Source organism: Pholcus phalangioides, unplaced genomic scaffold (genome assembly GCF_987345545.1).
Source record: "Pholcus phalangioides strain wild (caught in Gottingen) unplaced genomic scaffold, Ppha-v1.0 ptg000027l_1, whole genome shotgun sequence".
Taxonomy (NCBI): Eukaryota; Metazoa; Arthropoda; class Arachnida; order Araneae; family Pholcidae; genus Pholcus; species Pholcus phalangioides.
Window position 1 is genome coordinate 7,186,827 of NW_028301617.1, and position 64,032 is coordinate 7,250,858.

The window sequence follows — 64,032 nt, forward strand, 5'->3', positions numbered from 1 at the left end:
GGAGATTAAATAGGAAGTAATTAGCCCGGACCTACTTTTGAGTTAGACATTCATGCAATAACATTGATTTCAACCATTTATTTATGTCTTCTGAAGCATGAAAATTAATATCTCCATATTGTCTATTGATATTCAACTGCATAAATTCATATAGTTTAGAGTTTAGGATGTTTTAAAACTAATTATGGGCCCATAAAATACATCGAAGAAATTTCACAGCTTCAATTAAGCATTTTTGAAAGCTGAAACAGGCAGATGCATAAATTAAAGTTCAGGGGGGGGGGGATCGAAATACCTAGCGCCCCTTAAAAAAAGGAAAAAGTCGCTCACGAAGTCGTCATATTGGTTAACTTAGACACGGTTTGCATGTCCCTCAAAGAAAGAGGGAGATATCACGTGATCCAAACAGCCTCATGGAAGAAAACCCGGGCAGCGCCGGGTATTATAGCTAGTGTATCATAAAGTAGCCCTGGTTTAGGGTATGCAAAATGACCAGCCTTCAGACATTAGCTGTAACATATTCCTTATTTCAATTTTCCCTTCACCATCTGGTAGAATTCAACTGCGCTGATAAATCGGTCAACTTTTGTAATTTTCAGATACCTTTTTCATGACTAGAATGCACTTCCATTAATACATTACAGCCATCTTGAACCTGGTGTTCACCCTCAAAGGCAGTGTTTCTCAACCACTGGGCCCTGACAGCATTCATACCGGGTCTTCCACTTACAAAAATAAATGAAACCAGGTCGCAGTCTGACAAAGGGTGAGAACCACCGCTTTGAAGCATTATAAAAGTGCTCCCAATTTTGAGCTCATAAGATCTTCATCGAATCCCCAATTACATCACGCCTTTCAAGAACTTGGTGTGAACACAGTTGTAAATGTGCACTTTATTTTTTGCTAAGCATCATAAAAAGTGTGCATCACTCAGAAAAAAAAAAAAAAAAATTGAATATCCGTCCTATAACATGCTTTCAATAGCATCTTCTTCAGAATGAATACCATATATACTCGTGTATAAGCCGATCCCCCTCCCCACTTCAGGATTGGATATTTTTATACCACAAAAACCGCAATAAATTGAAAACCCATGTATAAGCCGACCCCCAAAAAATCCGTGCATTTCAGAGAAAAAATTCTTAAATTTTCATGCAAAATGAATAGCTTGCGGAAATTTACATTAGAAAATGATTCAAACTTTTTAATCCGTTTTTTTTCTGAGTCTTCTAGCTTATCGTAATCCATTAGATCACCATAGGGGGTGCGGCAACTTCGTTTTTATCCTCATCTGGGCGGTTATCGTCATTGTCACTTTCAAAGAGAATATCATCTTCAGTTCCATCCATCGCATTGCTGATGCAACACTTTTTGAAGGATCGGATGATAATTTCAACGGAGGCTAATGTCAGGTTTCTTCAAGGCACCACTTTTTGTAGTTTCTTTATCATCGGAACTCATCAATTCAATCCACAAATTCCTTAAATAGTCTTTGAGAGGCTTTTAGATGCTCACATCTAAAGGCTGTGCAATAGACATTAGCCCACCTGGTATCAAAGCCAATGATGTTTTCGATTTCTTTGCCTCGGTTGACATTATCGGTTCTGTGGGTTTGAACATATCCCATATCAATAACGCCGGTTTCTCAAACTCTGCTACAAAAATGTCTACTGATTTAGGAGGTCAATATTTTTTCATCAAAAAATGACCCGAGTATAAGCCGACCCCCCTACTTGAGGAACGAATTTTTCCACAAAAAAAAACTGCTTATACACGAGTATATATGGTACCTAATTTTTGGAGGATTGGATATTTTTGACTGACTTCTAACACACACTCAAATCATTATATGAGCTCATCAAATGTAAAAGTAAGAGAGCCCCCGATATACTAAGAAAAATTCAACAAAAAGCTTGATGTGTGCAGAGACTTGAAATTTCAGAACATGTATTCCTTAAATTATTACACAAATGCAGTTGTCAAGATGGTTAGTATACTCATATCACTTGCTCTTCTTATCAAGAATTTATCTCTCAGAATTACTGGATTATCTCTCAGAATTACCGCCTCCATTGCTGATGTAATGCATGCATTCCATCACTTGCATCCCTCTGTCATAGGCGGGTATGCGCTTCCCCTTCAGTGAAAAAATTGTATTGGCAAAGGCAGGAGGTGGAAATTCATTATCAAAAAAAATTATTTGCGTACTTTTTCTAATAGAAGTATGTTAGATGGCTGACGTATTTTTGATGGTTTGATTCGTTGATAGCTAGTCAACAAACTTAAGCTCCCAAATAATTATTTAGGAGCTAATGGTTATTATTTAATTTCTAGATAGGGGACTTTGTTAGACAGTTGTGGATAATGTAGTCAATACATTTTAATCTATTTTACTTTTTATGGCTGTTAATATTTTGCGGCTTGGTACTGTTTCATCCATCTCAACTGCTGAAGTCTGGTCCTGGAACATGAATCAGCTACGATTCCATTCATTCCAAGTGAACAGTAACGCAGACTTCTCTTTAGACACCTCCTCTAATCAGATCATGGCCACCACTCTGTCTCAATGAAAAAATTTTAACAGGTGGTTGAAGACCTAGACCAAGCTGAAAGCTGTGCATGTATGAGTTGTGAAGTCTGTTTCTGTGTAATGCTGTATATGTATAATGCTGCCATCTGCTGTCAATTTTCTAACTATGTGTGAAGTGTGTGAAGATTCAATCATATTGTAGACACCAACAGAGTGGAAAATTGTAATTGACTGATCTTAGATTTTCAATTACTGACCACACTAATTTTATGAGGATCAACATTGATAGTTCAAAAAATTAAAAATTTGATCCCAAATCCAATGGGATGTCAATGGCAGGGGGGGGGGGGGGGAAGGAATGATAGAAAAAAGATTTTTGACAAGAGATAGGACAAAGGGGTTTTCCGAGTTTGGTTCAACGCCAATGCATTTTTAAATCATTTTAATAAATTTATATTTATTGAAATGTATAAAGAAAAAAAAGTACACAGTTATTTCCCGTAGAAACTAATTTGGGTCATTCATGAATTTCACAGGCAAAACTTCGAAGATTGGCAGAGCACATCCAAACAAGCAATTTTCTTCACACAATGCGTGGTTCCAATACAAGAGGTAAATTGTTAGATGCTCCTGCCACAAAGTGGGTGAAAGCACAAATCTTGCCACTAAGTGGCAAAACTGCAATATACGTCTTACTTTCCTATCACTTTTTTCTTTACATAATTTTTTTTTCACATTTCGTCTCACTTTTTTATCTTGAATTGTTGTAGGTTTAGCTGGTTTTAAAGAATCAGTTAAAGGTGGACATACATTTCAGGTACAGTGCTGTGGATGGAAATTCTCTGGAAGCGTAAAAGATGCAAAGACAAACTCTGCGCTGATTCTCATCACATCAATAGTCACAGTAGTGATTAGGCAGATTCAGATGATTTATATTGAAAATTTGTGCATTGAAGGATATTATGTGAACAGCTATTATGTGAAGCTATTTTGTGCATTCTTTTTAACAATGAGAAATGATTTTTACAGTGAGATAAGTAAATGTAGTAATAATATTCAGTGATATTTTTAGGACTGCAAAATATTGATTATGGCATGTATTTCAAGTCACATGCCCAACTGAGCATGTAAATTTTTGGAGATTTGTCCAGGCCTGGTTCTCACTATATTTTGAGTGCATCTACTTTGTTCTTCCTCCTATTTACTCCTTCACCTAAAAGGTAATCTCTTCCCTTTATTAATAAATCCCCTCTGTGTTAAATAACACAGCATGTGTAAAATAAATCACTATTTTGCAAGTAATAAAAGGATTTGGAGTGGACCTTTTAGACATCTATGCCTAAAACTTTTTCTGGGTATGAGCATAGATGACAGTGCAATGAAAATAAACATGCTCTCATATCACTTTTCTTCAGTGTGAAATAGATTTAGCTTAGTTGAATCTTGTGCCGCAAACATCACACTCCTCCGCATGGCCCCACAAGGGCAGGGCAGGGACAGGAATGTAGCCCTGAGGCTGGGGACAATTCTCATGATTTTTTGGTTTTTCACGCTATAGATTAGCTACAGAAGGACCTGTGAAAAGTCTGACGTGGGTTTGCAGAAGATTCCAGCCTGGGTGGGCCTGCTCCAGGATGTGGGGGGCATGCTCCTCTGGTGTTATACTCCTCCTCCCAACCAGATCACAGGCTTGCTGCAATGTCTCAAGGAAGAGAGATATAGCCCAAGCAGGTGGTTGAAGAAGACCTGGGTTATACTGGAAAAAATACTATAGTCTGGCTAGGCTTTGTCGTGAATTGCTGATCTTGTGCGTGCATCAAATTCTTCACTTCAAAATTATTCATTCAAACAAATGGTTTTTCTTCATTGTGAATCCCCTCATGTTTCAAAGGGAACAATATCGGAAAATCTGGGCTCGTTTTCTGGAAAGGAAGCTGCTTGCTGTTGTGAATTCGATTATGAATGACCAGATTGGAACGATGCGAGTATCTTTTACTGCAGACTAGGCACTGATAGGGTTTCTCTCCAGAGTGCACCACTCTGTGCTTTTTCAAATCGGAAGCACTGGTGAAATGCTTACTGCATGAATCACATTCGTGCGGTTTTTCTCCGGTATGAATCCTCTTATGCCTTTGCAGAGAAGACAATGTGGAGAACTTTGCATTGCAAAGAGGACACTCATGTGGTTTCTCTCTTGTGTGTATCCGGCCATGATCTGCCAGATGGGAAACCCGCTTGAATCTCCTGCCACAAATGTCACATTCATATGGATGTTCACCAGTGTGTATCTGTTCGTGCTTTGTCAAATTGCAGATCAACTGGAATCTCTTGCCGCACAGCGCACATTCGTGTGGCTTCTCTCCAGTGTGGGCCTGTACATGCACAACCAAGTGAGAATGGCGGGAGAATCTTTTGCCACAGATGTCACACTGATGTGGTTTCTCTCCTGTATGCACCATTTTGTGGTTCTTTAAAAGTGACACGCTCAGGAACTTTTTATTGCAAAACTCACACACATGTGTCTTTTCTTCAATGTGGTACCGGCAGTGGGCAACTAGTTCACAGGGCCGGGGGAAGCTTTTGCCGCAGATGTTACATTGGAACTGCTTCTCCTCAGATTGAGACATCTTGTGCCTACTGAAACAGTCACTCGATACCACTTTCTGTTTACAATGTTGCAATTCAAATGGTTACTGCCTGGCGTGTATCCGATAATGGACCACTAAGTTTGGTGTCCTTTAAATTGCAGGAAATGTCTCATTGGTATCTCTTCTTCCTAGGTTACGCCTCTAATGTTGAAACGAGTATTCAAAAGAAAGTATTTCAGCAAAAAATATATTTTTATAGCTGCTCCATGGCGATAAGTCTTCCGTGTCTTTGCAATTGTTGAGCTTCCACAACACTATTTATGCAGTTCTCTACCAAAGTAGATTCTCAGAGACCAAACGAATTGGTGCAGTTGCCTGTATGTGTTCCTTCACAGTCTAACCATTCTCAGTTTGAACTCATTGTTGCCACGAAACAAATATCAGATCTTTATGAGGACAAAATTTCTTCAATATCTGCATAAATTGTGATGGATTCATTCATTCAAGAAAACAAAATCAATGTTGATGATATTCTCCAATTGCCTGCAGAGAAAACAAGAATAACTGTCACATCATAAAGTCTATTGTACATAAAAATAAGTTCGAAATTAGATTAAAGTGCATTTTGTTCAATGCCAATATATTTTTTTAAAGTATTTTTACAAATTTATATTTATTGAGATATATAAAGTGGGAAAAAATCACACTGTAATTTCTCATAGAAACTAATTCATAACTCATGGGTAAAGATTCAAGGAGAATTAGAACACATTTAAACAAACAAATTTTCGTCATACAAATGCATGATCCCAACGCAAGAGGAACACGGCTAGATAGCCCTGCCATTGAAATACAAAGTGTAATTTTGCTACTTACCATTTTTTTATCCCCGATTACTGTAGGTTAGGTTGTTTTTAAAGACTCAGCAGAAAGTGGACATATATTTCAGCTACAGTGCAGTGGATGGGAATTCTCTGGAAGCTCAAAGACTACTGATGCACGAGAGATTGTAAGTCCTTTGAGGGATTGCACAGGTGTCTGTATGAAACGGGCTCCTTTATAAGTGGCATGCATGATACAGAGCTTGCCAGGAATATGAAGAGGCCACAAGAAGCCTATTCCCCGCAACAAGGGTGTTGTAGCATCCCTCTATACACATTGCTATTTAATTTTTTTTGCATTGTAGTGCCAGACACAACCACTTGGCTTATGTCATTTTCTTATATTTGTTGTCTCTACCAATCACCACACGTTTTATACTCTCCTCAAGCTGTTGTTTTCTTTTGCCATTATTAATAAACTGCAGTTTTATTTTTTTATCTAATGTTCAAGCAACTTTTATTATACAGTAGAACTGTATAGTTAGTTAATAAGTGACTACAGTTAATGAGTGACTTGGCTAATGAGTGTTTCACTATACAAGCAAAAATTTTGTGGAAATTTTGATAAACAAGTGACGATTCAAATTATGAGCGAAAATTTTGCACTTTGTTTACATGATTAAAACTGAACCAATAGCTCTTTGCTTTCGCCCACACTCATACTTAGTATCATATTTACGAGGGGGGGGGGGCTTAGCGGGCTATTTGAGGAATGAGTGGCTAAGAAAATGGGTAGAATAGGATAAGGGCAGCAAAATTTGTATAACCCTCAATAAATCCACCTCTGACCAGACAACAAGGGACTAGGTCCAGTGAGTGAGCAAAAGAGTTTACAAGCGCATGAGTGAGAAAAAGAGTTTACAAGCACATGAATGAGCAAAAGAATGACATCCTCTGAAAGTTTTGGGGAAAAAAAAAATTTCCTCCCCATCATGCACTGCCTCAAGATCTATAAAATGTGGGCTGGGGTCACCAAGAAAACCCCCAATTCTGCTTGGAGAAAACTGTTGGCTGATTGCATTATTGAACATGACCTTGAAGAGTTAGCTCATGAACAGAAGCCACCATTTGTAAAGAGATTGTGTCCTTGGGGAAGAGCATGGGGCTTGACTGGAGGCGAATGATATTCAAGAACTAGTGGAGAAATATGGCTAGGAGCTGACCACAGACGATGGATCTCCATTGCTTGCAAAAGCAAGAGTTTATGGATGGGCATGGCCCCTGCAAGAGTGGGGCAGACAGCTCCAGCCTTGGGGCCCAGCATGATTCTCATAAGTTTTTGTTCCGATATAAATTCACAATGAAAGGGGTAAATCTGTCTGCCCTGCACAAAAGATCCTAGCCTGGGGGCCCTGTGTCCGAGTGGCATGGTGGTAAGATGCTCGTCTACCATCGTGAAGGTTGTTGTCAGGGTCCCGGGTTCGAACCCAAGGGAGGATATAGATAAGATATTTTCCCAAACTAACTCGAGACGACCACCGATAGACAGAACCTTCACTTCCAACCCATCTCACTAATGGCAGTAAATTGCAATATAGCGATATGGCCAGAGTTGGTGTTCGGTGAAGTAGTCTGGGGGTCCTGCTTGTTTGTATTGATTGAAGCACAGGGCAGTTTTTGACATCTTTCTTTCCTTATACATAAATTTTAAAAAAAATTAACAGAATTTATTATAAATACACATATACAAATTTTTATATATAACAATAAAATAATATTAATTATATAACAATAAAATAATGTGTGTGTCTATAATATACAAGGGGGATACCCACACACACAAAAATAACTGAAATGGCCTTATAGTAAGCGGAACATCCACAATATGCAGTTTCCCATTACGTAAGCATAAAACCACTTCACCTGAGGGCCAATGTGCCAATTGGCACAGTGATACTGCTTGGAAGGTTGTGTTTGACATCCATGAATTGTTTTTCGTACAAGCTATTCAGCATGTTAATTTTTGGTCATGGCAGACTTATGTGATCAGTGCAGAGCTGTGAAATTTTTCTTTCTGCTTGGGAAAAAAGTGACAGAAACTGTTGGGATGCAAGAAAACTTACGGGGGATGCTGCTATGGGTAAAACTTAAGTGTTTGAATGGGAAAATGGTTTCCCCATTTCAAAGAAGCTGAAATGTCAACTGACGACCAAGGTAGCTGCTATGAAGATTGCACAACAGCGTGCGCAGAAAAGACCAGATTTGTGAGAGATGGGTGACTGGTTTTTGCATAATGACACAATTTTGTTTCACACATCCTTCACATTGTGCCAATTTTTAATAAGAAACAGTATGACTCCAGTGCTCCACCTATAGCCACAGAGAAATGGTCCAGCACCTGTGCTGGCCATGCCATCATCTGCGGGCTCACCAGAGCCATACTGCCAAACGTAGAGTGGTCCAGCACCTGGGCTGGCCACAAAATCAACTGCGGGCCAACCAGAGCCACCAGCCGAGAGTGAAGTGGCCCAGCATCTGGGCTGGCCACACATCAACACAACCCAACAACACCGAAGCCTCCGCGAACTTTCCGCAATATCTGAACTATAAGCGTCTGGCGGCAGCTCAAATTACAATGTTAAGACTGCGCCCAACCAGGGCAACTGTCGCGATGGGCGGCCCATAGCTAACGAATGTAATATCGATTATTTACTCTATTCTGTGTTAACTCATAACCAACGGCAGCACACTTTGTGAAGACCACGCCCACTCGGGCACCTGTCGCGCCGCTAGTGGTCCAGAACAAACAGACGGGAACATGTAAATTTTGTATAGTATTGAAATTGCAATAATAAAACTTTTCTGGGGTTTTTTTGGATCTGGCCCCGGGGATGTGATCGGGGGGGGGGGGCGGCGTCGGCATCTGCTGGGTTTGTGAGCCCCTCCTGGGCTTGCCCCGGGTCGGGGGAGCTGTGGGCTGAGGCTGCTCCGGGCAATGAGGGTAAGGAGACCAGGCCGCATGGCCTGGAGCTCCAATCATAGGGTTTGAGAGCCGGCCATGCCGGCCCTCTCCAGCGTGGTCCAACCTCTCTGGGTAAATGGCTTACATCCCACCAGGGACAGAGCCTGGACCACGACTGGCCTTTCAGTGCTCCACCTAGCCTATTTACCTGATTTATCACTGTGTGACATTTCTTTATTCCTACAGATGAAGTGAGACCTGAAGTAAAGAAGTAAAAGCGTTTTGTCAACATGGATAAGATGGAAACAAAAATGAGGGAGGCGATGTCTGACATCACAATGGACGAATTTAAAAAATGTTTTGAACAATGGAAGAAAAGACTTGACAAGTGCATTAGCTCTAATGGAGAGCACTGTCAAGGAAATTTAATTATTGTAAAAAAAATAAAAAAAAAGAAATTTTTGTTACTTTTGGGTTATCCTCTTACTACAGGGCATAACTCATGGGCAAAACTGTGATAAGACACACTGAACAGACAATTTTTGGCACACAATGCATGGTCGCAACTCAAGCAGTAAACCAGATGGTGCTATCATTGAACACACAAAGCATTGGGGTTTTGTCACTTATCATTTTCATCTTAAATAGCAGAAGGGATGGGTGGTTTCAGGAATTGGGGAAAAGGGAGTACATGCATTTCAATGCACGATGGTGCGAATGGGAATGCTTTGGAAACTCAAAGACAGAGAGGCACACCAGATCCAAATTTTTTTTTGAGTGATTTCACCTTGAGTATGTTTGTGTGAAACTGGCTCCCTTGTCGGCAACGTGCAGGATACCGGGTGCTAGGAATATGGAAACACCACAAGAAGTCTGTTTTGTAGACCAGGGTGTTTTTTAAAACAAAGCAAAAAACTGTTTTTTTTTGGTTTAAACCAATTTTTCTTCGTTTAAATAGCATTCACATTAAAAACAAATATTTCTGAAAAATAATTCAAACTTCTAGCAATTGATTAAAAAGAATGTTCATTAAATGTAATTAACAGTATTCTTCATATTAATTAATCTGTAAATATTTCTTACATTTCATAAAAAGCCAACTTTTACAATTTAGTTATTTTGTAGCTCAATTCGTGGAATTATTTTGTGTTTGAGAACTTTAAATATTATCATTCGTCATATAAAGAGAAGTTTTCCACAGTTACTTTCAATATAATTAATTAGGAACCTACTTTACAAAAATTGTGGTAACAAGCTATGTGAAAATGTGTTTAATGAGTGCAGATTGGTTAGCGATGATTTACGATATACAGGGTAACTATAACTAAAGAAGCAATTTCAAAACTCTGTATCATAAGAACTAAAGAACGACTTGAAAATTTGCATGAATATTTCTGAAGCAATCGGATTCTGTTTGGTGAAGGAAAAGAAATGGTAATTTAATGTTATACCATCAGAATGTACCCTAAGGTAGGAAAATTTGGTAAGCATGAAAAAGAACTGACAAAGAACTGACATGATACTCGCTCTTCAAGAGAGAAAAAATTATGTTTAGGCCATTTTTATGCGATTTTTTTTTTTAAAAAGCAGAAGTTTTTTTAAACTGTTTGGTTAATACCAATGTGGTTTAAAACCCCTTGACAGTGTCGCCAGAGTCCAGTTCGGACAATGGAAAAGTGCACTATTCCTGTTCTGATTATATTTGTGAAAAGAAAAATTGGTTTTTTTTCCTGAAGCCAAACTTGAGTGTGTTTGTCTTCTTTATTGATATAACACGCAAAAACAGAAGAAAAAAAAGATTTCAATTTTTCCATGCATTTTTCTGAACTATAGCCTATGTCACTGTCAAGGGGTTAAACCAAACAAAACCCCCTGGTACCGACACTAGCTCAGTCGCTCAAAGGTTTTTATAATCTGGCATGCCTCTTGTCGGAAAACACACTCAATCAGGGCCACAACTAGATGTTTGGTCACCCGGGGCAAGCGCACATTTTGGTGCCCCCTTGTAAAGTTGAAGGAGGTTTAAGGATAAAATTTACACCCCCTCTGGTCCAGTGCTCGGGCACAAGACCCACCTGCTCCCCTAGGTGCGGCCCTGCTCTCAGTGTAGTCTTTGAGCTTCCAGAGCATTCCTGTCTGCAGCAACATACACAAAACACATGTCCACCTTTCCATCCCTTCTACAATCCCCGCCATAAATGGTGTGCACTCTATTTATAAATGCAAATACAAGGCCATAACAGGCAAAATGCTCAACCAGGTAGCTAAAGGCACTTTTTAATGACCAGCTCAGTGAGCAACAAAAAAAGAGTGCGAGTGTCCAAGAAATTGCGCATGTGAGTGACCAAAAGAGTGACTTGGAGATAGAGGTGTCTTTACAGAAGTGGGCTACATCCCCAGGTTACAAACCTAAAATAGGCCCATGCATCCAACTGCTTTGTAATGCGGGTGAAAACTTGTGTATTCACCTATACATACAAACTGCACCATAATTTTTAATGATGAATGTTAGTTACTGTCCAAGACCATGTGAAGTAGCAAATACAAAATTATTTTTCCCCTCCACACAAGTTTTTAATGACTATTCCACTTGTTTAACCCTCAAACTAAGCAATACCCCGTCCTAAAATAAACTTAAAATTGATAAATTTCTGCTTTGGCAGAATCATTAATTGCAATCTACAAAATTTGGAAAACTTGGCAATACATTGATAATTCCCCCAATTAAAATTAATTACACAAATTTTGTTGATAGGATTTGGTAGAAAAGTAGGACAAAAACTAGAAAGTAAGACAAAACTGTGTCCGAGAAAGTAGGACATTTTACTAAAAAATAAGACAAGTAGGAGCACTGCATTTTATGCATCAGTTAAATGCACCAACAGACAATAAGTTTCGACAAACATCATTATCCAATCTTCATCTTGTTTCTTGCTACCACAACGGTGCCTGGTGAAGCACTCAAGTGCATTTCATAGGGTTAGACAAAATGGGAGCGAGCCCCTCTCGTTAAAAAAGGTATTAGTGACATAGGTGGGAGGGCAGAGATAGAATATCACCCTTCTATGTTCACTATAAGCACACCCTGATTACCCCTCTCTCCTTCATTTGATCATTTTTGTTGCACCACTGTCATTTTCTACACACGAGGGACAGTTAAACCGGGACCTACAATTTATTGCCAATTCCGAACGGCAGACTTGTTTTTTATACTCGTCGAGGGGTTAATGCGCTAACCAGGGGCGTCGGAAGTGTTTCGAAACTGTGGGTGCTCGTCTCTAGTTTTATATCGGAAATTTTAATTTCTGGATCAATTCTGGGGGTGCTTGGATCCATGTCACAAATTACCGTGGGTGCTTGAGCACCCACAGCACCCCCGGCTCCGACGCCACTGGCACTAACCCCTCGATGGGGACTCCCTGCGGTAGCAATTTTTTTCTGAGGTCATGCTGCCGTTTTTGTTGTACCCCTGTGTCAGGAAAGTTTTCTGACAAGGACAAACCGGGTATTGAACTCACGACACCTCTAAACGTCCTTTGGCACTTTAGGCGAGTATCTTATTGACCAGGGCTACCACGCCCCCCTCCCCCAAGCTATTTAGGCTTAGCTCTACTAATTATTTGTATTGTTGATTTTGTTGTGGCAATACATCAGCAAAAAAAAAAAAAAAACAGAAAACTTCGAAACAAAACTTACATGTTTGTGAATGAATTTCTTCACTCATGAGCAAACTCCTTTTTTTTTTCGACTTTCCACAATGGGTTAGATAAATTATAGAGCGATTAGAAGAAACAAGCATAAATTCACTTCCGCTGAAAAAAAAGAAAAGAAAATCAAATATAAGATAAAAATATTATTTTAAATTAGTTATTTTTTGGATACAATATAATTGGCAACATGAAAAAGTTGGAGACAAACTTATTTAAACTTAATTATAAAGATAAAGAGACGTTCTAGATTATAAGAATAAAAGTTTAGCAACATACATTTTATCACAGAAAAAAAATTCCACTTAAAGTTACTACATGGAAAGGATGCCAGAGCCAGGGAATACAGTCAAACCTCGTTAATGAGTCACTCTTGGGAGAGCAAAAGTATGACTTAGTAAGCAGAGTGACTCGTTAAATGGAATAAGCCATAGCTGTGCTAGTTCCTGCCTGAGGACAATGGGACTTCCAAAAAGCGACTCGGTAAGCGGAGTGACGTGTTAACCGGGTGACACACTAACGAGGTTTGACTGTATAGCCCTCTCTGGCTTTTCCAAAATGGAGAAAAGTGGGCACTGTTGCCTATCAATAGGTCTGTGTTGTCTTGACATACATGCTAAGGTACAAGCCCAAAGACAGACTGGTAAAAACTAGGTTTTATGATACACCCAGGTTTTATTTACCAAGGCCAGTTGGTAAAAGTACAAAAAACACTTGAAACGTTTTCATTTCAGATTTTTACCAAGTCACAAAGTATATTTTTTAATGTAAATGCTGCTTATTAATTAACTAGATATAATACCCGGTGCTGCCCAAGTTTTCTTCAATTACTGGGAGGATTGAAAAAATAACAAATGAATGATAAACTAATAAACTGTTATAGATAATACTGGCAGCATTAAAGTGACAAACCATTGTAAAGGCATACACATTGCTAGGGAACAACAGTGACAAAAGTAAACAATCTGAAAATGATTGTTTCCCGACAGTTTTTTTACCTATTTCGGACATTTGCCCAGCTCTGAAAAGTAGTCTATCGTTTAATTCAGGCCCTGTTTGGTATATATACAAAATTTGGCGACGATTAATATAAAATTGTAAATTTATACAGAGAACACACAAACAAACAAAAATCAATTATATATATATAAACTAGCTGATACCCGGCGATGTTGCCCGCCCTGTAAAAAATTTACATATATATAGCTTATTATTTCTTAATGAAAAAAATTTCTGCATCAAGTACGAAAAAATTACTTTTATTTTTAAATATTTTAATTAAAAACTTGAGGCAATCGCTTGTGGATACACAATATTTTTGTTTGTCCATCTGGTGTGTAGATGTACAAATTTTTGGGATTACCAACACGCGAGCAGGCGACGTAAAGCTGTCGCAAAACAGGGCTCAAGTAGGTTGATACCTGCCACTACTAACGACTGGCCTTGCGCTTTGTTGATCATCATGGCAAAAGTTAAACTAATCGGGAACTGTAATTGCTTTAAAGTGAATGACATTTCTTCGGTGATAATTGGGATACGTGGAATGAAGACGTCTTTTCCTTTGGCACATCCAGTTAGAATCGTTGCTTCAATGATGTAATTGTGCAATTTCTTCACACAGAGTCTGTTGCCATTGCAGAGTATCGGTGTCTCCAAATTCCTTAAAAGCATTATAGGGTGCTCCGACTTTGAGGGTCAAGTTGTGTGTGGCACACTCTGAATATCCAAAGAGTTCAGAAGTTCTGCAAAATACAGAACTGTCTCCAGTGAGTCTGTGACAGTGTCAACCGATTTGTAAGATGTGGAGTCTCCCAGAATAATTTTTAGGATTTTTATGTTGATCTTGTTCACACTGTCATTTTTCGGTGTCAGAATCACTCTCTCACAAAGCCACTCATGGTTTCGGTGATTTTGTTGAATGTTTGGGAAGACTGTCTGCAAGTTCTTGAACTGAGTTTAACAACTGGCAAAATCCATTTGGGAACGTAATCAGTCCAGTGCTTGGGTCTTTGGGAATTCCTCAATTGCCAAGTTTGATCAACTGATGTGAAAATGATAGCAGTGCTGAGTCATTTTGCAGTTGAACTCGCATGTTGGTGGATAATGATAATTTTTTAACTTCGTGCCAGGGTGTTGATGATTTGAGGGAAGCATTGAGTTCATCAGCTGACACGTTGAACATTTTTATTCTCAGTTTTGTCATTGTAGTTGTTGTTCTCTGTTGTTAGTGACGTCATATCTCCAGCTTGTGCAGTGAATATTATTCAAACGCCTTTTAAGCATTTTTTAAATTGAAACTATACCTCTACGATGGGTGGTTGATGAGATAAAGGCTGTATTAGCACTTACAGGACACCCTGTATATAGGCAAGCAAAAACACCCGACGCTTCCCAGGTTTTCTTCAATTACTGGGACGATTGGAAAAGTGACAAACCATATTATAAAGGAATAAACTGTTATAATTACAGCATTAAAAACGTGACAAACCATTGTAAAGGCATATATATATATATATATATACACGTCTGAAACGCATTGTTAGGGAACCATGGTAACCAAAGTAAACAGTCTGAAAATGACTGTTGGGGCCCAGGAACCATTGTTGAACAACGGTTTTTCATTTCGGGCATTTTCCCAGCTCCGACGAACTTTTAAAGTAGCCTACGGCTCAATCCCGGTCCTGTTTGGTATATATGCAAAATTTGGCAACTATCAGTCCAAAACTGCAGATTTGTATAAAGAACAGACATACATACATACTTTCACATTTCTATATAAGATTATAATTATTTAAAAATAATTATCATTAATTAATTTACTCCTAACACCATGAACTTTGAATTACAGTTAGATCCCAATTTTAAAAGTAATGATTCAACTAATTCCCTAATTCAATAATTTTTTTCTGAAATTTTGGCAAAAATGTAGGTAAAACCACTGTTTAATGAATACAAATCTCGATATATAACAAATACTTTTTGAACTATCCAAAAAAATTTTCTTATTTTTCATCATCTAAAACAACAATTTGAAGACTTTCAGCTTTCCTGAAACTGTTCCTTTTTGAATAATGGAGAGAATAAAGCCATTCAAAATATACGTAGGAAGGTTTCAATGGCCAATCGGTGTAAAATTAATACCATAAAACCAGTAGCGGAGTTCTAGGCCAGTGGAAACTGTGCAATCGCATCTGGCGCCAAATAATAGGAGGAGCTGAAACAAGTTGGAAAAGTTAGATACACACTAGAACCTTTAATGCATTTAAAAAAAATTAGGCTATCACACATACAAAATGTAGATAAAGAAAATGACCAAGATAGGAAAAAATGTGAAAGTTTGAGATTACTATACACAGTTGTTTTTTTTAGAAGAAACTATGAGCAGTGCAAATATGTACATTGATTGATACAGTATTACACCGATTTCGGTCACGATAAAAACACACACACTTGAACTCTTCTCGTTTACCACTCCAGGAGATATTGGACGGCTTTTTTCCTTTTGTTGTTCAGTGAAAAATGGAAAGAATGGAGGAAAATCTTCCCTCTACGTTAATATAGCCCATACGTTAATTTCCGACCAGTGGGATTTGGGTGGGGAAATGAAGGTGCCATCTATCGGTAGTCACCACAGGTTCCGTAAGTAAACTTGTTTCTGATGTTCTTGCCCGGATTTGAACCCGCGGACCCTGACAGTAACCTTCGTAGTGGAAGACGAGCATCTTACCACTGCGCCATTGGTTTTACTGCCTGTGCTCTGTACAAATTTCACCATCTTTCTGTCGTTATATTAATATTTTCTCTGGAACCACTCATTCCTCAAATTCTCAAATTTGCCCCCCCCCCTCTCGTAAAACGCCTCTAGCGCAAGCACGAGGTCCTGCTAATCTAATTCTTCACTACCCTAAATTCATTCTTAACAAGCCCGTGCCTGGAATGTGGAGGGAGAGGGGAGCCTGTTTCTTGTCTTCTACAAATTCTAAGGAAATAACCCACGTGTTTCAATGACATTGGATTGATGAATACGTACATGATTACCATTGTGAATTTGAGAGATGATACCAAGCAAACATGATTTCGTACTAGTACTTGCCAAGGAGCATGTAAAACATGAATAAAATCTATGTGCATTCAAAAAAGAAGTTTGTCAAGTGTGTTAATTTAATTAATTAAACAATTAATTACAACCTTACCACCGGACAAGGTTTCCAACAGTAATATCAACAACTCTGCTTTAGAATGACGCTGCCGCTGTGTGTTTACATTTTGGTTTTACGATTGCGATTGAATTAAGCAGGGCTATCGGCTACGATGACTACTCCCTGGCTGGTAGAATTTGAAATACAGTATAAGACTAAAGTGACCATACGTCCCGTATTTCCCGGGACAGTCCCGGTATTTTCTGTTTTTTTGGCCGTCCCGACTTTTTGGCAAAAGTGTCCCGGTTTTCCCCGTATTTTACACGAAGCCAACTTGAATTCTTATTCTTTATTGAAGTCAAAGATTGACATTATTTTTCAACTCATAAATTATTTTACGATAATTACAACTATATATGAGAATATTAATCTCCCACATTTGATTGAACGTTTGTCAACAATATTTGGCAACTTTGTTTGGTTTTGGCGTTGTTTTTGGCGATAATTAGCAATGTAAATTGCTATTATCGTATTTTCCCGTATTTGGAAACGCGATGTCCAGTATTTCTCTCGAAGAAATACGAAATATAAAGACTCGTTAGATGTCACTGTTGACAGTTAGTTGTCTGCAACAAATATAAGTAAGCAAATCGAACTTTCACCAATGCCTTGAACATTGTAAAAGCCCAATACACTTTTCTCATCTTATGTTAATGTCTTGTCATATAAAGACTCACTAGATGCCACTGCAAACAGTTCGTTGTCTAACACAAATATAAGTAAACGAGGTCAAAACGGGTACAAATGCCTAGAATGTAGTAAAAGACCAATATTATTTCATCATGATCAGCATCATCCTATGATTATGTCATAGCGTGTCGAAGACTCACTAGATGTCACTGCGAAATGCATATAGTCTATTGAGAATGCCAGTGGACAAACTTATTTCTCACCTGCCACCAATTCTTAAAAAGCAGGCTGCCCATATTTGCTCAAGTAAAATACGTGAAATTTTCCTTCGAAATACGGGAAAATGCGGGACAAAAAGTGATGCCAACAGTGAGCAAACTCGTCAACTTACAATGACATTATACTAAAATGACAGAAAAGTCACTAATCGAGGAAAATGAAGAGCCTTTTCAAATTGCAGTGAATTAAAAAAAGGAACCATGACAAATATCTACTCTGAAAAAAAGTCGCAAACTCGAAAAGGGCCCGTTTCTATGCAACGGAAATTAGTGACGACTTTTTATTGCGGAAGTCGGTGACGTTTTTTGAGTGACGGAAATCAGTTACGTTTTTGTGTTACGGAAGTCGGTTACGATTTTGGGTCAAGTTTTCATTTAACTCCTGAACACATCGGGAACTAAGCAGTTCCCGATGTGTTCGGAACCTGTAAAGACCAAGACATCAAAGTGTGTCTGTCTACAGGGTGCGGGTACCCAGGGCCTGGCATTGGACATAATATATCATCAATTGACAGGTTTCATTTCCAGTCGAGGATGAATCTCATTGTTTTTCTTGATTTTCATTGCGCATTGAATTGCTGCATTTGCTTATTGTGGTGCACTGCAAATAATGTTGCATTGCTGATTGTGCGGTGCATTGCATCGCGTTCTGTATTTCTTGCTATAATGTAGCGTTATTGCCTATTGTGGTGCATTCCGTACTATAGTGCTTCGCTTATTGCGATGCATCGCATAATGTGTCGTATTGCGAATTGTAGCGCATCGGGTAGTATGTTGCATTGCTTATTGTGGTGCACTACATTACTGATTACACACATCACTGATTGTGATGCCTTACGTGCTGTAGTGCAATGAGTGCTGTATTGCTTATGCAGTGCTTATGGTATATTATGGCTCATTGCGTATTATGGTGCTTTGCTTATTACGATACATCGCGTATTGTGCTGTATTTCGGTGCTGCATTGCTTATTTTGTGATGTTGTATTGCGTTTTGTGCTGTATTTCTCATTGTGGGGCACTGCATATAGTAGTATTGTGCTTTATTGCCGATAATGGTGCTTTGTGTGTTGAAATTCACAGCGTGTAATGGTGCATTCCTTATTGTGATGCACTGCATATAGTGGTGCGTTACTTATTGTGTATCGACTATCGTTGGGTATAACGTATGTGTTGCGGTGTATCGAGTATTACTTATCGAAATCAGAGTGGGAAACTGGATATTGAATGACTATTTTGGTGTGGTGTAAGTATTAGTCAATTGCTCGTTGTTATGCATTATGTATTTCAGTGCATCACGTGCCATATTGCTTATTCTAATTCAGTGCTTATGGTGTATTGGGGTTCATTGCGTATTGTCTATGGTGGAGGTGTATTTCTTATTTTTTTGTTTTGCCGATGGTGGTACATTACGCATTGCGTTGTTTTGCTTATCGCGATGGTGGTGTATTGCTTAATGTGGTGCACTGAATACAATGGTGCAATGCTTATTGTGGTGCACTAATTATTGTGCTGTATTGCCGATGGTGGTGCATTAAGTGCTGTATTGCTTAATGTGGTGCCCTGAATATAGTGGTGCATTGCTTTTTGCGGTGCCCTGAATAGATAGGGTGCACTACTTATTGTGCAGTATTGCCTACGATGGTTGGTGCATTGCTCATTGTACTGAATCGCCGATAGTGGTGGTGTATTGCTTGTTTTATATGCCGTATTTCTCATTGTAGTGCATTGCAGCGCATCACATGATGTATTGCTTATTGTAATGCAGTACTTTTTGTTTTTGCGTATATTATGGTGCTTCGCTTATTGCGGGGAATTACGTTATATGCTGTATTGCGGTGCACTACTATTTTTGGTGCACTGCATATTGCAGAGCATTGCGTGCTGTATTGCTTATTCTAATGCATTGTTTATTATGGTGCATTTGCTAATTGTGTGTTTTGCATCGCGTGCTGTATTGCGTTTTGTGCTGTATTTCTCATTGTGGTGCACTGCATATAGTGGTAATATTGTGCTTTATTGCCGATGATGGTGCTTTGCGAGATTCACCGCATATAGTGGTGCATTCCTTATTGTGTATTTCCTATCGTTGGGTATAACGTATGTATTGCAGTGCATCGAATATTATGCTGTATTTATGATGGCAGTGCATTACTTATTTCGTTGTATTGCCGATGGCAGTGCATTACTTATTTTTCTGTATTGTCGATGGTGGTGCATTACTTATTTTGCTGTATTGTCGATGGTGGTGCATTACTTATTTTGCTGTATTGTCGATGGTGGTGCATTGCGTTTTGCGCTGAATTTCTCATTATGGTGCACTGCATATAGTGGTAGTATTGTGCTTTATTGCTGATGATGAAATCAGAGTGGGAAACTGGCAATTGAATGACTATTTGGAGTGCGTGTATGTGCCTCCTGGTCCAACGACCATAACTGATTTGAAAGTCCGTATCACAGCTACTATCGCCAGCATCGACAGACATGCTACACAAGGTTTGACAAGAATTGCATTATAGACTTACTGTATATGTTGTGTAACGAAAGGAGCGAATATTGAACATTTGTTAGGACTACATTGGAAACTTGATAATACCTCTACATGTATCTTTTGAATACGTATTGCGTAGTAAAGCTTTGAAATCCCGGCATTCATTTTGACTTACCCTGTACATATCTTGCTCATGCATCGAACTACTATGTCCTTCCCAAGAGGTCATCAGTTTGTCTTCTCCCCCCCAGGCCGTGCAGGAGACGAGAGGCTCCATTTTTATTTTTCTACCCCACAAATGCATTGCAAACCACCATAGCAATTTATTTTTTCAGATTGAATTGACCATCCTCAGGGGGACCCTGCCCTTAAAGCATAAGTGATAAATCTGCACTTTTTTGGATCGGAATTTTATGGTAGCTGTGTTCAGGGGCGTCGGAAGTATTTTTGATCCGTGGGTGCTCACACTGCCGCAACCGGGGGGGAGGGAGTTCCCCCCTTTCTCTTCCAAGATTGTTTTTACCGCAGAACATTTCCTGTCAGCCGATGCAGAGCCGCAACTAGGGGGAACCAGGCGGGTCTGGTGCCCCGGGAGCTAGACAAGAAGGGGAGCCGAATTCCCTCTTTAACTACTTCTTCGACATGGCAAGGGGCGCCAAAATTCCGGTTTGCCCCAGGTAACAAATTATCTAGTTGCGGCCCTGAGCCGATGGCTTGTTGCAGAACAGCGCAAAACATTCTGCTTTGGGGCGAATTACACGAACTTGTTACGTTAGTGAGATCCAAAGTGCTTAAAAATATTTTGCTTCACTCCCCCCCCCCCCCCCAATATCAAACTAGAAATATCTTTAGTGCGGTGCTGCCCAATCCTCCGTCAGAGAAACTTTTTGATGACGCTCTAAAGAAGTGACACACTGACAGAATTAACACACTTTCAGTATAACCTTGTTCCCAAGCTGTCTTGCAGCACTTCACATCTGTGCTCCACATTGGCGTACGCAAGGAAGGAGTTTTGGGGTTCTAACCCCCCCCCCCCCTCCTGAGCCAAGATTATAGTGTTATTTTACAAGAAAAACAGTAAACCCCACCCTCAGAAGGAAAAAAATCTGAACCCCCCCCCCCCCCCGAGAAAATTATGCGTACGCCTATGCTGCTCCATAATAACGTTTTTTTTTCATGGTTCGTAGAATATTTTAAAGTATTGTTAAATAGCCGTTTTACTGCACAATAGTACTGTAAGAGAAATTGCAATGTCACATATAAAAAAACAACTCTGATAATATTACTGAGTATGGAAATGTAAAGCTGCGATTAGCATGATTTTAATCCTCAAATTTTGTTATTATTCAACCTATTTTCTGCTAATTTAACAGTATTGTACACTCAAGATTTGAAGAACGGACTTGGCGTGCAATGCAACTGTCTGGCTACGCGATTCGAAATTTTGCCTTGAATAATAAAGCCCGTTTAACGTAACTAATTGAACTTGAATAAAAGATAATCAGTTCTATAAAAAATGTGTAGTATACAAATATATACATACAAAAGAGATAAGTTCATTAATTTCTACCAAATGTTTTCACTCTTTCGGCATTCCGACCAATAAATTCGTTAATCACTTTTTCCAAAGGAATTGAGGCTGTTTTCTCCTTATGTATATGCAATAGAAGTAAATTGTTCAAACGTTTTTGAGACATATGGCTGCGCAAATGTGTTATCTAGTGAATGTCAAGCTAACGGTTTAATGCCCTAAAAGGTCTTAATGATAATTTAATAATGGTTTTCAAATAGCTTTTCAATTATGGCCCCACACCCTGGAGTAGGGCCCTTAGACTGGGATCATTTGCGCGCCTCCCTCCGGCAGCCTTTTCACGGGCCCTTCTACAGTTAATTTATATCGGGGAAAAAAAGAAAAAAAATGATTAGAATCGTCCCGGGCCCAAGGGCTACAACCCTGTCAGGCACGCCCTTGTGGGGAAGGTCATGTCTTCAGTGTTCTCGAGTGATCCGGCGCGGCAGGTTTACACTAGCACACGAAAACGACTATCAAACTGTGCATTACTATAGAATTTTAATGAAAAGCTATTTGACAATAAATTTGTATAATAGTACCCATCGCCCAACAAGAAAATTTGTATGAGTGGGTCCGGGCACTTTAACTGCTCTATTAGGGACCGTTCAAGTATTATGTCAGCATCAATGGGGGGGGGGGGGTTCCGATTTGCTGACTTTTGATGACAAGGGGGCGAGGGGGGGGGTTTGAAATATGCTTACGTCATCAACCACCCTTAATGAAAATATGAACTATTTTCAATGGCATCTTACTCGGTGCGCCAAAAACGAGAAAACCCTTTCGATAGTTTGTGGGCACTTGAAGTAACATCCTCCCCCCCCCCCCCTATTGATAAGTGCCCTACACAGACTCTTTAGTGATCTCTAAAATTTTCGAGAATTCAAGCGATCTGGAAATGTGTCCGGGCCGCTTAAGTGCTCTGGAACTCTGCCGCGTATCACCAAGTGATTTGTAATTATAAGCCGTGGATCACATAAATAATCTGAGAATGTGCCGCGGGTAACTTGAGTGATGTAGAACCGCACTGGGGGCCACTTAAGTGCTCTAAAACTACGTCGCATGTCACCCAAGGTATCTCTAAAAATGTCACGGATCGCTTAAGTGTTCTGGAACTGTGTCCCGGGCCATTTAAATGATCTGAAAATGTGCCACGGGCCGCTTAAATGTTCTGGAATCGTACCACGGGACACTTAAGCGATCTGTAAATGTTCCGCGTAGTTCATTTTTATAAAATTAGGTTTGAGGAGGGCAGGCCGCATCAGATAACCCCGAGGGTCATATTTGGTCCGCGGACAAAGGGCCTTTATGCGATTCATCATTATATGGCTTACAGGGTGGGTCGCAACGAATTTATTAAAGATAAATTTCATAGCCTTCAAATAACATTGAAATTAACAGAAATTGATTATAATAACATATAAAGGTATTTTCTTCCGAAATTTCAAATTAAAAAATAATAATTTTTTTGCATTAAAAAATAAATTTTTGATCGGGGGAGGGGGCACGAGCCCCCTATGTTCCCCTTCCGTGTACGTCTCTGATCCCACCAATATGCGTTAAGATTCAGAGGGGCAGAGCTGATGACGAAATTTTGCAGACAGGGGGGGGGGTCAAAAATGGCTAATAATTTGCTTACGTAACACTTGAACGGCCCCTTATGAGCTGACATGGCTCCAGCGTGGAAGATTCTTATTGTTTTTCTCCTTCGCCCTGTAAATTCACTACAGGGGGGAGGGGGGGGGGGCAAGGAAAAATTGCCCCGGTTGTTCACCATAAAGCACAGCCACCAAGAGTCGCCCAGGTCGATAAGATACTCGTCTAAAGCGGTGTTTCTTAACATTTTCAGCTCATGCCCCCCCCCCTATGGATCACATTTTTTCTTGTGCACCCCCCCCCCCTCCTGTATGGGCCAGGGCCCCTCTACCCTCATCCAAGATTGCGGTACTTTTATTTTTTTATTATGAATGAAATTATGAATAAATCAGATCAATAGCTGGAATCCTGGCTAGGTACGGATTCAAATGGTGGATTGTCATCCCTCCCAGGAGTCAAATTATATGGTAAAAAACGGTCTGTGTAAAATACGGGACGATCCAACGAACCTGCACGATAAATCGACGACCTTCCCAACACATTACTTTGGCGGCCCTCCATACTTAGCTGGAAATAACAGCTTACATATGAAAATCACAGTACCAGATCCCATATAGTGCAGTCCCCTCTCTCCATTATAGACCCAAGGGCTAAGATGCCCCTGGTTCTATGGACGAATCTGATGGATTCTGAAAGTAGTAATATTTTTCTCAACCATGTTTCCCTTTTAAAAAAGCTATTCTCTTCACAGCTTTCTATGATCTATGACTCCCTTCACCACTTGTCGTGGATCACCTTTCTTCTGATTTTCTCCTGTGCCCCCCCCCCCCAGAATATCTCAGGACCTCAAGGGGGCCATATGGCCCCAGGTTGAGAACCACTGGTCTAAAGTACCAAAGGATTTTTAGAGGTGGCGCGAGTTCAATCGTGACCTACGTGAGTGACACGTACTTCGAAGGTCACGGTTCGATACCCGATTCGTCCTTGTCAGAAAATTTTCCTGGCACAGGGGTACAACAGAAACGGCGACATGACCGCAGAAAACATCGTTACCGCAGGGAGTCCCCCTATCGAAGGATTAGCGCACCAACCTCTCGATGAGTATAAAAAAAGCCTGATGTTCGCAATCGGCAATAAATTGTAGCTCCCGGTCTAATTAGCCCTCGTTTGCAGAAAATGACCGTGGTGCGACAAAAATGGTCAAAATAATCATAGCCATGAAGCCACGTCTATAATATTTATACGCAGGCCACCAAAACGAAAGAGCTTTCATGGCTAAACGATCACTTCCCAAAGCCACATTTAAATAGTACGGCCGGGCAAGCATGCTTCTCCCCCTTAATATAGTTCTAAATACGTCGATGAAAGGAGAATTTATCGCTCTTTCCGATCAAGCGCCCAGGGCATAAAACCTGCTCACATTTTTGGCTTGGGGAGGGGGGGATCAAAACGCTAAGGCCTGTGGGTTACCTGTCTGTAAAGAATTTTAAGCTATTGCTCTATTAAGAAGTCAAAATGTAATTTACTAAAATTATTATTTTTTATTCCGTTGTAAAGTATTTTTACTCCGTTTTGCGGTCCGTAAAATTTAGAGACCTGATGCGGCTGCACCTTTCGTACCTGCCCAAATCCGGCACTGATTTCAACACCCGCATACTCCGCTGAAATGAAGTGGTTGAATAAAACCAACCAATATTATATATATATATATATATATATATTTTTTATCGTGTGTGTAAGTGGACGTATTCAGGAATTATTCAAATTAACATTATTCAAAAAAGTAATATAATACACGCACACCCATCAGTGGCGGATTAAAGTCGGTCGACGCCCCTGGCGTAAAATATTAGGCCCCTTAAATTAGAGAAAAGTGTGAAATTCGGGTTTGCCTGAGCCCCTTTAGAAGTCGGGGCGGCCGGTACGCCCACCGTTAAATTCGCCTCTGTTACCCGTACATAAAAAAAAAATTATTTTCACCGTATGGTGCAGTTTTTTGTTAAAGAAACAAAGGCCACAACAGGCGAAGCGCCCAAAGGCGACTTAAAAAATGCTCATAAAAAATTATGGATGCCAAATATGTCTAAAATGCAGCAAGATATCTCACCTCCTTATAGTCCTCATATGTAAACATTGGCAAGCTAAATTATTTTTGTGAATTATACAATTATTATTTTTATTTATTTTTTTTTGTGAAGTTGATTTCTCAACTGAACACTTTTCCCTATATTATATATATTCGAATCCCTTAATATTCACCCGCTAAAAAAAGCGACAGAAAAACAACATCACAAAAGATATAGCAGTTATAGGGGTTTGGCGATTTTTGCTGTGTTGCTTAAAGGTTTAAGCATTGCTGTATCTTATTTACAGCAGGGCATTTTCATTCAACAAATTATCAGTGTTTTCTGCGTACGCGGGATAATACATGCTGCACACGGGACAAATACACCGCATTTTCCCTTAAAAATTTATTTTAATGAAAATAACTGTAAATAAGATGGATGTTTTGGGGAACCTTTCTTCCATTCTTTCTCCAGTTCATGATGTTCTGTGACTTTCTTGTGGATCTCTGCCTTAAGATGTTCAACTACCAGTTTCAATTTTGCTTTAGAATCCACTCGAATTCCTTCAGCTATGGGTACCATACCATTTCGAGTGTTTTTGGCTATATACTCGTATTCGTGGCGTATGTTATACACAACGTAAATACGATTTCGTTCATTTCCCGTTTTTTTCAATTCGGTCAAACATGTATTGTTTCTTAGTAGCCATTTCAGATCTAGTTTCATTCCTCGGCATCACTAATCTCCATCTGATTTTTGCAGCTCCTGCGATACAATTTGAAGACAACTAGAAGTAACAGGGGTCGATACAATTGAAGCAACCGTGTTGGTTGATTGGTTCTGTAGATTTTGATCTGACGACGTAGATTTATTTTCGAAAAAAGATGAAATTTTTCGGCATTTGGAAGCACAGTCTACAAAATCTGCAGATCGCTTTTTTTGATATCGTTCGGATGATGGCATTATTCTAGAGTCAGAAATTCTAGAGTTCTGTGAAATTAATGAAAATGAAATTATGTGTTTTATTTCAAAAAGGCCGAAATAATGTTGTGTGTTCTACTTGCTACCGAAAAATTTCATCTTATATTATCAAGAGAGGCTTATATGTTTACATAATCGCCTAGAATTGGTGTGTTAAATAAGTTATAACAAACTGCAGTACCAGCAGTGACTTGTGATCATGTTGCAGAGTTGTGAAACTACTTTTTTTCAACGAATGAAAAAAATCAAGAAAATGGGAGTGTAAAAATTCTCAAACTGTTGATAATACGGTAACGGGTACTCTAAACCAGCGAATTACTAAGAAAAATTAATTTAATTACTCAAATTAATTTAATTACTTAAAATTACTAAGTTGTCAACACTGTTTTAGCTTGAGCTGGCACTAAAGAAACACATCAAACACTTAAACTTTAGAATGGAAAATGAAAACAAGAAAATATTTTACCTTTTTTCCCGATGTCAAAATGTAGATGTTGATTTCTATCCTTTTTCAATGATAATAAGATAGCAATACAAAATGCACACAAAAAGAGATGTAAAACAAATACTCAATTTGGAACAGCTTCGGTATTTAAAAAAAAATTTGAACGAAAAGTAATTCCGCATTTGCAAATAATAAATTCTCAACATGAAATTCCCGGTTATAATCATTTCAAATTTCATCTTACGTAACACAGATCCTTCTAAAAAGGCGTTGACATATCCCCATGTCTCGATTGGTATTTTTTTATGGTTTGTATGGCCCGCTTGCGAGTGACCATTGGCTAGCTTCATCACAAAGAGATACTGTCACCAACACATTCCCCCAAAGACAGACCCATGCCATTCTCTCCTTCCCCACCCCTCTAACTTTTACAAACATTGGAGATTCAATAGTAGCGGAATCACTCTTCAAGTATTGTATATTCACATATAGTGGGGTTCAGTATACACCAAAGCTGCATTAAGAGTCTTTGAGCGGCTTCGGTATACACAGAAACACTCATAAAACCACAGTACAGTGGAACACTCGTTTATACGACTCTCATTCATGCGACTTTTACCTATTCATTTATACATGTTTGGCTTCGGTCACAGTTCATTCCTATACATTTTAATGTTAAAATATTTAATTCATTAGACGCACAACATCAATTACACGGTGTTTTCATTTCGACTTGAACCCCGAAACTCCGTAAAAACTTCATTTTTGTCAATACGATTTCAATTTTTTTGTAAGCAACGAAAGACGTCACTGGAATTACTATTTTTTACGAATATTATCGCCGGAAAAAGCCATAATTTTTAGTATGATTGCAAACGGATACATCAAAATTCAGCAATCTGATGACCCCTTTAAAGTGGGCTCTAAAATGGTTTGTTTATTGTAAGTTTTTGAGAACTCTGGAGACACGGCGAGCCATAAACAAAATATTTTTCGAAATGCAACTATATTAGATGTACAGACCATACTTCTTCTTCGCATACTACATGTTAATTCCGAGTTTTTTCCATTGTGTTAGTGCTTTGTTTCCCAGCGTTATTCCTGGAGCATTTGCAACTGGTCTGCTGGTGAGAAACGTTCAATATATCAGTTCGTTTTTTAATTTCAAGTAGAATTTCGTGTGGTTGTGGTATCTTGTATACTAGCTGGCTACATGGAATCAGCTGTTCTTAATTTCTGAAAAAAAATCCCCCCCCCCCTTCCTTCTCTTGAACGTGAAATTAAAATTTCGACAAAAAAATCTGGATCTATGAAAAAGTGAAACTTGTGAAGAAATTAAATATGCCGAGTTACTTTTGGAGACGGTTGCAAAAAAATATAATAAAAATAAATCTGTAGATATAAACAGAATTGTTCGCAGAAAATCTTACAAATTTGTTTTTAATTTTCTTTTTTTCTCATTTGTAAAATAATCGTAAGAATCCTGAAGAGAGAGATTAAATATAGGCAAAGTCATATTGGATTAAATTTATCAAAAAATCGCAATCTAATGACCTTTCTTTGTTTTCTTCATATTCAGATTACTTTTAAGCATAATCCGAAAGTTAAATAAAAATTAATTTCTGAGAATTTGGGAGAGTTGCGGCTAAATAAAAACTATGCCGTGATTCGGTCTCTCGAAAGTCGTATAAACGGGGTTCTCTCTCTCTCTCTCCCCACTGTATTTATTTTATTTTCTTCATTCCCCCCTCTCTTCAGATTTGGAGACCACCCAATGTCCGAATTTGACTGGTCTTGTGCTACCACATTGATGTTTATCTATCTATATTGCTCTAAAATAGAATGTTTTAACCCCGGCATCTGATGACAACCCGGTAACTTTAGATCCTTTCTACTCCCAGGGAACACTCGTATATAACACACTTATATAACTAAATCGTTTCTCTTTAATGAGCGTCAAAAAAAAAAAAAATCAATAAATGGTCATATCCTTGGCCATCGCCATCCCCCATCTGTTCTTTGTCTTTTTATGAGAGCAAAAGACCTATATTCCAGAGAAGTCGGTCCCTGAAAAACTTATCTTTTCAGTTGAACTTTCCTTTTCCTTTTTGAAAAAAAAAAAAAAAAAGCAGTCATAAAACATCGATCTCACAAATGATGGAATCTTTTTGTGCAAGTTTTTTCTTTGACTCCCTTCATATTCGTTTGAAGCTGAAGCTGCTTCAGGAAAACAAGAAAAGGGCTTTGCCCCACCAGTGGTCATTTTTTATCTTCACTGGTGGGGCAAATAGAAAGGCTAGTGGGGCAAAATCCCCCCTAGTTAACATGTTAAAAAAAGGCCTGGTACATGAAAATTAAAAAATGTCCTTTTCATGGGCAATGAAAATAAAATTTTCAGGCGCATTACCAGAGGAGTGTACACAATCATGGAGGGCTGCTCAAGAAGAAATAAAGAAAATATAATAGAAAGCGATTAGCGCCCCGTGTACTAGGGAGGCAAGCGAATTACCCACCCGTTCCAGACAAGTGGGGGGGGGGCGGCGCTATTGCCTACTAAACAATGAATATCTATAGTGGGTCGTGGTTCGGCTATTCAGTTAAAAAAAAACGGAATGCCCCTTTACTAGCTGTTCCAAAACATCCTCAACTCAATGCTAAAATAGTGTGTGCTGCAGGCAGCTGAGTGTTTAAATAGATGTATATGTCCACTGATAGCAATTTCTTTGTCCCCACTAGAACTACAGCGACAGTAAACAGAAAGGAAAGAAAAATTCCACATTTTTTATTTTTTGCCGTGCCCCTTTTCTCTTGATGTCCTAAACACGTGTTTATTTTGCTTTTTTCCTTGCTAAAAGAAGAAAACATACAAGAAGTTTTCCCTTTCAGTTTTTTTTTAAAATTGTATTTGATACTTGGGAAAAAAATCAGAAATCTACATAGGAGATTTTTATTTCTGAATCTATAATTCTGTGGGTGCTCCGCCCCGTCATACAAAGGACTGTGGGTGCTCGAGCACCCACGGCTCCGACGCCACTGGCTGTGTTTCAACTACAGAAACATGGGCGGAGATACGGGGGGGGGGAGGGCATTGCCCCCAGCATCATAGGTGAAGTCAACTGATATATGTATAGATGAATTGACATCGTCATCATCGTGCCCCCCAGACTTCCAAGTCTACCTCCGCCTATAAATGAATTTCCCAAATAATTCAACAAGTGAGAATCATTCGTAATTCGAAGGAGCACCATCATCATTTTCTCTAAGGCAGCGGTTCTCGACCTTTTTTGACTCGCAGAGCCCTTTTTGGCATATAATTTTTGGCGAAGCCCCGTTGGCCTATTTTTACTTATTCATCAAAGTTACAAATTCATTTTTATTATCTGAAAGTATATATATTTTTTCAAATTAACTTTTTTTTTTATTTTCCTCGAGCGGACTCGCCAAGGGCTCGAGCCCTTGGAGAGTCAACACAGAGCACCAGTTGAGAACCGCTGCTCTAGGGGCTCCGCGTCTGGTAACCCTGGCTCTGGAATTAACACAATCTTGAGGGACTACAAACACTTCAATTTGGCATTATTACAATTATAAATGCCTTTTTGCTAGCTTATTTTGACGCCTAAACTTCCGGGCTCTCTACTGAGCATTTCACTTCAATTTTTATTCGTATCAATTTTTTTGTTCGCAGGAACACCCCTGTATAATTCTTATTCAGAATAACGAGTCATAAATTCAAGTGCACAAAATAGCTGCGTTTATTCACAAATAATTCTAAATTCAAAGCTTCATATAATTAAAAAAAATTTCGATGAATAAAATTACTCAAATAACCACCACAGGTTCAACTCTGTTTAGCCAAACAGCATTGATATTGCCTACTCGCAGCAACTAAGACATTACTGGCTATAGGACAGGATTCGTAAACGGGCCGCATGTGGCTCTCATCTTTTTTTTGGCAGCAGGCCCACGACGAAATGGCTTACATAATTTTTTTATAAATGCTGAAAAATCCTAAATGAAGAAATATATTCCAGAATCACTGAAATCTTTGGAAACTTTCAACTCAAACTAATTTTGAAACTAACGATAATTAATGAAAAATAATTCATGAATTATTGAAAAAAATAATTTCAGAATTGGCGGAAATATTTTTTTTTTTTTTTTGCAAGAGAATTAAAAATTAATGAAATGTAAGAAATTACCAGAAATATTTTCATAATTACAATGATGATTCATGTTTTGATGAAAAATATTTTCGTAAGAATGAATGAAAATTAATATTTAGTAGAAAATATTTTCTTAAAATTGCTAAAAATTCATATTTAAAAAGGAAACAAATTTCTCAGTATTAATATTCATATTTAATGGGGGGAAATGTTTTCACAATGAATTTGAAAGAAAATATTTTCTCAATGAAGATTCAAATTTGATGGATAAAATATTTTCTCAGAATTAATGAAAATACACTCACTGGGAAAAATTTCTCAGGATCAATGAAAATTCACAGGTAATGGGAAACATTTCTGAGAATTAATGAAAATTCACAGTTAATAAAAACTTCTCAGAATGGATATTTAATAGAAAAAAAAAATATTTTTTCACAAATAAAAGTCATATTTGATGGATAAAATATTTTCTCAGAATTAAAAAATGATAATTCAGTCATTGGAAAAAATTTCTCTGAATCAATGAAAATTCAGTTAATGGAAAATAATTCTCAGAATGAATAAAAACTTGTATCTAATGGGAAAAATGTTTTCAGAATTGATGAAAATTTATATTTAATGGAAAAATTAACAAAATAAATGAAATTCTACAAAGTAGGGTTTCCCTGTTAGAATCGGCAACCTGGCCTCCTTTTGACACACCTGTCAAGACCTCAATCTGTGAATCTATATATTAAAATATGACTTGTTAACCATCAGGATTCATGGAAATTTCTTTTTTTGGTTGACATTGTCTGAAAGGGTGAAGAGTCCATACTGTAGGGGAGGAACATGCTTGATTTTTTTCAAGTATGGCTGCTCTTTGGAGAACAAGTCCTGAAATAAGTATGCAAGCACGTAAATAATTCAAAAATCAATCATTTCAACCACCAATATCTCGGCGAATTTTTGTTTAGTTGTTACAGGGTAAATTTTTTATGGTATGAAAGAGACATTTAATTGATTGGGAGGCCAGGTATTGAAATCTTAATTTCAGTATCTTCCCATCAATCATTTTCTCGGGCATTATTTTTCATATTACACTTGAATTTAGAAACAATCTATAAAATTTGTTTCTTTCAATACACTCTTGGTACAGCATTCTGTATTTTACTTTAATGATGTTTTTTCACAAAAGACAGATCGCAGATGTTTTCTATACTTTTGTGTCACTCTTAAAATAGAAGTCCACACTCCCTGTGTGGACTCTTTTATGCTTGTTGAAATGGGTGACCTGTGAAAACCGTTTGGCACAAATGTCACACTTATATGGCTTTTCTCCAGTATGGATTCTGCTGTGAACGTTCAATCTTGCTCTCGTCGAAAACATTTTATCGCATAGGTCACACTCATATGGTTTTTCACCCGTGTGGACTCTTTTATGGGTTTTAAGGTGGGTGATTTGTGAAAACTTTTTACCACAAATGTCGCACTGGTATGGCTTTTCCCCTGTGTGGATTCGTTTGTGAACATTCAGTCTTGCCATCACCGAAAATGTCTTACCGCATAAACCGCAGAAATAAGGCTTTTCACCAGTATGAAGTCTCTCATGAGTTCTCAGATGAGTGACCTGCGAAAATCTTTTACTACAAATGTCACACTTATATGGCTTTTCTCCTGTGTGGATTCTTTTGTGGATGTCCAATCTTGCCATCACCGAAAACGATTTATCACACAGATCACACTGATACGGCTTTTCACCCGAATGGACTCTTCTGTGAGTGTTTAGATGAGTGATCTGCGAAAAGTTTTTGCTGCAAATTTCACACTTGTATGGTCTTTCTCCTGTATGGGTCCTTTTGTGAATGTCCAATCTTTCCATCACTGAAAATGTTTTATTACATTGATCACACGGATATGGTTTCTCTTCTGTGTGGACTCTATCATGATCGTCTGAATGGGTGATCTGCAAGAAACTTTCCTCGTAAATGCCACAGTTATATGAATTCCCTCTTAATTTTTTGTGACTGTTTGAATTACAGGAATTCAAAGACTTTATACCACCATGAACATCATACTGACATGGTATTTTCTCCCCGGTATAGATGCTATCGTAAATGTTTAAGTGAGTGTCTTGGGAAAACTCTTCACCACACATACTTGACTCAAATATCTTTTCACCAGTGAATCTTTTGAGAACATTCAATGAGGACATCTGTGTTAACTGTATACCACAGAATTCACTCTTACATGGCTCATTTCCAGCATGGATCTGAGAATGAGGCACTAATGTGGGATTCTGTGAGGGGTTACCCCCAAAAGCAGTGAACTCATGGCGCTTTCTACTGGACTGAACCATTTTGTGACTTAGTAAATATGACCACGGAGAAAGTCTCTTGCTGTAAGCATTGCATTCATGGTGCTTCCTCTCTTCTTTATTTCTTCTGTGCATTTTTAAATGAGACATTTCATCATATACCCCACGTTTTGATTATTATTTTGTCAGTGAGCATCCCATGAAATGATCACCAAATGATTTGTATCTTTGTTTCCTCATGGGATCAGTGGAGTCATCTTCATCACTACTTTCCAATCTGCAAATGGAATCATTTACATTGAGAGTTTCAAGGTCAGAAGCTGGATTTGAATTGAAAATACGAAAGACAGAAGCAGATTTTGACAACTCCAGTCTATCTACAATCAAATTCGCTCAAGAAGTTGTCGTAGAGTATCCCTTTGCATAGGTCATTCTTCGCCAGAGACACTCCAAGTACCTGTTGGGAAAATCATCCTAATTTTAAAATGAGTATTAATTGAAATCCACATTTTTTTCAACATCCAATAGCTCAACTACAGATATAGTGGATCCTGCTTATAACTTTAGAAAAACATTCCAAACTGGAAAACTCTTCCAACGGGAAATGTAGATGAGTATTAGTAAAAGGTGGAGCAACAAAAATAAATGGTACTAAGTTAAAAAAGTGGGAATGTTACACGCAAGATCCCCTGTATAAGACGCTGGGAGAAAATGGTGTCATGCAATAAATAAATATATATAATTGATTTTCTGTCTATGTTTTCTATACAAATCTACAATTTTAGATCGACCATCACCAAATTTTGCATATATACCAAACGGAACCTGACTTGAAGTTCGTCAGACTTGGGCAAATACTTGAAATGGGCAAAAAACTGTCAGGCAACAATGGTTTCTGGGCCTTGACAATCACTTTCAAAATGTTTTCGTTACCGTGGTTCCCTAGCAATGCATTTCAGACATGTATATGCATTTACAAAATGGTTTGTCACTTCTTTAATGCTGCCAGTATATGTATAATAATTTGTCTTTATAATGGTTTGCCACTTTTTCAATCATTTTTGAATAGACGTCACAATCATCATCAGCACCACTTTGAGGGTCAGGCAAAGGATGATTCCCATGGAAATCAGCGTTAAAATTGCTGATTTTACTGTAGAAATGCAGAAATTTAGTGGGGTTTCCGCCACATCAATTATTTTAAAAAATGTATTGAATTCTCAATTTTTTAAATATTGAGTTTGCTTATATTTCTAAGCAAAGTCCAGAAAACTAAATATGAAGTAATTAGCCGGACCTACTTTTGAGTTGGATGTCCATGCAATAACATTGATTTCAACTATTAATTTATATCTTCTCAAGCATGAACATCAATGTCTCCATTTTGTCTTTAAATTTTCAACTGCACAAATTCATATAGTTCAGGATGTTTTAAAATTAATTATCGTCCTGTAAAGTATTGAAGAAATTCCAGTTTTAACTAAGCATTTTTGGAATAAATGCAGAAAACAGGCAGATGGGAAAAAAAGTTTGGGAGGGGGAATCAAAATACCTGGCGCCCCTTAAAAAAAGGGGGGAATATTCATTTCTATGTTTCTTTAAACTTAGATTTGTTTTTTTTCATGTGTCCCACAGGAAGTTGCCTTACTGGTTAACTTAGACACGGTTTGTATGTCCCTCAAAGAAAGAGGGAGATATCGTGTGATCCAAAAAGCCTCATTGAAGAACACCCGGGAAGCACCAGGTATTATAGTTAGTTTTTCAATAAAGTCCGTAGTGAAAACCTTTAAAAAACCAAACTGGTGCCAAGAATCACAAAGTACAATATAATAATTGATTTCTTAACTCTAAGTTATTTTTGAAATTTCCCTGATCCGCATTATAATTGCCGCAGTGGATGATAATGTTTAATATTCAAGAGTTAAAAGATATTAAAAGTTGGTGGAACAACTTCTACCTCAAGTTCCACATACTCTTTTGACATGATCAAATAAGCTTTTTATCTGATCAATTGTTTCAATTCCTGCATCATAATACTTTGATAAAGAATTAATTATTTCCCTGTCGTTAGGAAAAGAACATCACTAATTCTATTTTACTTGTTAAATCTTCAACATAAACTGGATATTTTATATAGTCAACCTATCTTACAAAATATTTTTTCTAGATTCTTACCTGTTCATCAATGTTCTGCATTATAAGAAAATAATAAAAATCACTATTTTCTTCCTTCAATTGAGTTCAGCTTTACAGTCATTCGAAAATAAGATGACAACTCTTGTATGATACTAGGGTCAAGCAAGCAAAACATTGACATAACAAGAGCAGCTATTAAGCGATATCTGGATAGAAGCTTCGCTACCTCCACATGACCACTTATGGGAGCAAATGTAAGAGCAGGGAATTGACCTTTACGTCTCACATTTTAATATTAGCTCCACTTGATATTAGAAGCTGTACTACTTCAAGATGACCATTTTTAGCACACATGTAATAGAGCACAGTTATGTTTCTGGATAGTTCACATGAACATTTGCTCTCTTCTATCAGATATTGTACTATTTCTAGTTGACCATTTTTGGAAGCCCAAGTTAGAGCAATTCCCCACAATTATCTGCTTATTTATTTGCACATCTCATTAGGCTGAGCCTAATTACAGACATGGGAAAACCACCACGGACATAAAAATACCAAAAACACGAAGTAAGAAAAATACAAAAGAAAAGTAAAATAAGAACAATAATAATTCATCAAATTTGCACGTTAAGAATTTGATCGTCAAACAAACCCAAAATACAAATATATATATATGTAATGGAAATACAAATTGGTAATTCGAAGAATTAGGAAGAACCAGGAAGACAAAACATCTAACAAAAATAATTAAAAAAAAACAGAAAAATAGATGAATTACCTGTATTATAAGTTTTACACACTCGCAAAATTGTTGAAGTATCCAAAATATTTGTGCATGCACATACATTTGTTGCTGCATGCTAGTACATGCATGAGGTAAATAAAAAACATTGCTGGAACTATGGGCCCATCATTCAAAAGATGTTAATTAGGCTCGTCAAATAAAAGTTATCAATTCTGTTGTGAAAACATTTGTGTTGAAATGATTTGCATTGTACGTCTGCTATTGAGATGTCGTCTTCAAAAAATAAAGATCTGAAGTAGGTCCATCAGGAACGTACACATCAAAAGCCTTCCGGAATAATGACCTCAAAAACTTATTCTGTACCCCCTTCAATGCACATGCCCATCGCTGTAGGAATATGGCCCCATATTACTAAATCATACTGGCCGGAACCTGGTCCTGCCGGCAAAAAACAGAGAACTGAGGATCCAACTGGGTCATACTAAAGTCCCAGTGGTCAGAAGCTGGTCTGGTATGGAATGTGAAGATGCGCTGAGGGACATGGAGTCACGCTAAGTGAGGCTTCTGTTCATGTGGCGACAATATCAGAGAGCTGTTTTGTAATTTTTCTAAATTTATTGCTATTGGGTTTTTTTTTTTCTATTCAAATTGCTGTTGTGATTTTTTGTTTTGTAAGTTTTTAATTGCTATGGTAAACATTTCCGCTATATGAAATTTTTTTTTATTTGCTTTATTATTGTACATGTAATACATTTGTAATTTTTATATACATAATAAAGCACCAGAGAGACACCGCCCAGCCCCTTATCCGGTAATGACTAAAATTTACAATTGTCGATAGAGCCTGGGCAGTGCACGGTATGAAATGTTTGAGACATACTCAAGTGAGGGTAAGACACATGCAAAATACAGTTGTACTATCGCTGGAACAGAGGTGAATGATCCAGACAATCTATCAATAAAGCCAAGTGACTAGTTGGAGTTTAACAGGACACTTTCTGTATGAGCAATGAAGTTCAAATCACTCTTGAAAATTACACCTAAATCCATTACCATGGTCTTTCTTTCTATAGCTGATGCATCTATGGTGTAGGCCTAATCATAAAACAATGGATGTAATTTTCATGTGTTGAATTAACAATTGCTTTATCTGTATAGCTTGCTCAACAAGATCTAGCTGATCTGGTTAAAAACAACCGTGCAACATATACACTGACTATATAATTTGTATGCCACAGCACAGGAAGTGTGTGAAGAAGGCAGAAAACGAATAAACAAGCAAAATTGTTAGAATAGAGTGGGCTAAATAAGGTGTAATGTAGTTGATTTGTTAGCACTTTGCCACTTTTAGGCAAAAAATAAATCATTTAAAGCCTTTTGGTGACTTTTTCTCAGTCAGATCCCTGAACGAATACAATTTTTAAAATTTTCTTGTCGACTTACAAGACAACATCTTTCATTAGATGAAATAAAATGGCTTCAAGAATAAATTATCTAAAAATTGCTTAAACTATCTACTAAAGTGTCTGGAATATGATCCTTTTCAGCTTCTTTCATATTCTTTAGATTTAATCAGTTAAGACTATTAAGGTAAATGGTTGTTACTAGCTCTATATATTCTACCCCTATGTTTCGAAGTGACAGCATTACATCAATACATTCACTTATGCTCCAGCGATTCTTTGTTATACTTTTAGTCCATATAACTTGTTGAAACAAACTTATATGGACCAAAAGATAACTTTTTTTTTCGTTGACTCGCAAGAAGAGCCTGGCGACTTTGTTCTGTTGATTGATCACTTATTGTTGTATCACTTAAATTAAGATTCATTTGTTCCAACAGCAGTTTTTAGTAATTGATTTTTTTTTTTTGCTGACTAACTTTCTAAGTATTACTTTTCAACTTCTCTATAATCAATCTCACAACCCTTTGGTTCCTGCTAGCCACTGCAGGTGTTTCTCCATCACTATTTCGAGCATTTAACATTGCTTCAAGTGCACTACCATTTCTCTTTTTCAGTAAAGAATCAACTTCATCTATTTTGTCATCTTGAACAACTTTAAATAGATTATTAATACAGCTCAACAAATTCTTAACATCAGATCCAGGTTTTGCTAGATCCAGCGGTGTTTTGCTTTCCATATTTTCAACATTGTAATGTGCTCTATTTTTTAATAAAACCTCCACAATTTCCCTGTTATTCTTTTCAGAAGCAATGTGTAATGCAGTATAACCTCTCTCATGGCCCTCGCGAGAAGAAAGCGTAGAAAGCTGACCAGAAATATCAATCACAAATGGAGTAGACTGCATATTAACATTAACACCTTCACTTAATAACATTGATACAATATTTGTAAAACCTAGGGTTACAGCAACATGCAACGGTGTTTCTCTTATTGAATTAACTATTTTTATAACATCATGGTCTTTCTGTAAACAAAGTTTAATGATTTCCAAAGCATCATCTTCAAATGCATATCTTTCTCTTGCCGCAATGAGTGCTTCGTGTAAAACACCACCCAATCGATTAGGATTATTAACTTTAGCACCTATATCTATAAGATACTTTACTAAGCTTTTATTACCAGTGAGAGCAGCACAATCGAGGGTAGAAACCTTGTTTTGTTTATATGAATAAACATCCACACCTATACTTTCAAGATACTCCACTAAGTTTCTATTACCAGTGATAGCACAGTCACGGGTAAATATGTCGTTTTGGATATATGAATTAACATCCACACCTTTGCTCAAAAAGTATTTCACCAAATCTTCTTTACCTGAAATAGCAGCAACTGTAATAGGCTTATCACCTTTGGCACTGATGTTATTTTTGGGGTCAACTTTATGAACTTCAATCAAACTTTCTATAATCTCTCTATAACCTTTAGTAATAGCTTCATACAGAGGCGTTACTTCGCATTGATTACTGATATATTTCATCTCAGGTTGTATGTTCAATATTCCATTCATTCCGTCTTTCTTACCGCCTCTAACAAGAAGATGTACAGGAGAATATTTGTTACTACCATATCGAGAGCTGATACAAAACTCATGGACCAACCTGTCGTATTTACTTGCATAATCCCAAACAGAAATAATATGACTCATACCTTCTTCTGATACATTAGGATTATCTATTCCTTTTAGAGCTTTTTTTAAAACTACTACTTCTTTATGTTCCCTTTTTAACTTTTGCCTTGTTACTTCCTGTACCAGATTATGAATGTTCGCTACACCATTTTTTAAATTGAGCATTGAATATTGGTCAAGTAGCTCAACAGCATTCCACTTTTCATCTGTGTCAGAAGACATTGAGAAAAGTTCTTTTAGTATTAACTTATCAGGAGCAAAATAAGCCATGATACTCAAAATATCTGTAGCTTGCTTTCCATATTTTAGATCCTCTATCTTCTCCAATGTGGTTGTCCACGTTGTTAAAACTGTTTTAGTATAACGATTGCTACATTCGTAATAACCTTCATTAAGCAATTTATTTTCTTGCTGTTGACGTTTTACCAAGTAGTTACTTATCTCAAATCTCCCATTTCCTCTTTTGTTCAGTTTTTTATCTTCTTGCTTAATATACGCAACTGCTTGCCTCAAAGCTAGCGGAAAATACTGTAACTGTTTTGTTAATTCTTCTATATCTTTCTTGGGTGAATTGCTTTTTATTTCTAGATAATCTTCAACAAATTTCTCAGCTTCATTTGGCTTAAACACCTCTAAAAATACTACTTTTATTTCCCCCTCTTCTCCTACTTCCCATTTACAGTTACGAGAAGTAATTAAAATGTGTGGTTTCTTATTATCAGGATATGAAGAGTGTGGTAAAAACCCTTTAATATTCTTATAATCTTCAGCGTCATCAAAAATAAAAAGGCTCTTTCTCTTAGCAAAAAACATATACACATCTTCAATAATAAACATTATGTTCTTTTTCTCTCTATTTGCATCTTTTGTACTAATTTCTAATTTATTCTGAGCAAATCTAAGAAAAGACTCGGTAAGAGTCTTATTATTTTTAGCATCTATCCAAATTAAATTACCATCATAACTATTACTATATTCACTGATATACTTCCTGGCTAATTCACTTTTTCCTATGCCACCAAGACCAGTTATAGAAGCTGCCTGTGATATTACCATCTCACTTCCACCCTGTAATAACTTATGTAATTCCTCAAGTTCCTCATTTCTACCAGTAAATGAAACTACAGGCTTGACCTGTAAAAATTTCCAACTTGCTTAAGAACTCTTTAACATTATGCCTATCTTCATCATCGATAAACAATGAATCCCTAGGAAAATTCTTAACTTTGATGTCAAATCTATAACTACCAACTTCTAGGCCCTTTGATTGAGCAGTAGTTTTTAATTCTTTGATGAGCTTCAGAGCATTTCCATTCAAACTTTCCTCGCTTGCTAACCTCAATATTTTTTCCTTCTGATCAAATTGATCAAATACAAGAAAATTACCCACAAGCTTTCCAATATTTTTTATATCTCCATCAGTTAGTACTTTTCCATGACCAACCATATCATCATCAATTTTGATAACTCCTTGGGATTCCTGTTCACCAAGTAATTTGATTAATTGATTAATTAAATGTTTTGAATTCTTGAAACTAGGACTAATATTACCAAAAGCAACATGGAGCTTTAATGGTTCTTTTTCCATTCGTTCTTCCAGTGTTTTTTTTTACAAGTTCATATGGAATATTGAACTCATAGCACGCAAGATCATCAACTTCATTCTTCAGATCTATTATGAACTGTTTAGCACGTTCATCCTTTAATTTTTCATGATTAGCAAATTTTAACTTTCTCTTTTCTGTGTCCAACACAATAGCATTTCCACCTAATTTTTTAATTCCATCTTCATCCACTTCTTTAGACGATTTTAACAATTTAGCTACTTTATTAACTAAATCATTTCGTTTACTCTCATCATCTAATCCAGAACTAGATTTTTTGTTAAATACTACACTCTTTGCGTATTCATAAAGAACTTCTTCTTTAAGTTCATTTTCTAATTTATTTTCTCTACTGATGTTCAGAAAATCAGATTTGATCTTCCCTTCCCGATACTTAATTTTTTTCTCGTCTTCTTTAATTTCTTCTTTAACTTCAATGATGTTTTTTGACAAAAAAACATGATAGTTTTTAAAGAATTTATTGCTCATCATGTTTTTGTGATTTAACTTGCCACAAAAATTGCTAACCAAAGCCTTTGCTAACAACTTTACTCTCTCTCGAAAAGAAACAAACTCCAGCATTGCAATTAAATCAGAGTTTTTACCATCTAGACTAAATTTAAATGCCTCATCATTATTCTCTTTGGACTTGGTAGAAAAAAATACTTTTACTTACATAAATTTTCCTATTTTTATCGAATTGCTCATCTAGAATAGAATTAGTATAAATAATATATTTGAGATCTAGCTCCTTAAAATTACCTTTAAACACAGGATCAGTGGATTTATCATTGAACTTTTCCTTACTTTCCAGGTAGCTTAAGAAATATTTGCCTAAGTAAAATTTCCCATCCTCACATTTTATGTTTTTAAACTTTTCAATAGTAATTTTGCCCTTCTTTGAACTTTCTGCATGTTTTGCTTGCAAAAGAATTATTTTTGATTCTTCCTTATTCCAGTATCTAAAAACTACATCATCAAAAGCACCAACACCATCCACATTTGTGTCTAAATAAAATTCATCTGTATCTCTTTCCTCTCTAATCTTACCCAAGATTAATAAATCAATTTCATAAAAATGTCCATCTATACCACCTGTAGTTCCTGCTCTTCTTTGAAATTTGTGCTTTAGTCGGCCTTTCTTTGGATAAGTTTTTTTTGCTTCATTAAAAGATTGCTCATTATTACCTTGGTCTCCACTTGACTTAGAATGGAGACTTTGCAGAGACTGCTGATCTACTGATCGCTCTTTAACATAGGCTTGCTGATTTGATTGAATGCCTGATTCCATTATTTGTACGATATCTTGCCTATCAAGACGTTTAGCAATATCTAATGGAATCTCACCATCATTATTTTTGATATCTACCTCTGCTTGATTGTTTAGGAGTAATTGTACAAGTTCTTTATTACCTCTAGAGACTGCAATATGTAAAGGGGTATTACCTTCATCATTCTGGGTATTAAAATTTGTTTTCCACTTTGAGAACAGTAATTCGTTCACTAATTCTTTTTTACCTCTTTCAACAGCGTAGTGCAAAGGTGAGTTAGCCTTGTTGTTCATATCAATAATATCAGTCTTCACTCCATCTTCTAGAAGTGACTTAACCTTATTAAGGTTGCCTTTACGTATTGCATCAAATAACTCAGTATTTCTAGCTCTTTCTTCATCACTATCAACTTGTTCCGCATATTGCTCTTTACCTGAGGACTCAGCACCTTCTGACTCCATACTTTTTAAGCATAAAACTCCCTATTTGTTTTACTAAAAACCTAGCTATATTAGATCCCTTAAATGCTAAGTATATAAAATCAGTAATGCAAATACTTTTCATGCATATTTTGACATTTTATTTTTAGATTTGTTTTTGAACTGGAAGCAAAGGCTGTCAAAAAATCTATACTTTACCCGTTTCTCTGTACTTTAATAGGCATAGTACATTATGTAACCAACTTCACTTATTTCACACAACAAGCAGAATTATGCAATGTCTATAGAAATCTGATCTTCATTTAGTCCTTGTTTTGAAAATAAATTATGTTATAAATATAGTAAATTGGTCGAGAGGGTAGTTTATGCTTACTAGCATTGTTTATCAAAACTTTTTTCAGGAAATTTACTTTAATAAACTAGAAGAGGTTAAAAATCTTGGAGCTAATGTTAATTATCGTGATATAGACGGTTGGATTCCATTGCATTTTGCATCGCAAAAAGGTCATTGTAAGATAGTTGCAATTTTGCTAAAAAAAATGGATCTCCAATCAATGCTCAACGTGATAATGGCTTCACATCACTATATATGGCAACTCAGAATGGCCACGGAGAGGTAGCCAAAGTTATGTTAAACAATGGAGCTAACACTAACCTGACAACTAATAAAGGAACTACACCTTTGCACTTTAACACTGCTACTGATCATGGTCATCTTCAGATAGTTAGCTGCTAGATAAGGGAGCAAATGATAATCTGCAAAAACAGGAATGTGTGTCATTACACCTTCCAGCTCAAAAAGGTTATTAAAAATTGTCAAAATCTTGTTATACAATAATGCTGATTATGACATTAGTGATACCATGAGGTCTACACTGTTACATATAGTTGCTTTTATGATGGTCATCTCCAAATAGTTGTAATACTGCTTAACAAAGGAGCAAATATCAATCACATAAATGAGTCAGGGGATACAGCATTACACTTTGCTCTGCAGAATAGGGTCACAGATTTCTAAAAGCTTGTTAAATATAGAAGCTGATCTTTATATTAAAATAATGAAAATATAGCACCACTACATACTACAGTCAAGCAAGTTTATATAGATTGTACAGGATCTGCTTAGCAAGACTAATAAATTAGATGCGAAATTATTAGAAAAATATGCTGAATTTATCATGAAGAATGATGAGATAAACAAATGTATAGCTTCACAAAAGCATGAGGAATTGAAAGAGCAATTGAGCATAATCCAAGTGATGAGATTCATGCAAACAAGTACTGTTTGCAAAATACTACAGGAAAAGCCAGGGAATATATATAGGAAAACAGATAGGATTTGCAAAAAAGATCAGAGCAAGTTAGGAAAGATATAGAAGGCATAATAAACTGACACTGATTTGAAGAAAAAAAGTGATACAATAACTAGTTATAAAGGCATTGGATTAAAAACTACAAATATCTTACTTATAAAGTACCTGAACTTGGTAGGTTCAAACAATAAGGAAATAGCCTGTTTACTTGGAGTTGCACCAAAAACCAACAAAAGCAGAGGGAAAATAAGCAAAGCTCAAATCACAGGTAGCAGATTTTATGCTCAAAAAATATAATGTGAGCTGAAGTTGCAGTTCGTCATAACAGGAAAATGCAGGTACTTTATCAGCGTTTAGTTGACTCTGGAAAAGCTGCTATAGTTGCTGTAATGAGAAAAATCATCATTTGCTTAAATTCCATGATAAAAAATAATAATTTTTATTTTGATGTTCAAGACAGTAGATTCCATTCTAAAGCATGTTTATTTAAGCAATTTTTATAGCGTATATAAATCGCACAGAAATAAAAGCACAACAATTTTAAAGAATGTTTATCTTATTTATTATTTGGTGATAGTTATATAAATGATTTAAATGTTAAACAACAGACTTCTAAAGATAAAAACTGAGGTATAGCTAAACTTCTAATTTCAATTATAAGTGATGTAAAACTTGCCAAAGAGTTGCTTGTGAATATGAGGAAGAGGCGCCGTTCAATGATTACTCATATTGATTTCCTCTTCCTCTATTCCCAAACCCAGCGTGCACCTTTCCTTATGCACCAGCCTTTCCTGTTTTAGGCACATATATATATAGTCGGAGTAGCTTAGCTTAACCAAATCATGGCGACCTACTTTAATATCCACCATCAGCATATATATACAAATACAAGGCCGCAACAGGCAAAATGCCCAAGGTGGTGGATGAGAAAAAAGTGTCCATAACAAATATGATGGCATATGTTTCTAAAATACAGCAACCCAATTAAAAATGCCATCATAAAAACTAAAGAATACAGGACTGTCATTTCAACTTCTTCAACTTCTATATATGTATATACAGTGGAATCTCATAACTCGACATCTATTATTTCTTTGGTTGGCCCAATACTGATTTCAATGAAGGGGAAACTCTCTAACTCAACACATGTTTGGCTTAACTCCGTTTAAGTTGATTATGATTTTTGTCCCTTTACCAAGACTGGTTTTTACAATTGCCCGTGTGTTGACAATCTAAGAATTTTTTGACATTGTCCATGGGACTTTGATAATCCTTTGTTTCTTTGTTCTATACGATGGGTCCCTTTTTTGCCCTGTAGGTGGTGGGGGGGAAGGCGTGCATGTGAATAATAAATTTTTGAAGCCTCTTGGCCGGCCTATCATTTTAATGGCATTTCCAGGACAGGTCTTTCATTCTTTTCATGGTCAAAAAAAGTGCGGATGATCCCTAAATTGTGGTATGATCCCTATAAGGGATAAAAATAAAACCCTAGGGATAAAGATTATGGATTGTGAGTTTTGATATTGCCTGTTGCAGAGAATGTTTTTGGCGGAACTCTGTTTTATGATTTCTTGGAAAAGGAGTAAAAGAAAAAGAACTAAAGTCTGGTTAGACACTGAATATGTCATTTAGTTGTCATTTGTGAGTATTGACGGCCGTGAATGCAATGGTTCATCATTACTTCATACTTTAACTTTGAAATCAAAAGTTGAAATTTTCAAAAACTAGAATTAGGAAAACTCAGTGAACTCGCTGAAGAATATGGAGTTGCAAGGAACACCATTTTAACATTTGTTAAAAATTAGGGAAAATTTTTTTCAGCACTTGAATCTTCTTATGAACCAAGCAGAAAATGCATAAGAAATCAGAATTCAGCGATGTAGAGGAAGCAACTCCTTTGTGGTTCAAATCTCTTGATCTCACTCAATTCCCATTATCAGGATCAATAATTCAAGAGAAAGCAAAAGATTTCACAAAAAGTCTCAATCAAAGAAATTAGAAATTATCTTAAGCATGAAAACTTTTTACAGAAAATTACAGACAAAAAATTTGTGAAATTGTGGATGCTAGAATGGACGTAAAAATTTGTTTTAGAGACAGTTGAAATGATTGATTCTGCATGGAACTCAGGCACGAGTGCCACGATTCAGAACTGCTTCCGTCATGCTAGTTTTTGTTTTGAGTCTTTGGAAAATGATTATTCCTCCCAAATTACGTGTGGAGAAAGCATAAATAGCACTATGGGTGATTGTATCGATGATGAATTTATGAGTATTGACTCTGATCCTTCAAGACTAGAGATGTGAGGTAAGAATATTCTTGGAGAACAAGAATATTCTGAGGATATATCTCCTGGATGTAAAAATCTGAGAATAATCGAAAACATTCATTTTTCTTTTAAATAATTTAAATTTTTTTTACTAATTTTGTTTATATTGTGAAATACAAATCAGTTTTCATTGCATGAAACAATTACAACAAAACAATTTTTGGTATAATCACCAAATGACAACTTTAGTTCGAGAATATTCTCCAGGTCATGATGAGAGGTTTTAAAGGTATGGTTACAAAGATTTTAGAAACCTTTAGATTAAAACCTTAAAAAGTTATTTTGAAATTAGATAAATTTTCAGAAATAGGTTCAGAACAAATCAAAGTTGACTGATAAAAGAAACTATTCTTATACAATCACCTTCATTCTAAGAAGATACAGAACTGTTGTTTTTTCAATGCACATACACTCAAATTCTGTATCACTCTCATTTCTTTTTTTAAAAGTTGTGCAATTCAGCCATGTTGGTTTCATTTTCTTGCTTTCAAACTTTAATGTTGTGGTCTATAAACTTCAATATTCCCATCTTCTTGGAGGGAAGAGAATATTCTCAAAAAGGACTACTATATTATAAATTACTAGAGAATATTCTTATCAAAAATAATTATTCTTCTCAAGTTATTTATTGAGATTTTATTATAATATATGTTATTACATATATTCTTGACAGGAAATATTTCGGTAACTGAATAATATTCTCTGGAAAGACTATTATTAACTTCAGAATAATTTTTATTATTTTCTATAAGAATATTCCCCAAAGTAATTTATCAAAATAGTCTTTCCAGAGAATATTCTCAAGGATATTATATGTAACTATATATTATAAATAACAGGAGAATATTCTCATCAAGAACTTATAAGAATATTCTCAAGTTATTTATAATAGTCTTACCAGAGAATATTTTCAAATATTCTCGAGAATATTCTCAGAAATATTATTCTCTGTTACCGCAACAGCAGAGGGCTTGTTGCAGAACAACGCAAAACATTCTGCTTCGGAAGAATCAAGTTTAAGTAACTTTACTGTCATACGATTCTTAGTTGTGAAAAATTGCACAATCAAGGGGAATATTTTCTCAGCATACAATGATTATATACTGGCATCGGTACAAATGCCATAATGGTGAGCACCTACAAAATCATCACATTTTCTTGATCGTGTTAGGTGCTAATACCAATTTGACTATTACAGCTGTTTTAGTTTTTCCCCAATATTATTTTTTCTGCTATCTGAGAATCATCATGTGTGGATCTCAGTATTGAAGAACAATCCAATGGCTTGAAGGGCATATGATGACTTATGGTACGATAGCAGAGTGCTAGTTCAGCAGCTTTTACACCCCTAATATTACACATGCGAACGGGACCATGGTGTTGCAAAAATAATTTGCCACCCTTTTGGTTACAAAAAATATAACTGTGAAAATAATAAATTCCTAGCATAATATCTTACATAGCTAGAAGTTAAATTGGGAAAAATATTGAAAATAATTCTATTTCATTGCGCAAGCAAAAACCGGGACGGAAGGGTTTTCGGGACGGGCAAAAAATAGCAAAAAAAACCGTGATGTCATACTACCCTAGTCTAGCGGCTTTGGCCAAGCTTACTAAATTTGTCTGACAAGGGGGAGGGTGTCAGTGCTACACCTACTTTTGCTGATAAAGATGGGAGGGAACGAAAAATGGACAAAAAAAAGTCTACTTACACAATACGTGAGCGGTCCCAGAGCTAGCACTAATGAAAAATTAGGACCTAATGAAAGAAAAACAATTCCAAAACTAATGAAAATTAGGATTAAAGACACAGAACTGAATGAATATTCAGAATTCATGAAAATTCCAATTTCCAAAAGCAAAAAAATTTAAATTCCATGAAAACCTTCGAAAATTCAGGTCGTGGTGGGCAAGGGGGCCCCAGCATAATTTGGGACCCTGAGCTTGGGGGCCCTCCACCACTCATTGGTCAACACATGACCCCAGTAAAGAGACAACTAATGTTTTTTTGTAGACTGGACAATAAAAATTGTTGCTGATCAAACAAAAAGTTCGACTTTTTTTTTTTTAACATGTTGTATCTTCAAGAATGAAAAATAATATTATTTTACAGAAAAGTTTTAATAATTGAAAAAAAATTAGTATTTCCATAGAATGGAAAAACTCGCCAATCGCCAAGCTGTCGCCAACGGCAACAGAGATGACTGTGATTGATTCCATCATTGAATCCAACAATGCTTGAAAAGAAAAAAATGTGGCTTTGCTTACCCTTTGGATGTGTTCAAACTTTCTTTTGTTGTATTAAATCAACGCAGTGATCATTATTCAACAATGAAATCGATCTATAGATATCGAAACAGTCGACAACAACAGCGTCGAGCGTCCATTCAACTAATCCTCCCAGTGCAGAGCACTTTTCGCCAAGCTTTAGAGATGGGCGATCCGCTCATGAGCCGTGTAGAAGAGCGGCTCTTTTCAGAGAGTGAGTGAGCGACGGTTCTTGAAAAACGAACCGCGGGTTCTTACACTTTCATCGCACACAAGAAACTACCAAGAACAGGCAGGCTTTCGCAAACGTTGTGACAGACGGAGATAGACTTGGAAGTCTGGGGGGACACGATGATGATGATGTCAATTCATATATACATTTATACATTAGAGCAGTCGACTCCACCTTTGACGCTGGGGGCTTGTTGTCTGCTTCTATCAAATCCTCCTAGATACTACTTCTCCTAGAAGTACTTCTAGGAGGCTTTGCTTCTATTGGCTACTGACAAACCGGAAAGAACCGCGAGCGGTGGGAATTGAAGTGAACCGTTTCCCGTTAAAACCAACACCACACTAGAAATATAGTGTGGCGTTGTTAAAACGCCTCCTATAATTGGTCGGAAATGGGCCACGAACCACTTCGCTTTTTTCGCCCATGTTGCCTGCTCCTACTGACGAACCACGAGCGACGGAAGTTCAAGTGATCCGTTTCCTGTTAAAAGGCTCGGAAATGAACCGTGAGCAGCTTTACTCGCCACTGTTCTTCAGAACGTACACAACTGGCCTCCCAAATCCCACTCTCCAAATAAGAATGTATGTAATGACAAATGTAAAAATGGCATACATTTGTCTGTATAGTTCGACGTAGTGAATCCGTCGTCGAATATATCTGATCCGACATCGTTGGACGTAAAAATGGCATTCATTTGTCGACGTAGAGTTTGATGTATGCTCTACCATCTAAGCTATGGAAGCAGATAGAGTATTTCAACCTTGGAGCATATACGCTCCAAGGTTGAAATATTCTATCTGCTTTTAACTATTGTTTTCTCTCAATTACTCAGTTTCCCCTCTTACACATGCATCTAATTAAAAAAAATTAATTAAATAAATTCCTTGCACTCAGATACTGTATAATAAATATCTGAAGCTTCAGACTTTTAAAAATTTACCTGATAATTTCCTTAAAAAAATTTTTATGGCACAACTGGGCCAGTTCAAAATATTTGATCAGTTATTTTTAATATTTGAAAAGTAATTATTTGTATAATAATTTTTTTTATCATAATTCAAACTCATGTGTTATTGTTACTAGATCAAATTTTGACTGCTAAGAATTATATTAATAAAATAATATTTACAGTCCGTGTACCAGTAAGGGGCCACCTAGATATTAAATGAAAACAATGAAATATATGTAATAGGCTTGACAAAACTGTAAAAAAGAAACATCACTGAAAAATATTATAAGTGGAATAGGCCTCTGCTATAATAATTTAAAATGAAAATTTGACTTTCTTGCGTTCTTTCACAAGTGATTTGTTTATCCAAAGAATAAACAAGGTGCTGCTCTTCCAATTTGAAGCGTGGAAATAATGCAATAATATCTAGACATATCATGTAACACACATAATTTTATACATGAACAAAACACCTATCATTCCCGGTCAATCTCAAACCTTGAACAATTATAGTTTTCTCATAACTTTTGAAATATATTTTTTAAAACTTGAAAAAAAGAAGCCTATTACTGGTGTACTTACCTCACACTATATATGTACAGGATCCTAGAAATTCAGGTCATTTGAACACACCACCAATAATTTTAAATGTATTTTATTTAACCTGTTTAAATAAAACTGGTTCCAGTTTTCTGGGATTAAATAAAGAGAGCAAAGATAAAGCAAGCACAAATAGAATTATTAGACATGATTTAATATGGCTCCATATACTACAAGTTCTTAAAGAAACATTTTCAAATATTGATAAATTTTTTTAATATAGCTGTGGGTAAGACAACAAGACATTTTATTTGTATTGCAGATGGAATTGCCTGCCTCATGCCAGCAAAAATATTCAGCAATCTTTTATGTTTCAAACAAAACCTATAAAAAATTGGAAATGTATTTCTTTTAATTCATTGAATATTGAGAATATTTTGATACTAGCCTACATTAGAGAAATATATTTTATGAGTATGAATCACAGATGCAACTTTTCACTGGCTGAAGGCCCCCCCCCCCACGAAATATTGATAATTTTAAATTGGTATATATTCAAATGTTGAGCTGGCATCCCATCAATATCTTTAATAACTTTATGCCTATGGTGCACATGAATGCCCATTCTCTACCATCGAAATAATCTCATAGACCAACCACATGAATACTACAAAAAATAGTAGCTACTGATACAATTGCACTGGAACAGGGATGTTGGAAATGTTTTGCATCAGCGGGTGTTCATCTTGAGCTTCATGTTCAATCAAAAATCCGATTTCGGCAGGGGCGTAGCCAGAAATTTCGTTCGGGGGGGGGGGACCAAAGTGACAGAACAATAGATTTGGCCATCTTTTCCCCTTTTTTCGGTCATTTTCTCACATTTCGGGGGGGGGGGACCAGACCCCCAAGTTCCCCCCCCCCCTGGCTACGCCCTTGTATTTCGGGATTGATTTGGACTCTCTAAACAGTGACCGAAATTGATGATTCTTAGCCGAATGAATTCAGTTTTGTAGAATGAAAGTGAGACAAAATGTAGGTAAAAAAATTACAATACAAACTGTGTGTGCACATACAAGAATATACTCAGATCTTGCTTTAAATCTTGATCTCGTGTAGAGATCAAGATTTAAAGCAATATTTTGTTAATTTGATAAAGTAATTTTCAGTTTTTAGGAATTGTATACACTAAAAATATTATTTGATAATTAATTTTTTTTAACTCTAAATTTTTCAAAACATGGTTTTTTGAAATGAAAATTAATGTAGAAGCTCCACTAGTTTTTGCTCAAGTCTCCACAATCACGTTTTCAAAAGCGTAAGCACAGTTGCAGCAGGAAAAACTGGCATGTAATGTAACTTAATGTAACAAAAAATACTAAATGTAACTTAAAAAAACATTTATACTGTACTTATGAATATTCTTTGAATTGTATCCTGAAATTTGAGTAGGTATCTCATTTATACTATAGCAGGGAAGCTTATAGAAGTTCCATATAAAATTCAATCTTCTCTATTTGTGAAATAACAAAATGGATTTTAATCAATATTCAAATGTTGTACTTATTTTATGTGGAAGAGTTGAGATCAACTTTACCCAAGAATATAAAGAAGACATCAATGAATAAGGCAATTACACGAAAAGTACAAATTTTTGTATTTTTCATGCCTTATTCTTGGTGGTCTGGTCGTTGGTGTCTTTTTAATACTTAGTTTATTGTAAATTATATAAATAGTCTGTAATTGTTCACATAAACTACAAACAAATGCACCACTTTGAAAACATTTTTTGTAGAATTTAAATTATTATTATTATTTTTTTTTTTCTGTTAGTTTGCATGGAGACCTATGTTTGGACTTTTCATGTCAAGGTTTTGTGAAATAAATGTAAAAAAACATAGATTATTTCAACGTAGCAAGGCCATATATATGATATGAGGGATATTCCACCTAGGCAATATTTCCTTCATGACAACCCTATATAGCATTCAGCTGCACAGTCACACTCAGAGCTTAATCTTCCAATGCATGAACTTCATATATACTGTACATCCAAATTAAATTATGAATTATACAAAATTACCATCATTATTGTATTATATAAGTTTACCATTTTAACCGCATTTGCACCCATGGTAGTTGAACATCAGTTTCCAACATATCAGAACACACGTTGATTCCTTTTTTTTTCTGATTTTAATCAAGTAACAATCGCTAATCGCACGATTATTGATGATTATGATTAGTCTAATCCAAGGCACAACTTCTGACTAGTTTATAACTAATTATATGGAAAGGTTATCTCAATCACATTTCTAATCGTTTCAATTTATTTAAAATTACAACTTCCATTTAAAATAATAAAATATCATAAAAGGTAAAATTCCAATTTAATGGTATTCAAAGGAGAGAAAAATACTTATCGTTGTGCACGATTTATTTGTGGAATATATTGGTACTACGGGATAGTGTGAGACGACAGCAGAGTATTATCATATAAGCAATTACCATTGTATCGAAGTTTCACTGTCATGTTTAATGCCTAGAAAAATTTCAAATAGGTACATATAGTATAAAAATTTCAAATTATACATTTGCTTATTAATATTTCACGTACATACTTTGAACAATTTTAATCATAGCCTCTTGCACGTAGAGTGGGAAGGAGAGCTGACAAAGAATGTAATTACTGTTAACTTATATTAAAAATATGCTAAACATACATAACCATATAAAAGATCCTGCCCAGAGAGACTATGGGTCCAGCTTAGTATATCAGAGGCCATGATCTATATATAGTTAATGGGCTAATAAATATTTTCAACATCACCAAATATGCATGCCCCCCCCCCTTTTAGATCCTGAAGCAGGTCCCTAAACAGAAATCTTTGGTAAGGTACCCCCAGTGGTATATTTACAAAGATGCTAAGCGGGCTATAGTTCAGAGCGAAAACTTCAAAGGCGCTGCAAATTCAAGAAATGACTAGTCAAGTATTCAACTGGGAAAAGGGTGAATAAACAATAAATCCACTTCTACCGGGAGGTCATGGAACTAAGACACTCCGCAGCAAAAAGACTGTGTAAGCACGTGAGTGACAGTAACAGTGTGCAAGCATAGGAGTAACAAAAAGAGTGATTTAGAGGGTGTGTGAGTTTAGTTTGGTTTAGTTTAGAACCGAGCACGCCCAGTCTCTGTCACTTTTGCGATATAAGATCGTGAGGTCGTGGGCTTGCCGGAGAAAACTCAAACTGGCAAGCCGGCCGGAAAAGCACACCCGGTACAGACCAACACCGCGCCAACCCCCACAAGCAGCACAACCACACCTCCACACCCAAACCCCAGACACATCACCCCTCAACAAAGTCAGGGCGGCACCGCGAGTGCGACCCCCCCCCTCCATCCCTACACCCGCGACAAGGCCCCACCGACATGGCGTCCCAAGACCCTGACCACCTCAACCATCTCCACCCCCAAGAAACCTCTACTGCGGATATGAAAGAACAATATGTTACAAGACGGGTACAAGATGCCAAGGTTAAAACATTCTATTTTAGGGCAATATAGATTGATAAACATCAGTGTAGTAGCACAAAACCATTAAAATTTGGACATTGGGGGTCTCCAGATCCGAAGAGAGGAGGAATGAAGAAAAAAAGAAATACAGTGGAAAGAAAGAGATCCCCGTTTATATACGACTTTCGACAGACGGAATCACAAAATAGTTTTTATTTATCCGTGATTCTCGCATAATTTTTATTTAACTTCTGCATTATACTTCCGAAGCCTTACGGGAAAAAGTTAGGGTTCTAGAGGGCCCGGTTATAACGGAGCCGGAGCCTCTTGTCGTCGAGCCACCTGTTGATGAAGAAGCAATCTCCACGAACAACGACAGTTTAGAGGGCGAATGGGTAGTCGTGGATGAGGTAGAGGGGGATAGTGATAGTGGTTTAATCATCGGCGATTCTATGGTTAGGGAACTTGGGAACAGAGTGTGTAGGGATTTTCACGGGTTCGAGCGCTGTTGTCTTCCTGGGGGGAAGATTGGCAACGTTCGAGACGTTTTTCATCGCCGAAAATTGCCCTTGCGAGTGATACTGTGGGTGGGAACGAATCAGGTAGGAGCGAATATTAGTAAGTCTCTGTCAGATTATTGGGATTTACTATTATCCGCTAGGGAGGGGGGTTCAGATGTGGCAGTGATTCCAGTGCTGCCAAGGGGTAGTAGAGGGTATAGGAGTAGGATCCAACATTTCAATATAGGCCTGAAGGACATTTGCTCCTCACTTGGAGTCACGTTTTTGGAGCTTCCCGCATTTACTGATAGGTGGCTTCGTTCAGATGGGATCCATCTAAATAAGAGGGGGGTCTGGGAGGTTTACGATAGTCTTAGGTTAGGTTTTTTACTCCCAGACCACGTAGTCGGGAATGCGGGTTAGTTAATGATAATCATAACAGTACTGACGGGGAATTACCCACCACTGACTTGAATGGCTTCTCGATTGACAGTAAATCACCGGGTAAATTAAAATGTGTGTTAATAAATGCCAGGAGCTTGGGTAACAAGAAAGATTTTTTAGAAACTATGATGGTTGTGGAGGGCTTGGATCTTATAGCCATTACAGAATCTTGGACAAACGATGGGGATGAATCTTTATTACACATCTCAGGATACGATACGTTTTTGAGAAATAGATCGGATAGGAAAGGGGGTGGAGTGTTGATATACGTGAAATCATGTTTGAAGGCTAGAGAGTGTAACGTGAAGAGAAATGATATTGAAACTGTATGGGTTGAGCTTGAGAACAAAAGACATTATAACCTTATTGTTGGGATTTGTTACAATCCACCGAATAGGGATCCAAACTACATCGCCAAATTGCATGATGAAATTTCCTACATGTGTAAGCGTAAGAGGGTTTTCATATTAGGGGATTTCAATTACCCAGGTATTCAATGGGAGAACCTTTCATCTAGAGATCAGTATGAAAGAGAGTTTCTTAAGTTGGTGCTCGAAAACTTTTTGTATCGGCATGTATCAGAAGCCACTAGGGGTATGCTATTTTGGATTTAGTTCTCACTAGTTCTGAGGATCTTGTTGAACATGTTTCTGTAGGGGAAGAGTTTTCTTCCAGTGATCGTCGTATCGTCAGATTTCACTGTAACTTTTCCTCGGGTAAGGTTGATAACAAAAGACTGGTTCCTTGTTTTCGAAGAACTAAATTTGATGTTCTGAGAGGAAGGTACCGGTTGGAATCAGTAGGGATGGTAAGTCAATGGGAGGAATTTAGTACGAAACTGTCCTCTGTTTTGCACGACATCACACCCTTTGTTCGAAAAAAGCGTGTTTGTACATCGCACCCTCTATGGTTCACGGATAGCGTGCGTAACCTCTATCTTGAAAAGAAAAGAGCATTCAGGGAGTATAAAAGTGGACGAGGTGACCTATCATTGTTTACTGATAAAAGAAGAGTGTTGAAGAAAGCGATAAGGGATAGTAAAAAGGAAGTTGAATCTAGGTTGGCAGATAACATTGGCTCTGATCCGAAATCATTTTTTCGATACGTCAATAATGGATATAAGGGGACAGTTGGGCCCCCCCTCGATAGGAGGGTCTAGGTTAGAGAGCAATGTTGACGTGTGTAGTGCCTTCAATGACTTTTTCGCGTCGGTTTTTAACAGAGATAATGATATTCAATATACGGGTGTTGCATGGGGAAATAAAATCCTCAACGATATTCAAGTGGAAGATGTGGAGGTCCTAAATCTTCTAAAAAATATATGTGCGAGCAAAGCACCAGGACCAGATGATATATATCCCAGGGTCCTCAGGAAATGTGCTAATGAATTGTTAGGGCCAGTCGCACAGATATACAGGAGTAGTGTTGCTGAGGGTATCGTCCCGAGGGATTGGAAACTTGCTAATGTTGTTCCGATATTTAAGAAAGGTTGTAGAGAAGTTGTGTCGAATTATCGTCCAGTGAGTTTGACGAGCTCTCTCGAAAATTTTGAAAATTATTATCAAAAGGCCGTTTGTGAAGTGGATAGACGAGAATAATGTATTGTCAGATAATCAGCATAGGTTCAGGAAGGGGAAGTCATGTGTAAGTAACCTTTTTTGCTTCTATGATCACGTGACTAAGGCTTTGGGTAAGAGCAAAAATGTAGATGTTGTTTACCTTGATTTCCAGAAGGCATTCGATCGGGTCCAACATGGTAAACTCTTGAAGTGTTTACACGAGATTGGAATTGGGGACAACTTGCTGAATTGGATAGAATCTTGGTTAAGAGATAGGTCGCAACGGGTTATGGTGAACGGGGAATTCTCTGGTAGGACAGGAGTCACACGTGGAGTTCCTCAAGGAAGTGTCCTTGGCCCCATACTTTTTTCCCTTTTTATCGATAAACTCGATCAGGGTATTGATGGGATAACTAGCAAATTCGCAGATGATGTGAAGCTAATGGGGGTAATAGAGAATCAAAGCGATAGGGAGTTGCTCCAGACCAACTTAAACAGGATTGCAGCATGGGCAAATGAATGGAGCATGACGTTTTGTGTTGATAAGTGCATGGTCGCTCATTTTGGTTCGAGCAACCCACGGTTCTCTTACGAGTTGAATGGCGTCACTATCCCGGATGCAACTAGGGTCACCGATTTGGGAATTCTCATTGACGAGCGACTTAGGTTTTCTGAACATTGTTCAGCGGTGGTCAAAAAAGCGAATAGAATGCTCGGTCTCATTTTCAAAAAAGTCTCTTCGCGTTCTCCTAAAGTCATTCTTCCGCTTTTTCGAGGTTTAGTTCGTCCTGGACTGGAGTATGCTGTACGGTTTTGGAGACCATACCTACAGAGGGACATAGACTTGGTTGAAGGGGTGCAGAGAAGAGCTACACGTGTCCTTATTGGAACACGGGGCTTGAGTTATGAAGAGAGACTTCATTTTTTGAATATGTTTACATTGGATGAACGCAGATGTCGAGGAGATATGATCGAAGTGTTCAAAATTTTCAATGAGATGGATATAATAGACGATGAACTTTTAGTACACCGCCAATCGATTGCTTATACAAGGGGACACCAGTATCGATTAATAAGGGACAATGCAAGGTTATGGTGTCGCAGGAAATTTTTCTCTAATAGGGTTGTCAATAAATGGAATAGCCGGAGGTAGTAAATTGTAACACAATTGACACGTTTAAAAAGAAGTATGATAAACATGTTGAGGTAAATCGAGAAGCTATTCATACTTAGAATAAGACAACCATAAGTATTCTTTATGGACATTATATAATATTTTATCATGTGTATATATTGTTTATAATGTTTCTAATTACATTTTTAATTGGGTTGCTTTATTTTTGAAATATATGACATCCATATTTGTTATGGGCATCTTTTTCTCAGTGACTTCGTTGGGCATTTTGCCTGTTGTGGTGTTGTATTTGTATTTGTTTTTGTATTATTCGTAAATGTTATCTGAACATGAAGAAAACAAAGAAAGGTCACGAGATTATGATTTTTTCATAAATTTAATCCAGTGATGACTTTGCCCCTTTACTTTAATCTCTCTCTCTTCAGGATTCTTACGATTACTTTTACAAATGAAAAAATAAATAAAATTACTACAAAGGGGCCGTTCAAGTATTACGTCATCATCGATGGAGGGAGGGGGTTTCCGATTTGCTAACTTTTGATGACAAGGGGAGGGGGGGGTTTGGATAATGCTTACGTCATCAACCACCCTTTATGAAAATATGAGTTAGGATTGAGAGGGGCAGAGCTGATGACGAAATTTTGCTGACAAGAGGGGGAGGGGATCAGCGTTTTGCTGACATTTGCTGACAAGAGGGGGGGAGGGGGTCAAAAATGGCTAAAAATTTGCTTACGTAATACTTGAACGGCCCCAAATGGAAAAGACGTATACAATGATCTTATGCACTTCGTGATGTCCTCTACGGTATTACTGTACTGTAGTTTCTTTTTTATTGCCATATAGTCCCCTATTTCCAAAAAAAAAAAAGAATAGACAAAGTCAGGACAGCACCGCGAGTGCGATTTCCCCCTCCGTCCTGAGAGAGCTAGAGAGAGCAAGAAGTGACCTAGAGAGAGCAAGAAATCGGGTGAGTGTGTGACAAAATGAATTATCTTTAGAGAGTGCCAGCATGGGAGTGACTCGGAAAGTAAGGAAACATGTCAGGGAGGAATTAAATGAGTGACCCAGTGAGCAAAAGATGAATAGAATAACCTAGAGTGTGCAAGCATGTGAATAATGAAAAAAGTGACATATATAGAGAAAGGATCAGGTTAGTTTGTTAGACTGTATAAGCATGGGATTGCCGTAAAGAGCAATGATCTAGGCTGTGAGGCAAAAAAAATAGAGCAACCTAGAGAGTGTGCAAGCATGAGATAAACCTAGAGAGAGAGTAAGGAATGTGGCCAGTGAGAGACAAAAGGAGTTACATTGTTATTGATGAAATATTTTAGCACTGTATAAAATAGTGTGCTAAAAGACCGAAGAGCAATATTTTTATATAGCCAATTATCATTGTATTGAAGTTTCAGTCAAGTTTAACTCATAGCAAGCATGTAAAATTTCAATTATATACCTACCTATATAGTATACAGATTTCAAATAATAAATTTCCATGTTCATATTTGATCTATTACGTACATGCTTTAACAATTTTAAGCATGTCCCCTTGCATTCGGGAAAGGGGGCACAATGATTGAATATTCTGTCATGACTAAATTCAATAATTGTTTAATTTTTACATAAAAATATAATTTATATAAAATATGCATAGTCTTATGAGGCTTAGGATGGAAAAAGGTGCATAATCGAGCCTGTAAATAGGCAACTGGGGCATCGAGCCAAATGAGGGCTCACAAAAAATATGTATACTTATTTTGTAACCTTTTAAAAGGGTGAGGGTCCCAAGAAGGTATGCTACGACCTTGCCCATGATCGTTTAGTTTATAGGCTAATAAATATTTTTTCACCATCAATAAGTAGGCATGTTCCCCCCACATCTTGAAGCTGAATCCCTCGGCCGGAATTTTTGATAGGGACCATTGAAACTGGGTAACAGAGGTGCTAACATGACATGAAGATAATATTGAGGGGGGCTGAAAATCCCTATTTGTTCCGTACGCAGGAGGAGGAATGGTGTGTGGTATTGTGATATTCGTGAATTGTTGGGGTTGCGGGCTCAGCACAAAATTTATAGGAATAGCTCAACACGGCTCACCACAAGTGGGGGGGGGGGGGCTGACAGGGCCCGGGACAAATACCATCATTTTTGATTTTTCCATGCTATGAATTCACTATAGAAGGACCCGAGAAGATCCTAGTCTAAGGGCCTTACCCCAGGATGTGGGCCAAAGGAACTCAAATAGCCTCAGCTCCCAGGTTCCGGCACGTACGGCTAAAGTACCGTGACAACCCTTATTACCTTTTTTTCACACTAAGTTCACTACAAAGGGCCCCCTTTTAACTTGACCGAAGGGCCAGTCAAAGACCACAGCTCAGCAGAAGGGAACGGATTTATAAATTTAAATAAGAAAAATACGACAGTAAAAAAACAAACATTTACAATATCTTGAAAAATTTATCCTCTAGTTCGATAGCAATAGTAAAATAATGCTTACCTTTTCTTTAAACGCTGTCTTCTGCGTCAACTATTTAGTCTCTCAGCTCTCACGTCTTTATATTTTAATAATAATCCTTATTTTTAAAACATATTTCGTTTAAAAACAATAAAATAGCCTTAGTCGTTGTCGGTCGTTATAAATGGCAAGTGCAACATTATGGTAAGCGAAAAATTTGGATTATTTCAAAGGAAACTAATTATAGTACAGGATATTCTTTGAAACGAAATGCTGTAAAAATGAGTGAAACTATTTTAGAGAAAAAATGAAGATATTTTGGGGCGCGTATTCAGTCAATACATTTTTACTATACCGTTCGGTGACGTAAACCTCTTTCCGGAGCTCGGTATTCATTCGACATTCCGCCGTCCTGACGATACCGTTGTGTTACTAGGGTTTCCTTCATTCTGGAATTATCTCTTTCATTTATTCTAAACTATTGTCTTTCATTTATTCTAGTCTATTGTCTTTCATTTATTCTAGTCTATTGTCTTTCATTTATTCTAGTCTATTGTCTTTCATTTATTCTAGTCTATTGTCTTTCATTTATTCTAGTCTATTGTCTTTCATTTATTCTAGTCTATTGTCTTTCATTTATTCTAGTCTATTGTCTTTCATCAATGCTGAAATTATCTTTCTTTAAATCTGGAATTATCTTTCTTTAAATCTGGAATTATCTTTCTTTAAATCTGGAATTATATTTCATTAATTTTATTATTACCTCTTTCATTTATTCTAGATTATTGTCTTTCATCGGTGCTGAAATTATGTCTTTCATCAATGCTGAGAAATTATCTCTTTCTTTAATTCTGGAATTATCTTTCATCGGTGCTGAAATTATGTCTTTCATCAATGCTGAGAAATTATCTCTTTCTTTAATTCTGGAATTATCTTTCACTAATTTTATTATTAGGTCTTTCATAAATTCTGAAATTATTTTTCATTAATTTTATTATTAGCTCTTTCATCGATGCTGAAATTATATCTTTCTTTAATTCTGGAATTATCTCTTTCTTTAATTCTGGAATTATCTCTTTCTTTAATTCTGGAATTATCTCTTTCTTTAATTCTGGAATTATCTTTCATTAATTTTGGAATTATCACTTTTACCAATGCTGAAATTATCGCTTTCATTAATTTTGGAATTATCTCATCGATGCTGAAATTATTTCTTTCATTTATTGTTTCAAATTCCTGTGGATGCCATGAGAAAATAACGGGGATTGTGTTTGTTTTTCACCGAGTCACGTGATCTTCCGACGAACGAAGTTGGGGGGACACCGTTCACAGCACTGCCAAGACGGAGACCGCTGGCATCATACTCTCTCCAGTAATATTTAAAGACGCCTTCATACAACACCACCAACATAACATACGCTATATAGCACTATATATATAATAAGGGTCCTTATAACGGGATTTATTATGGGATGACGCTGACGTCATACTCTCTCCAGTAATATTAAGACGCCTTCACACAACACCTCCTATATAACATACGCTATATAGCCACTATATTTATAATAAGGGTCCTTATCAAGTCGCCTTAACATGTGCTATAGGTGGTGTTGCTTCATATACATAGTTATATAAAGGGGTTCTCGATACACTTAAGTGAACAGCGGTGTCAAGTCTTGTCTTATATAAGCTGACCATATTTCCTCGAGAGAAATACGGGACATTGGGATTCCAAATACGGGAAAATACGGGACATCGCCAATTATCGCCAAACACGACGCCAAAATCAAACAAAGTTGCCAAATATTGCAAAAATTACGGGAAATTACAATGGCGGGAAATGATGCATTACTGCAAATAGCAGTGGATCAAAATGTATTCCACGAAAAAAAAAACTTTCACCAAGGCAAATGTGGGAGATTAATATTCTCATATATAGTTGTAATTATCATAAAATAATTTATGAGTTGAAAAATAATGTCAATCTTTGACTTCAATAAAGAATAAGAATTCAAGTAGGCTTCGTGTAAAATACGGGAAAAACCGGGACACTTTTACCAAAAAGTCGGGACGGCCAAAAAAACAGGAAATACGGGACGTATGGTCACCCTAGTAAAAGCCCAATACACTTTCCTTAGCTAAAGTTAATGTCTTTGCATATAAAGACTCATTACATGTCACTGTGGACAGTTAGTGATCTGTAACACATATAACTAAACAAATCAAACTTCAACCAAAGCCTAAAACATAGTAAAAGCCCAATACATTACTCTCAGCTGATGTTAATGTCTTTGCATGTAAAGACTCATTAGATGTCACTGCTGACAGTTAGTGGTCTATAACAAATATTACTAAAGAAATCAAACTTTTACCAAAGCCTAAAACATACTAAGCCTAATACACTTCTCTCAGCTTATGGTAATTTCTTAGCATATAAAGACTCGTTGGATGACACTGGCATTGCTGATTGTGCGGTGCATTGCATAGTGCAATGCATCGTGTGCTAAATTGCTTGCTGTAATGCTGCGTTATTACGTGTTGTGGTGCATTGCGATTATAGTGCTTTGCTAATTGCGATGCATTGCATAACGCGCCGTATTGCGGATTGTGGTACATCGGGCAATATGCTGCATTGCTTATTGTGGCGCACTATATTACTGATTACACACATCACTGATTGTGATGCTTTACATGCTGTAATGCACCGAGTGCTGTTTTGCTTGTTGCAATGCAGTGCTTATGGTATATTATGGCTCATTGCGTATTATGGTGCTTTGCTTATTGCGATACATCGCGTATTGTGCTGTATTTCGGTGCTGCATTACTTATTTTGTGATTAGTGTGTGTAGTGTATTAGTGCTTTTGCTTATCTAATGCAGTGCTTATTATTATGTATTGTGGCGCATTGCATGTTATGGTGCTTTGCCTATTGCGATGCATCGTGTATTGTGCTGTATTGCGTATTGTGGTGCATTACTTACCATGGTGCACTATTTATTTTCTATTGCCGATGGTGGTGTATTTTGCGTTTTGTGCTATATTTCTCATTGTGGTGCACAGCATATAGTGGTAGTAATGCGCTTTATGACGGTGCTTTGTGTGTTGAAATTCACCGCGTATAATGGTGCATTCCTTAATGTGATGCACTGCTTATAGTGGTGCGTTACGTATTGTGTATCGGCTATCCTTGTGTATAATCTATGTATTGCGGTGCATCGAGTATTATCCTATATTTATGATGGCAGTGTATTTTATCGAAGTCAGCGTGGGAAACTGGCAATTGAATGACTATTTTGTTGTGCTGTAAATATTAATCAATTGCTCATTGTTATGCATTATGTATTTCAGTGCATCACGTGCGATATTGCTTATTATAATGCAGTGCTTACGGTGTATTGGGGTTGATTGCGTATTGTGGTGCATTGCTTATTGTCCAGTATTGTCTACGGTGGAGGTGTATTTCTTATTTTTCTGTATTGCCGATGGTCGTATATTACGCATTGTGTTGTTTTGCTTATCGCGATGGTGATGGTGCAACTGAATATAGTATGCATTGCTTATTGCGGTGTTTTGAATATGGTGGTGCACTAATTATTGTGCTGTACTGCCGATGGTGGTGCATTAAGTGCTGTATTGCTTTATGTGGTGCCCTGAATATAGAGGTGCATTGTTTTTTGTGGTGCCCTGAATATAGAGGTGCATTGTTTTTTGTGGTGCCCTGAATATAGAGGTGCATTGTTTTTTGTGGTGCCCTGAATATAGAGGTGCATTGTTTTTTGTGGTGCCCTGAATATAGAGGTGCATTGTTTTTTGTGGTGCCCTGAATAGATAGGGTGCACTAATTATTGTGCTGTATTGCTTATGATGGTTGGTGCTTTGCTTATTGTGCTGTATTGCTTATGATGGTTAGTTGTTTGCTTATTGTACTGGATCGGCGATGGTGCATTGCGCATTGCGCATTGCAGCGCATCAAGTGATGTGTTGCTTATTGTAATGCAGTAATGCAGTGCTTTTGCTTTTTGCGTATATTATGGTGCTTTGCTTATTGCGATACATCGCGTATTGCAGTAAATTACGTTTTATGCTGTATTGCGGTGCACTGTAAATAGCGGTGCACTGCTATTTTTGGTGTATTGCGTATTGTAGTGCATCGCGTGCTGTATTGCTTGTTGTAATGTATTGTTTATTA

The 64,032-nt window shown here is 37.0% G+C and overlaps 3 protein-coding genes and 1 long non-coding RNA gene across 10 annotated transcripts; all 4 read right to left on the bottom strand.

Moving 5' to 3' along the window:
• Positions 1 to 2,877: 2,877 nt before the first annotated feature.
• Positions 2,878 to 16,963, bottom strand: LOC149068307 (uncharacterized). Its single transcript, XR_016195211.1, has 3 exons — positions 16,802 to 16,963; positions 12,598 to 12,713; positions 2,878 to 5,661 (listed from the first exon to the last, which is right to left on the bottom strand). It is a non-coding gene; the product is annotated as an uncharacterized LOC149068307 (long non-coding RNA).
• Positions 16,964 to 30,589: 13,626 nt separating this feature from the next.
• Positions 30,590 to 48,691, bottom strand: LOC149068308 (uncharacterized). 7 transcript variants are annotated; one of them, XM_089251732.1, is made up of 4 exons: positions 48,521 to 48,676; positions 47,965 to 48,011; positions 44,089 to 44,307; positions 30,590 to 33,777 (listed from the first exon to the last, which is right to left on the bottom strand). In XM_089251732.1, exon 4 carries the CDS (start codon positions 33,468 to 33,470, stop codon positions 32,220 to 32,222), a length of 1,251 nt encoding a protein of 416 aa, XP_089107858.1. In that variant the 5' UTR covers positions 33,471 to 33,777; positions 44,089 to 44,307; positions 47,965 to 48,011; positions 48,521 to 48,676; the 3' UTR covers positions 30,590 to 32,219. The 7 variants fall into 7 exon arrangements, with proteins under 7 accessions (XP_089107858.1, XP_089107861.1, XP_089107864.1 ...); XM_089251735.1 differs by having other exon boundaries at positions 44,078 to 44,307; XM_089251738.1 differs by lacking the exon at positions 47,965 to 48,011 and having other exon boundaries at positions 44,078 to 44,298; positions 48,521 to 48,691.
• On the bottom strand, positions 36,126 to 40,115 carry LOC149068309 (uncharacterized). The gene has a single exon (XM_089251717.1). The coding sequence runs from the start codon at positions 40,106 to 40,108 to the stop codon at positions 38,087 to 38,089; it is 2,022 nt and encodes a 673-aa protein (XP_089107843.1). The 5' UTR covers positions 40,109 to 40,115; the 3' UTR covers positions 36,126 to 38,086.
• Positions 40,429 to 43,767, bottom strand: LOC149068310 (uncharacterized). The gene has a single exon (XM_089251746.1). It carries the CDS (start codon positions 42,629 to 42,631, stop codon positions 41,534 to 41,536), a length of 1,098 nt encoding a protein of 365 aa, XP_089107872.1. The 5' UTR covers positions 42,632 to 43,767; the 3' UTR covers positions 40,429 to 41,533.
• Positions 48,692 to 64,032: the final 15,341 nt, after the last annotated feature.

Excerpts from the sequence above, each read along its gene's own strand:
- LOC149068309 (XM_089251717.1), bottom strand. The coding sequence starts at position 40,108 with ATGTTTTTTGCTAAGAGAAAGAGCCTTTTTATTTTTGATGACGCTGAA.
- LOC149068308 (XM_089251738.1), bottom strand. The coding sequence starts at position 33,470 with ATGTCTCATTTAAAAATGCACAGAAGAAATAAAGAAGAGAGGAAGCAC.
- LOC149068310 (XM_089251746.1), bottom strand. The coding sequence starts at position 42,631 with ATGGAGTCAGAAGGTGCTGAGTCCTCAGGTAAAGAGCAATATGCGGAA.